Source organism: Leptodactylus fuscus, unplaced genomic scaffold (assembly GCF_031893055.1).
Source record: "Leptodactylus fuscus isolate aLepFus1 unplaced genomic scaffold, aLepFus1.hap2 HAP2_SCAFFOLD_86, whole genome shotgun sequence".
In the NCBI taxonomy this organism is placed as follows: Eukaryota; Metazoa; Chordata; class Amphibia; order Anura; family Leptodactylidae; genus Leptodactylus; species Leptodactylus fuscus.
Window position 1 is genome coordinate 119,369 of NW_027440904.1, and position 63,098 is coordinate 182,466.

At 47.8% G+C, this 63,098-nt stretch overlaps 1 protein-coding gene across 1 annotated transcript; it reads right to left on the bottom strand.

Moving 5' to 3' along the window:
- Nucleotides 1-26,064: 26,064 nt before the first annotated feature.
- Nucleotides 26,065-59,683, bottom strand: SLC15A5 (solute carrier family 15 member 5). The gene is made up of 9 exons (XM_075262067.1): nucleotides 59,323-59,683; nucleotides 56,244-56,466; nucleotides 35,482-35,651; nucleotides 33,854-34,074; nucleotides 33,508-33,694; nucleotides 31,725-31,913; nucleotides 31,047-31,178; nucleotides 29,532-29,640; nucleotides 26,065-26,197 (listed from the first exon to the last, which is right to left on the bottom strand). Exons 1-9 carry the CDS (start codon nucleotides 59,681-59,683, stop codon nucleotides 26,065-26,067), a joined length of 1,725 nt encoding a protein of 574 aa, XP_075118168.1.
- Nucleotides 59,684-63,098: the final 3,415 nt, after the last annotated feature.

Sequence of the window (63,098 nt, forward strand, 5' to 3'; positions counted from 1 at the left end):
TACCCCATAGTGGCCCCTGCACGCAGTATTATGTCCCATAGTGACCCTGCACACAGTATTATACCCCATAGTGGCCCCTGCACACAGTATTATGTCCCATAGTGACCCTGCACACAGTATTATCCCCCATAGGGGCCCCTGCACACAGTATTATGTCCCATAGTGGCCCCTGCACACAGTATTATCCCCCATAGTGGCCTCTGCACACAGTATTATGTCCCATAGTGACCCCTGCACACAGTATTATCCCCCATAGTGGCCCCTGCACACAGTATTATGTCCCATAGTGGCCCCTGCACACAGTATTATGTCCCATAGTGGCCCCTGTACACAGTATTATGTCCCATAGTGGCCCCTGCACACAGTATTATCCCCCATAGTGGCCCCTGCACACAGTATTATGTCCCATAGTGGCCCCTGCACACAGTATTATCCCCCATAGTGGCCCCTGCACACAGTATTATGTCCCATAGTGGCCCCTGCACACAGTATTATCCCCCATAGTGGCCCCTGCACACAGTATTATGTCCCATAGTGGCCCCTGCACACAGTATTATGTCCCATAGTGGCCCCTGCACACAGTATTATCCCCCATAGTGACCCCTGCACACAGTATTATCCCCCATAGTGAGCCTTGCACACAGTATTATGTCCCATAGTGGCCCCTGCACACAGTATTATCCCCCATAGTGACCCCTGCACACAGTATTATCCCCCATAGTGGCCCCTGCACACAGTATTATGTCCCATAGTGGCCCCTGCACACAGTATTATGTCCCATAGTGGCCCCTGTACACAGTATTATGTCCCATAGTGGCCCCTGCACACAGTATTATCCCCCATAGTGGCCCCTGCACACAGTATTATGTCCCATAGTGGCCCCTGCACACAGTATTATCCCCCATAGTGGCCCCTGCACACAGTATTATGTCCCATAGTGGCCCCTGCACACAGTATTATCCCCCATAGTGGCCCCTGCACACAGTATTATGTCCCATAGTGGCCCCTGCACACAGTATTATGTCCCATAGTGGCCCCTGCACACAGTATTATCCCCCATAGTGGCCTCTGCACACAGTATTATGTCCCATAGTGGCCCCTGCACACAGTATTATCCCCCATAGTGGCCCCTGCACACAGTATTATGTCCCATAGTGGCCCCTGCACACAGTATAATGTCCCATAGTGGCCCCTGCACACAGTATTATGCCCCATAGTGGCCCCTGCACACAGTATTATGCCCCCATAGTGGCCCCTGCACACAGTATTATGTCCCATAGTGGCTCCTGCACACAGTATTATCCCCCATAGTGGCCCCTGCACACAGTATTATGTCCCATAGTGGCCCCTGCACACAGTATTATGTCCCATAGTGGCCCCTGCACACAGTATTATTCTCCATAGTGGCCCCTGCACACAGTATTATGCCCCATAGTGGCCCCTGCACACAGTATTATGCCCCATAGTGGCCCCTGCACACAGTATTATGCCCCATAGTGGCCCCTGCACACAGTATTATGCCCCATAGTGGCCCCTGCACACAGTATTATACCCCATAGTGGCCCCTGCACACAGTATTATGTCCCATAGTGGCCCCTGCACACAGTATTATCCCCCATAGTGAGCCTTGCACACAGTATTATGTCCCATAGTGGCCCCTGCACACAGTATTATACCCCATAGTGGTCCCTGCACACAGTATTATCCTCCATAGTGGCCCCTGCACACAGTATTATGTCCCATAGTGGCCCCTGCATACAGTATTATGTCCCATAGTGGCCCCTGCACACAGTATTATGTCCCATAGTGACCCCTGCACACAGTATTATGTCCCATAGTGGCCCCTGCACACAGTATTATGTCCCATAGTGGCCCCTGCACACAGTATTATGTCCCATAGTGGCCCCTGTACACAGTATTATGTCCCATAGTGGCCCCTGCACACAGTATTATCCCCCATAGTTGCCCCTGCACACAGTATTATGTCCCATAGTGGCCCCTGCACACAGTATTATCCCCCATAGTGGCCCCTGCACACAGTATTATGTCCCATAGTGACCCCTGCACACAGTATTATCCCCCATAGTGGCCCCTGCACACAGTATTATGTCCCATAGTGGCCCCTGCACACAGTATTATGTCCCATAGTGGCCCCTGCACACAGTATTATCCCCCATAGTGGCCCCTACACACAGTATTATCCCCCATAGTGACCCCTGCACACAGTATTATGTCCCATAGTGGCCCCTGCACACAGTATTATGCCCCATAGTGACCCCTGCACACCGTATTATGTCCCATAGTGGCCCCTGCACACAGTATTATGTCCCATAGTGGCCCCTGCACACAGTATTATGTCCCATAGTGGCCCCTGCACACAGTATTATGCCCCATAATGGCCCCTTCATACAGTATTATCCCCCATAGTGGCCCCTACACACAGTATTATCCCCCATAGTGGCCCCTGCACACAGTATTATCCCCCATAGTGGCCCCTGCACACAGTATTATCCCCCATAGTGGCCCCTGCACACAGTATTATCCCCCATAGTGGCCCCTACACACAGTATTATGTCCCATAGTGACCCCTGCACACAGTATTATACCCCATAGTTGCCCCTGCACACAGTATTATCCCCCATAGTGGCCCCTGCACACAGTATTATCCCCCATAGTGGCCCCTGCACACAGTATTATCCCCCATAGTGGCCCCTACACATAGTATTATCCCCCATAGTGGCCCCTGCACACAGTATTATGTCCCATAGTGGCCCCTACACATAGTATTATCCCCCATAGTGGCCCCTGCACACAGTATTATGCCCCCTAGTGTATTCCTTGTGCTATGGACTGTGTTATTTTATTGACCTCACTGCAGACCTGTGTTCTCAGCCCTCTGTGTTGGGGGTCAGTGATGTTTTTTATCTTCTGTCTTGGGGGGTCAATATTGTCTGTCTTGAGGACGTTGGAGTTTTTACTTTCCCTCTTGGGTCAGTTATATATTCCATTTTCTATCTTTGGCTCAATGACCTTTCTCCTTCCCTCTTATGTGAGACCTATTCTCCATCTTTGGGTCATTGATGTTCTGCAGTGATGGTCATTCATTCGGCCACCAGTCCGGACACTGATGAATTATTGGACTCGTCATGTAGGCGGTTGTTGACTGGAGGTGAAATCTTTGTGGATTAAACTTCATAGAGATTGACTTTGTGGCCTCTGAACACGTCCCATCATGGCTTCCCTACACGTAGCCCATGATGGTCCTGCTCCAGCTCACGAGCTCCTGACTCCTTGCATTGTCCTACAGAAGATGATTCTTCCTCTGTGAGATGGAGCTTATTCTGCTGGCCAGGCCGGAGGTGATGGCTTTACTCGTGTCCGGCATCTGTCTGGCATTATATGTGGTGTCATTCTGCGTGTCCATGATCTATGGTCGGTGACCTTGTCTCCAGGTGGAGCTCCGGTTACTCACAGTATATGTACGAGGCAATGTCTGGACCTCTTGTCATTGGCCTTGTAAGAAAGCTATAACAGGGCGCTCCCTAGCCTGAGAAGCCTGATAACAGGGAGCAATAGATTCTGTGTGTCCCTTTAAGAATATGATGGCGGTGGCTTCTGAAGCTCCTCTCGTGCCGGTGCAGCTAGTACTTCTGCTGAGTGTCGCGTCTATTACAATCTCCATTATTTACAGGACACAATGCGCAGAATTAATGAGTGAGCTGGGGAAGCGACAACTCGTGACCATAAAATGACATAGCGGCGCCGACAGTAACCGGAGAGCGAGGCGCGGCGAGCGCAGAGTCCGGGCCACTAATTGTTCCTGTACGTGCTGCTAGGTACGTCTCCCTGCAGGGTCCTGTTTAATTGAATACAGATGGAGACAATTTACCCCAAATTACATCCATTTGGCATTTTGGATTGCGACACCTATTAGGAGGATTAAAGCGGAGCTCCGAAATTACCAAACGGAAACTTTAAGTCAAAAGAAATGAGAGACTGGAGAAGAAGACGCCAAACAGAAGAATCTTCAGGAACATCAAGCAGATGACCAGAATCTCGGGATTAGCCAAAGGGGGCGCTCTGCTATATAGTCTATCGGCGGTAAATACCCAAAGCAGAAACGTGGCCTCGTCCATGGCGGTCGTAAGGTCAGTCCGAGGAACTGGAAGAGAAGAAGTCCGAGGAACTGGAAGAGAAGAAGTCCGAGGAACTGGAAGAGAAGAAGTCCGAGGAACTGGAAGAGAAGAAGTCCGAGGAACTGGAAGAGAAGAAGTCCGAGGAACTGGAAGAGAAGATCTGCTGAAAGTGACCTCAGTATAGAAGGATGAATGGAGGACAAAAGAGTCCTAAACCGCACAACCCCTGAACGTGACCTCTACACCCCCTATATCTACCCCCCTGACCTCTACACCTCCTATATCTACCCCCTGACCTCTACACCTCCTATATCTACACCCCTGACCTCTACACCTCCTATATCTACCCCCCTGACCTCTACACCCCCTATATCTACCCCCTGACCTCTACACCTCCTATATCTACCCCCCTGACCTCTACACCTCCTATATCTACCCCCTGACCTCTACACCCCCTATATCTACCCCCCTGACCTCTACACCTCCTATATCTACCCCTCTGTCCTCTACACCTCCTATATCTACACCCCTGACCTCTACACCTCCTATATCTACCCCCCTGACCTCTACACCTCCTATATCTACACCCCTGACCTCTACACCTCCTATATCTACCCCCCTGTCCTCTACACCCTCTATATCTACCCCCCTGACCTCTACACCCCCTATATCTACCCCCCGGACCTCTACACCTCCTATATCTACACCCCTGACCTCTACACCTCCTATATCTACCCCCCTGACCTCTACACCTCCTATATCTACCCCCTGACCTCTACACCCCCTATATCTACCCCTCTGACCTCTACACCTCCTATATCTACCCCCCTGACCTCTACACCTCCTATATCTACCCCTCTGACCTCTACACCTCCTATATCTACCCCCCTGACCTCTACACCTCCTATATCTACCCCCTGACCTCTACACCCCCTATATCTACCCCCTGACCTCTACACCTCCTATAACTACCCCCCTGACCCCTACACCTCCTATAACTACCCCCCGGACCCCTACACCCCCTATATCTACCCCCCTGACCTCTACACCTCCTATATCTACCCTCCTGACCTCTACACCTCCTATAACTACCCCCCTGACCTCTACACCTCCTATATCTACCCCCTGACCTCTACACCTCCTATATCTACCCCCCTGACCTCTACACCCCTGACCTCTACACCTCCTATATCTACCCCCCTGACCTCTACACCTCCTATATCTACCCCCCTGACCTCTACACCTCCTATATCTACCCCCTGACCTCTACACCTCCTATATCTACCCCCTGACCTCTACACCTCCTATAACTACCCCCCTGACCCCTACACCTCCTATAACTACCCCCCTGACCCCTACACCTCCTATAACTACCCCCCTGACCTCTACACCTCCTATATCTACCCCCTGACCTCTACACCTCCTATATCTACCCCCTGACCTCTACACCTCCTATAACTACCCCCCTGACCCCTACACCTCCTATAACTACCCCCCTGACCCCTACACTTCCTATATCTACCCCCTTTTCCTGATCATGCAGCATTTCCCTCTTGCCTTCATCTATGTTGTACCTTTTTCCACATTTTTGGCCGGGGACAGGGTCACCGCCAGGTGCTACAAGGGCTTAATGTCGACAATTGTGAGTCCTTAGAATAGAACTGACAGAGCAGATGAGACGGAGCAGGAATACAATCCCCCATGGACGTTGGCTGGAGGTTTGGGGCTGTTGCCGTGCTGCCTTCTCCTACCAGTGTAAACAGTCTCTTGTCTTTCTGACTCCTGGATTTGGGCTCGGCGACTGCTTATATGAGAGAAGTGACCGGTGGTGAGTATACGGGGTGGGAGCGGCTGCTGGATTTGGGAGTCAGAATGCTAAGACTTTTCTTTAAGGCTGAGTTCACATGTGCAGTTTTTTAGACCAATCCCAGCTGTTGATACGACCCAGAGATGCATCAACTTTCCATTTGCCTCAATAAACTGCAGAGAATCTTCCAGAACAATGGCAGTGCCAAGACTAGGTCTGTGCTATTTCATTGGGGGCGCTATTGGGGTATCTCATCCATTATTTTGTCTCCACGAGGGCCTGTCCACCCTTACTTGTGAATATGATCTTGTACAATCAGATCTGGCAGATGTCCTAGTCACCAATCATTCTCCCCCATTGTACTGTGTGAGGATCCGGAGACCACCATTACTAGGAGACATCTTCTCACGGTTAGCGCCGCTGTCTATGGACATTGTATTACCTGCAGCTTGTGTGAACTCACCCCAAAGAGTTTATTAGTGTCACTATTCCAGTGGTGAACGCAGGCTCCCTGCTGCCTGGGGCGGACGATCAAAAGACGCCCAAGCGGCCCCTACAGCCTATACAGTGGCACAATAGACTGTGGGGCATAATAGAGTTTGCAGCGGCCACGGAGGTCTAAACCAGCGCAGGAGAGGGGCCGCTTGGGTTGTTACCAGAGTGGCCTCTCCTGCACTAGTTTAGAAATAAATAAATATTGCCACGGTTACTGCCCCTTCCGGAGTGCCGCCTGAGGCCGCCGCCTCACCTGGCCTCATTACAGGTGCAGCCATGGCTAATAGTAGTCTAGTGGTGTTTTGCTAATAGTGAGAGGTGCAGCAGTGGGGTGGGGGGCTCAGCCTCTCCTTACTCCCACCACTTGGGCTGGATTTCCTGACATGTGGCAGACATTCCTAATGGATAGAAAATCTTTCATCATTTATTTTCTGAACCAAGAAAGGTCTCAGTTAGCAACAGTAAAAATAGCGACTCCTCAGCGAGGGCGGCTCCGTCCCCATGAGACGGAGGAACCCTCAGAAGGTGATGACATCTCACTAACCTCAGAAAAGCAATCATCTGATGATGATGGAACGGCCCACACTGGATGATCTACATAAAGCCGGTAGCTGTGGTCTGTATTAGTGACAGAGTTGGAGGTGGCACTGGATGGTGTTGCAGTTATCTAGTCTACCTTAGTGATGCTGTAGCGATCTACCCTGGAGATGCAGCGAGCTGCACTGGATTGTTTGGTAGTGGTCTGCCCTGGAGATGGAGTTGGTTGCACTGGATTGTGTTACGGTGGTCTGCCCTGGTGGTGGTGGTTGCAATGGATTTAAAGCATATTACACTGTGTGGGGCTATGGTGGAGCATATTACACTGTGTAGGGCTATGGTGGAGCATATTACACTGTGTGGGGCTATGGTGGAGCATATTACACTGTGTGGGGATATGGTGGAGCATATTACACTGTGTGGGGGCTACAGGAGCATATTACACTGTGTGTGGGCTACAATGAAGTAAAGTATATTACACTGTGTGTGGGCTACAATGAAGTATATTACACTGTGTGGGGGCTACAATGAAGTATATTACACTGTGAAGGGGCTATGGTGGAGTATATTATACTGTGTGGGGGCTACAGGAGCATATTGCACTGTGTGGGGCTATTATGAAGTATAATACACCATAAAGGGGCTATGGTGGAGCATATTACACTGTGTGGGGGCTACAATGAAGTATATTACATTGTGAAGGGGCTATGGTGGAGCATATTAAACTGTGTGGAGCTATGATGAAGTATATTACACCATAAAGGGGCTATGGTGGAGCATATTACACTGTGTGGGGGCTACAGGAGCATATTGCACTGTGTGGGGCTTTGATGAAGTATATCACACCATAAAGGGGCTATGGTGGAGCATATTACACTGTGTGGGGACTACAATGATGGTATATTACACTGTGAAGGGGCTATGGTGGAGTATATTACACTGTATGGGGGCTACAGGAGCATATTACACTGTGTGGAGCTATGATGAAGTATATTACACCATAAAGGGGCTATGGTGGAGCATATTAAACTCACATTATTTACATCACACCCTGTGATGATGAGAGCCCCTGTTCTGTATTTCCAGGCATCTCTTTTTCTTTGGTGTATTATCACTGGTTCATATTATAGGGTTTATCCAGGATATTTTGAAATCCCTCCATTAACCTAAGCCCCTCCCCCTCTCCTACTTTCTAAATAGCATTATTAATAAAAAAAAATGTATATTTACCCACAGCCCTGGGATGGTCATGTGACCGCCCCAGGGACATTTTCAGATAATCCAGTGACAATCCATTACCCCATTGCTGGAAACAGATCAACACTACTACTACCCCCATCCTCTTCACTCATACTTACCTATCCCTGGCTTCTTCCGGTGAGACAGGGCTTTCTCCTGTACTGTGCGCTCTTCTCCTCCTGTCCTGGCAGTGTGCGCGCTCTTCTTCTCCTGTCCTGGCAGGGTGTGCGCTCTTCTTCTCCTGTTCTGGCAGGGTGCGCGCTCTTCTTCTCCTGTTTTGGCAGTGTGCGCGCTCTTCTTCTCCTGTACTGGAAGGGTGCCCACTCTTCTTCTCCTGTACTGGCAGTGTGCGCGCTCTTCTCTTGGCAGTGTGCGCGCTCTTCTCTTGGCAGTGTGCGCGCTCTTCTCTTGGCAGTGTGCGCCTTCTTCTCTTGGCAGTGTGCGCGCTCTTCTTCTCCTGTACTGGAAGGGTGCCCACTCTTCTTCTCCTGTACTGGCAGTGTGCGCGCTCTTCTCTTGGCAGTGTGCGCGCTCTTCTCTTGGCAGTGTGCGCGCTCTTCTCTTGGCAGTGTGCGCCTTCTTCTCTTGGCAGTGTGCGCGCTCTTCTTCTCTTGGCAGTGTGCGTGCTCTTCTCTTCTCCTGGCAGTGTGCGTGCTCTTCTCCTGGCAGGGTGCGCGCTCTTCTCTTCTCCTGGCAGTGTGCGTGCTCTTCTCCTGGCAGTGTGCGCGCTCTTCTCCTCTTCTCCTGGCAGGGTGCGTGCTCTTCTCCTCTTCTCCTGGCAGTGTGCGTGCTCTTCTCCTCTTCTCCTGGCAGTGTGCGTGCTCTTCTCCTCTTCTCTTGGCAGTGTGCGCGCTCTTCTCCTCTTCTCCTGGCAGGGTGCGCGCTCTTCTCCTGGCAGTGTGCGTGCTCTTCTTCTCTTCTCTTGGCAGTGTGCGTGCTCTTCTCCTCTTCTCTTGGCAGTGTGCGCGCTCTTCTCCTGGCAGTGTGCGCGCTCTTCTCCTGGCAGTGTGCACGCTCTTCTCCTCTTCTCCTGGCAGTGTGCGCGCTCTTCTCCTCCTGTACTGGCAGGATGCATGCTCTTCTCCTGGCAGTGTGCATGCTCTTCTCCTCTTCTCTTGGCAGTGTGCGCGCTCTTCTCCTCTTCTCTTGGCAGTGTGCGCGCTCTTCTCCTCTTCTCCTGGCAGGGTGTGCGCTCTTCTCCTCTTCTCCTGGCAGTGTGCGCGCTCTTCTCCTCCTGTACTGGCAGGATGCATGCTCTTCTCCTGGCATTGTGCATGCTCTTCTCCTCTTCTCTTGGCAGTGTGCGCGCTCTTCTCCTCTTCTCTTGGCAGTGTGCGCGCTCTTCTCCTCTTCTCCTGGCAGGGTGTGCGCTCTTCTCCTCTTCTCCTGGCAGTGTGCGCGCTCTTCTCCTCCTGTACTGGCAGGGTGCGTGTTCTTCTCCTCCTGTACTGACAGAGTGCGCGCTCTTCTTCTCTTCTCTTGGCAGTGTGCGTGCTCTTCTCCTGGCAGTGTGCGTGCTCTTCTCCTCTTCTCCTGGCAGTGTGCGTGCTCTTCTCCTGGCAGTGTGCGCGCTCTTCTCCTGGCAGGGTGTGCACTCTTTTCCTCTTCTCTTGGCATTGTGCGCACTCTTCTCCTGGCAGGGTGTGCGCTCTTCTCCTCCGGTACTGGCAGGATGCACACTCTTCTCCTGGCAGGGTGCGCGCTCTTTTCTTCTTCTCCTGGCAGGGTGCACGCTCTTCTCCTCTTCTCCTGGCAGGGTGCGCGCTCCTCTCCGCTTCTCCTGGCAATGTGCGTGCTCTTCTTCTCTTCTCCTGGCAGGGTGCGCGCTCTTCTCCGTTTCTCCTGGCAGGGTGCGCGCTCTTCTCCGTTTCTCCTGGCAGGGTGCGTGCTCTCCTCCGCTTCTCCTGGCAGGGTGCGTGCTCTTCTCCGCTTCTCCTGGCAGGGTGCGCGCTCTTCTCCGCTTCTCCTGGCAGGGTGCGCGCTCTTCTCCGCTTCTCCTGGCAGGGTGCGCGCTCTTCTCCGCTTCTCCTGGCAGGGTGCGCGCTCTTCTCCGCTTCTCCTGGCAGGGTGCGCGCTCTTCTCCGCTTCTCCTGGCAGGGTGCGCGCTCTTCTCCGTTTCTCCTGGCAGGGTGCATGCTCTCCTCCGCTTCTCCTGGCAGGGTGCGCGCTCTTCTCCGCTTCTCTTGGCAGGGTGCGTGCTCTTCTCCGCTTCTCCTGGCAGGGTGCGCGCTCTTCTCCGCTTCTCCTGGCAGGGTGCGCGCTCTTCTCCGTTTCTCCTGGCAGGGTGCATGCTCTCCTCCGCTTCTCCTGGCAGGGTGCGCGCTCTTCTCCGCTTCTCCTGGCAGGGTGCGCGCTCTTCTCCGCTTCTCCTGGCAGGGTGCGCGCTCTTCTCCGCTTCTCCTGGCAGGGTGCGCGCTCTTCTCCGCTTCTCCTGGCAGGGTGCGCGCTCTTCTCCGTTTCTCCTGGCAGGGTGCATGCTCTCCTCCGCTTCTCCTGGCAGGGTGCGCGCTCTTCTCCGCTTCTCCTGGCAGGGTGCGCGCTCTTCTCCGTTTCTCCTGGCAGGGTGCATGCTCTCCTCCGCTTCTCCTGGCAGGGTGCGCGCTCTTCTCCGCTTCTCTTGGCAGGGTGCGTGCTCTTCTCCGCTTCTCCTGGCAGGGTGCGCGCTCTTCTCCGTTTCTCCTGGCAGGTGCATGCTCTCCTCCGCTTCTCCTGGCAGGGTGCGCGCTCTTCTCCGCTTCTCCTGGCAGGGTGCGTGCTCTTCTCCGCTTCTCCTAGCAGGGTGCATGCTCTCCTCCGCTTCTCCTGGCAGGGTGCGCGCTCTTCTCCGCTTCTCCTGGCAGGGTGCGTGCTCTTCTCCGCTTCTCCTAGCAGGGTGCGTGCTCTCCTCCGCTTCTCCTGGCAGGGTGCGCGCTCTTCTCCGCTTCTCCTGGCAGGGTGCGTGCTCTTCTCCGCTTCTCCTGGCAGGGTGCGCGCTCTTCTCCGTTTCTCCTGGCAGGGTGCGCGCTCTCCTCCGCTTCTCCTGGCAGGGTGCGTGCTCTTCTCCACAGGAGACCCCAGAAATCACTCAAAACACACTAAAAAGTATACAGGTACATTTATTAACCCATTAATAGCACCAATAGACATTTTTTTAAAAAATAAGGAAAATGATTGTTCTCGCACCGTGTCAGCCGGTGGGTAGGAAATATTAAAAAATCCCAAAACACTTGCTAATCTTCAGTAGATGACCCCTATTAATGGCTGACTAATAATGAGGACAGATTACAACCTCTCGGCTCCTTTCTCAAGTAAATTTAAAAACCATTTCTGAAGGAGCAGATTTATGTACAGAGGGGCACATAGGGGTAGAATTCCGGGGGGGGGGGGGGGGGGGTAGAGGGTTATTAGTAATTGGTAGATCCGTTTCTCCTGGCAGGGTGCATGCTCTCCTCCGCTTCTCCTGGCAGGGTGCGCGCTCTTCTCCGCTTCTCCTGGCAGGGTGCGCGCTCTTCTCCGCTTCTCCTGGCAGGGTGCGCGCTCTTCTCCGTTTCTCCTGGCAGGGTGCATGCTCTCCTCCGCTTCTCCTGGCAGGGTGCGCGCTCTTCTCCGCTTCTCCTGGCAGGGTGCGCGCTCTTCTCCGTTTCTCCTGGCAGGGTGCATGCTCTCCTCCGCTTCTCCTGGCAGGGTGCGCGCTCTTCTCCGCTTCTCCTGGCAGGGTGCGCGCTCTTCTCCGTTTCTCCTGGCAGGGTGCATGCTCTCCTCCGCTTCTCCTGGCAGGGTGCGCGCTCTTCTCCGCTTCTCTTGGCAGGGTGCGTGCTCTTCTCCGCTTCTCCTGGCAGGGTGCGCGCTCTTCTCCGTTTCTCCTGGCAGGTGCATGCTCTCCTCCGCTTCTCCTGGCAGGGTGCGCGCTCTTCTCCGCTTCTCCTGGCAGGGTGCGTGCTCTTCTCCGCTTCTCCTAGCAGGGTGCATGCTCTCCTCCGCTTCTCCTGGCAGGGTGCGCGCTCTTCTCCGCTTCTCCTGGCAGGGTGCGTGCTCTTCTCCGCTTCTCCTAGCAGGGTGCGTGCTCTCCTCCGCTTCTCCTGGCAGGGTGCGCGCTCTTCTCCGCTTCTCCTGGCAGGGTGCGTGCTCTTCTCCGCTTCTCCTGGCAGGGTGCGCGCTCTTCTCCGTTTCTCCTGGCAGGGTGCGTGCTCTCCTCCGCTTCTCCTGGCAGGGTGCGTGCTCTTCTCCACAGGAGACCCCAGAAATCACTCAAAACACACTAAAAAGTATACAGGTACATTTATTAACCCATTAATAGCACCAATAGACATTTTTTTAAAAAATAAGGAAAATGATTGTTCTCGCACCGTGTCAGCCGGTGGGTAGGAAATATTAAAAAATCCCAAAACACTTGCTAATCTTCAGTAGATGACCCCTATTAATGGCTGACTAATAATGAGGACAGATTACAACCTCTCGGCTCCTTTCTCAAGTAAATTTAAAAACCATTTCTGAAGGAGCAGATTTATGTACAGAGGGGCACATAGGGGTAGAATTCCGGGGGGGGGGGGGGGGTAGAGGGTTATTAGTAATTGGTAGAGACAATGTAACAATTCCAGGTTCTTATCAGGTCTCAGGTCAGTGATTTCTGTAAGATGCCATAAACCCATGTGACAGATTTAATCCACTCTCCAGTGTTTGGAGCAAGGTCATAAGTTTATACTCATGAATGTGTCGTTCTTTCTTTGATATAAAATTCCCTCTTAAAACCAAAATTTTCATGTGATTGGTGATATTATGATCCTCATTGCAGAAATGTTCTGATACGGGAAGGTCCAGTCTTCGTTCTCTAATTGTATGGCGATGTGAGTTCATCCGCACTCTAAGCTTCTGTCCGGTCTCTCCATCATACAGATTATCAGTGGGACACTTGGTGCACAATATCACATACACTACATGCGGGGTGTTACAGGTGAACGTACCTGGGGTCTTATATTCCCTGTTAGTTTGGTATCTCTATCCTGTCAGTAGTCAGTATGTGGGGGCAGGTTTTGCTCCTCTTCTCCCCACATGGGAATGTTCCTGTGTTAGTTGGAGGTGACAGTGAGCTGCTGGCAATCACCATATTCCTGAGGTTTGGTGTCTGTAGCACAGGAGAGGGGGGTCTGGAGATATGGATATTAGACGGTTGTCTTATTACAGTAGTGGATGTAATCTGCGTGTGATTCCTCTCAGCGTCTCCAGGTGGGGGTTATATGTGACACCAGGGGGGGGCCCCCGATTGTTCTCCTGTTTGGTGTTGTATCTTAATAACTCCGATCTTGGTATTCTGGTGATTTGGTTATCAGTTGTTCTTGGATGGTAACCCTGCCCTAAGAATGTGTCTCTGAGGCCTCCAAGGTGTTTGTCTGTATCTGCAGGGTCTGAACATATGCGATGGTATCTGATGGCCTGGCTGTAGACAATGGAGTTCTTTATGTGTTTGGGATGAAAGCTATCCCATCTTAGGTAGGTTGGGCGGTCAATCAGCTTCCGATATAGCGATGTCTCCATTTTGTTGTCGTGTATTTTGATGACTGCGTCCAGGAAGTTTTTTTTTTTTTTTTTTTTTAAACTCGTTTTATTGAAGGTGATATAACAAAACAGATAATGCAATCAGGAGAGCACATATACAAAGAGCATGAAATAGATTACAAAAAGTTCTTAAACAAAACAGAGAACTACCACAGCGCCATCTCGTCTCAGTCCATACTCACTCCAAACACTGAAAGGTGCAACCAGTAGCAGGGCATCCCGGTGTTAGCAGTCATAAGGTATACCAACACCTGGGCCACGGGTCCATCCAGCGGAAGACCCATCTTTAGACATAAAGGTGCCCAAGGCCGAGCGCAGTGAAGGGGCAGAGTATTGGGTAACAGGGGAATCACACCACGCTCCTCAAACCTTAGTAAATCTGTGAGGGCAGCCCCTACCTTTATATATAATCTGATTAAATGGGAGGATCAAATTAACCAGTTTCCACCATTGAGATACCGACGGAGACCGTGGGGCCATCCACTGAAAGGCAATAGCCTTCCTGGCATAGAGTAGACACTCCTGGAGAAAGATCCGGACATGATGCTGCCACAGCTCTATCTCCAACACACCAAATAAGCAAACCTCGGGAGAGAACGGTGCAGGGCGACCCAGAATACCAGCCAGGAGATCTGCCACCCCTCTCCAGAAGGCCTGCATAGTCGGTCAGCTCCACATCATGTGCCAGAAATCCGCCCGGGGACACCTGAGGCAATTTGGGCCAGGCAAACGTCCCATCTTGTGCAGACGGACCAGGGTCAGGTAACATTGGTGTAAAATAAATATCTGAATCAGCTTGTTATTAGCCGAGGGTGAAACGTATTGAGGAGACTCCAAAATATCCTGAAATGTCTCATCTGTCAACTCTGGGATATTGGTGCGCCAGCGCGTCAGGGCCTCGGACAAGGACACTTTTGCATGAATGAGATATTCATAGAGAGCAGAAATCAGGCCCCCTGGACCCTGAGAGCGCAGCACACCAATTGGTGGGTGTTCAGAGATAGCACTCAGCTGGACAGGGAATAATGAGGAGAGAGCGTGTCGAATTTGAAGGAAGCGGAAGAATTGATGGCGAGGAATCTCACGTGAGGCAGTTAGAGAGTCAAATGTAACAAAGATTCCTTGCACGTACAGATCTGATAAGGAGTACACACCATAACGTGACCATGACCGGGCATCAGGTAACTCATTAAGGTCAGGTAAACCAGGATTGTCCCACAGGGGGGTCTCCGCAGGGGTATCAGAATATGAAGACACTTTCCTGGCCTGCTTTCAAACCAGTGCCGCCAGAGTGTGTAGGGGCGTCTAAACAATTGAGGTTGTTCCAACACCGGCCACAGGATACGCAAATCCAGGTGGTGAGCCAAATGCACCTCGGGGCCCCGGAGCGGCTCCAGGGAGAGCCAAGGCTTGACAAAGTGAAACTGACAGGCTAAATAATAGAGAAACAGGTTGGGAAGAGACGCACCACCGAGCTGTTTCGGTCTTTGGAGAGCAGACAATCTCAACTTGGATGTGGAGTGGCCCCACACAAAGGAAGTCATCAAAAGTCCATCTGTTTCAAAAAATCAGAGCGGTACGGGCACGGCTGAATGGCTCAAAACATCTAAACATTTGGGCAGGACTATCATCTTAAGCAAATTAATCCGACCTGCAACAGATAGGGGCAGTGCAGCCCAGGTCTGGAGTGGGAATATATTCAGGTCCAGGAACCTCTCATAAAGCGCCACTCTCTCCTCCTGGGAGCCAATAAATATACCCTGGTAAACAGGGTCCCGTCTGAAAAGTATGGCCAGGGGTTCCACAGCTAATGCAAACAGCAGCAGTGAGAGTGGACAGCCCTGCCGCGTACCTCTACCCAATGAAAAATACGGGGACAGTGAGCCATTGATGGACAAAGCCGCCCTAGGGGAACAATACAGAAGGGACACCCAAGTGATGAAGCCCTCCCCAAATCCATATCCACGCAGAGATTGCAAAAGAAAAGGCCATTCAACAGAGTCAAAGGCTTTGGTTGCATCCAAGGAGGCTATCGCCCAATCCTCAGAAGATACCGACCCAATCTGGGTCACCACCTGGACGCGTCTGAGATTGTCAGATGTAGATTTACCTGGCATGAAACCTGTTTGGTTGGGATGGACCAGATCTAGGACCACCGAGTTAAGTCTGTTAGCCAACATTTTGGCCAAGAGTTTATAATCAATATTCAACAAATTTATGGGCCTGTAAGAGCCGCAGTCCAGTGGGTCCTTATCTGGCTTGAGTAGCAGGACAATGGTGGCATCATAAAAGGACGCCGGGAGACTGCGGCCCTGAACACTCCAGCAGCCCAGGGAGAAGCACATCTTTATACTGGGCATACACCTCCACAGGAATACCATCCGGGCCCAGAGACTTCCCCGTTGCCATACCGGACAACTCCTCCATGGTGAAAGGGGAGTCCAAAAAAGCACACTGCTTGGTGGACAAGGTGGGAAAAGGAATGGAATCGAGGTAATCCGACATCTCCCGGTCACTAGCCCTGAGTCTGGAGCAATACAACTCACTAGAATACTGGTGGAATCTATCGCAAATTTCTTCGCTATTAGAGATAGTGTCGCCAGAGACCGAGTGCACACAAAGACTAGCAGGGGAAGCCGTATTCTGATGCACCAAATGGGCTAATAAGCTGCTCGATTGGTTACCCAGTTTGTAAAACCTCTGCTTATTAAAAAATAGGGACCTGCGAGCTTTATCGTGTAGTAAATATTGTCTACCAGCCTGCAACCACCGGGACCTAGCGTCATCAGTCGGGTCGGCAACATAGGCCGCCTCTAGGGAGGTACATTGAGCCGCTAGGTTTGAAGAGTTAATACAGCCTCTGAGGTATGCCTTAGTGGTCTCCCATAGAAGAGACTGGGGGAGGGGAGGTAATCTCCAGGAAAACCTGCAGCTGCTCGGGAATCCAGTCATGCGGCTGAAATAATTTGAGCCAGGAGGGGTGTATTCGGCAACTCTGGCTTGATCTAACAGTGTCACCATGATTCAGCGTGACTAACAGGGGGGAGTGGTCCGAAACCGCCCTGGGTAAATAGGAGGCCGAGCGTAAAATAGAGCACGTTTTTACGTTCCCAAAGGCGTTATCAATGCGGGACAAGGCATGTCTATGGGCAGAATGACAGGAGAAAACTCTGGAGTCGGGAGACAAAATCCTCCACAAATCCTGCCATCCCAGCTCCTGGGCCAACCTGGAGGAGGGCGGAGGATCCCAACCAGTATGAAGCGTCCAGGAAGGTTATTTCAGAGAAGGAGTGATTGAGCGTCAGGTTGATGGTGGGATGGAACTGGTGGAATTGTTCATGGAAGGTTTTCAGCTGTTCCTCAGACCCAGTCCAAATGATCAGGATATCGTCAATGAATCGGCAGTAGGCCCGAGGCCTGGTGGTGCAGGTGGAGAGGAAGTCACTGCCAAGCTTGGCCATGAAGAGATTCGCGTACTGTGGCGCCATTTTACTCCCCATTGCGGTGCCGGTCTGCTGTAGATAGATGCAGTCACCAAAAGAGAAGTAATTGTGGGTGAGGATGAATTTTGTGAGTTTCACCACTGATTCAGCGTTCATACCTCGCTTCTCCATGAAAAACATATGTTCAGACCCTGCAGATAGAGACAAACACCTTGGAGTGGATATATAGATGGGAAACGATGAGCCCGTTGGGGCTTAATGAACATCTGGAGTTTTCGTGTTTTATAGAATAATCCGGTGGCGGGAGTTTTTCCTGCAATGGGTGGCGGTATACTTATGTGCTTATTCATTCTAGTATATCCTGCATCTATGAGCCACTGTGGCTATCTGGTACAAGCTTTGTTGGTATGAGTTGTATAAGGGGTAGATTCAGCCATTATGTGAGACTTAGGATGGATGGCGGCGGTGGTTTATTCTATGATTGGACATATTGTGTACTTGACATGGTGGTATCACTGCTCGGAAGCAATTCCTGTCCGGGTCATAAGCAGGGTGACTGATCATCCTGATGGAATACGCTCATCATAACACATAGTCACTTTCAACCAGTGATAGAGATGGAACCTTCCCCCAGATAGATAGAAACATCCCTCCCCTTCTAGAACTATAGCGACGCCGTTCTACTATAGGAGTAAATCTACATGGTGCGGTACTGCAGCTGACATGCGTTGATTGAAAGTGCAGGTGCGCAGACAAGTTTACGGGACCAGATGGTGACTAGTACTGTGTCTTGGTGCTTGTTCTGCGGTAGGCAGATATCGGCAATGATTGGTGGCACGGACTGCAGCAATGCCAATCTATAGGCAGCAAACAGCAATTGTTGCGAGCGGTGTCCTATGTAGGGTTAACAGCGCATAGGGTTAACAGCACATAGGTGAGCTGCGGGAGGAGTGAGATTGGGCAGTCAGCTGGTAGGGGCGGTCTTTACCCGTGGGAGGTGCGTCTCAGAGAGAGGAGGGGATTGGTCTATTGAGTTGGAGGTGGAGAAGTTGCGATGCGTAAAAAGGTGACTTTTGGCCGGGCGCGTCGCCGCTGATATCATATGCGGACCTGCCGGCGGTCAGAACACATTACCGTTCATCTCCCATCATAAAGCGGCTAAGTGCCGCGACGTTATTTTCTTAGCCCCTGAAGATTCTGAAAAGGATGAAATGCGTTGGGCTTGTTTAGTAAGGGAGGTGGTTGCTGTGGCTCGTACAGAGGCTGATATCGTAGGGCTGGTGGCAGACTCCATTTCTGGTGTGACGGTAGGTCAGTATCCTCAGGGACCCGGGAGTAGGAGCGGCCTTGTCTTTCCTAGCCACTATAGGCATTTTATCAGCCGAGCAACAGCAACCCCCCGATCATTGTGGCTGAGGGAGATGGGACTTGTAAGGGACAGAGTCCTGTGTGCATCCCTACAGACACATTTGCCATATAGGTGACTGTCTCTTAGCACACTGACCGCTACTCAGCAGTGTTTAGTCACTAGACAGGCCTCGGGCAATTTATTGTATTTAACTTTTTTAAATGAATCAATAAAGGTTATATTTTATATCCAATTGGATTCTCTTTTGGGAAGATTAATACATGGTCTTTTCAATCAGTGACGAACACCTTGGAGGCCTCAGAAACACATTCTTAGGGCAGGGTTACCATCCAAGAACAACTGATAACCAAATCACCAGAATACCAAGATCGGAGTTATTAAGATACAATACCAAACAGGAGAACAATCGGGGGCCCCCCCCTGGTGTCACATATAACCCCCACCTGGAGACGCTGAGAGGAATCACACGCAGATTACATCCACTACTGTAATAAGACCACCGTGTAATATCCAGATCTCCAGACCCCCCTCTCCTGTGCTACAGACACCAAACCTCAGGAATATGATTATTAGCAGCTCACTGTCACCTCCAACTAACACAGGAACATTCCCATGTGGAGAGAAAAGGAGCAAAACCTGCCCGCACATACTGACCCCTGACAGGATAGAGATCCCAAACTAACAGGGAATATAAGACCCCAGGTACGGTCACCTGTAACACCCCGCATGTAGTGTATGTAATAATGTGCCCCAAGTGTCCCACTGATAATCTGTATGTTGGAGAGACCGGACAGCAACTCAGAATGAGAATTAATTCACATCGCCATACAATTAGAGAGCGAAGACTGGACCTGCCCCCACATACTGACCCCTGACAGGATAGAGATCCCAAACTAACAGGGAATATAAGACCCCAGGTACGGTCACCTGTAACACCCCGCATGTAGTGTATGTAATAATGTGTACCAAGTGTCCCCCTGATAATCTGTATGATGGAGAGACCGGACCGCAGCTTAGAGTGCGGAGGAACTCACATCGCCATACAATTAGAGAGCGAAGACTGGACCTGCCCCCACATACTGACCCCTGACAGGATAGAGATCCCAAACTAACAGGGAATATAAGACCCCGGGTACGGTCACCTGTAACACCCCGCATGTAGTGTATGTAATAATGTGCCCCAAGTGTCCCACTGATAATCTGTATGATGGAGAGACCGGACAGCAGCTTAGAATGAGAATTAATTCACATCGCCATACAATTAGAGAACGAAGACTGGACCTGCCCCCACATACTGACCCCTGACAGGATAGAGATCCCAAACTAACAGGGAATATAAGACCCCAGGTACGTTCACCTGTAACACCCCGCATGTAGTGTATGTAATAATGTGCACCAAGTGTCCCACTGATAATCTGTATGATGGAGAGACCGGACAGAAACTCAGAATGAGAATTAATTCACATCGCCATACAATTAGAGAACGAAGACTGGACCTTCCCGTATCAAAACATTTCTGCAATGAGGATCAGAATATCACCAATGACATGAAAATTTTGGTTTTAAGAGGGAATTTTATATCAAAGAAAGAGTGACGGATTTATGAGTGTAAATTTATGACCCTGCTTCATACACTGGAGAAGGGGTTAAATCTGTCACATGGTTTTATGGCATCTTACAGACATCACTGACCTGAGACCCTGAGACCTGATAAGAACCTGGAAGTGTTACATTGTCTCTACCAATAACTAATATCTGCGTAGATGGCGTCAGGTTGATATCTGGTCATCTCCACATGGGATGGATCGGTCCATTGTGTAATTGTCCATGGTCAGCAGAGGGCGGGGCTCGTACACACAAGGTCTCTTCATCTTCTGTTTTCCTTGTAGGGATGGATTCCCAGAGAGTCGGAAAAGGTCATCTCCGAATAGCACAACAGACTGAACGCCCCAATGTACGACGCCATCGCCCAATGCAGCAGCACCTTTCCGGGGACACCCCATCAACGTCTCAAGACGCAAGAGACCTTTATGTCACTGGAATTTCTGTCTCCAAACTTAAAGATCAAAATCTGAAAAAAGCGCCTGTAATGCAAAATAGCGCCAGCAGCAGGAACGTGACCTTGGCGCAGATTAGTGGCTGGAGACTGAAGACCGTCCCAGTAAATAACCTTCCCATCATCTGCTCCTACTCCACACCATTACAATTAACCCTTCATGGCCACCCATTCATCACCTCCAGCCCCCGGGCACAGCACTTTGTCCGCCATTTTGGGAGGCCATTGGCACCATCAGATTCGGCGTCATGGTGGAATTATCAATTTGCTGCATACACTGTTTTATCCAGAAATCCTGGGAAATCCTGCAGAGCATCTCAACGTCTTGCCGCACATGGTCACAACCCTCCGCAGAAACAAGAAGGGACAACTTGCAGTAAACAGTTTGACAACTACTTGTCTATGAAGCCTCTCCTGACCGACGCAACCACTGCGACCTGCAGCAAACACAACACCCACATTTTGCAGACACAATATAAGATCCCTAAAAACAAAGATGCAGACAGTCCTGGTCCTGGAGACGGCTCCGGCAACAATCTAGGGAGACGGTCGAGAAATCAGAAGAGCGTTCCCTCCAGTGGGCGGACACTCATTGTTCCTGCGTCACACGCGGACTCCAGGGGCAGGATCGGCAATACACAGTCTGCTCTCCGAGTCCTGTCCCCTGAGCCATGGCCATCACCTCACACCCCAGAAGAGGAGGAGATCTCCATCATTGTCCCTCTCCTTCCCAAACTGGACAACTCAGGGCAGTAATCACAGACCCCTCATGTACACAGGACAGGTTTGGTTTTGTTGGTGGCTTTGGGGTCCTGTAGTCAGATACTTCTATGGAGGAGGTTTCAATCTCCTTCTGTATACATGGCCGTGTTCTTAGCCATCTTTGTAGAGCTCGCTCCCCTGGGTGAGAAGTTCTTAGACACAGAGAAGAGACCTGAACCCCAGTCCTCTGCCGCCCAGACCTGAACCCCAGTCCTCTGCCGCCCAGACCTGAACCCCAGTCCTCTGCCGCCCAGACCTGAACCCCAGTCCTCTGCCGCCGAGACCTGAACCCCAGTCCTCTGCCGCCCAGACCCTGTACCCCGGTCCTCTGCCGCCCACACCCTGTACCACAGTCCTCTGCCGCCCACACCCTGTACCCCAGTCCTCTGCCGCCCACACCCTGTACCCCAGTCCTCTGCCGCCCAGACCTGAACCCCAGTCCTCTGCCGCCCAGACCCTGTACCACAGTCCTCTGCCGCCCAGACCTGAACCCCAGTCCTCTGCCGCCCACACCCTGTACCCCAGTCCTCTGCCGCCCAGACCTGAACCCCAGTCCTCTGCCGCCCAGACCCTGTACCACAGTCCTCTGCCGCCCACACCCTGTACCACAGTCCTCTGCCGCCCACACCCTGTACCCCAGTCCTCTGCCGCCCACACCCTGTACCCCAGTCCTCTGCCGCCCAGACCTGAACCCCAGTCCTCTGCCGCCCAGACCCTGTACCGCAGTCCTCTGCCGCCCACACCCTGTACCCCAGTCCTCTGCCGCCCAGACCCTGTACCACAGTCCTCTGCCGCCCAGACCCTGTACCCCAGTCCTCTGCCGCCCAGACCCTGTACCGCAGTCCTCTGCCGCCCAGACCTGAACCCCGGTCCTCTGCCGCCCAGACCTGAACCCCGGTCCTCTGCCGCCCAGACCTGAACCCCGGTCCTCTGCCGCCCAGACCCTGAACCCCGGTCCTCTGCCGCCCAGACCCTGTACCCCGGTCCTCTGCCGCCCAGACCCTGTACCCCGGTCCTCTGCCGCCCAGACCCTGTACCCCGGTCCTCTGCCGCCCAGACCCTGTACCCCGGTCCTCTGCCGCCCACACCCTGTACCCCGGTCCTCTGCCGCCCACACCCTGTACCCCGGTCCTCTGCCGCCCAGACCCTGTACCACGGTCCTCTGCCGCCCAGACCCTGTACCCCGGTCCTCTGCCGCCCAGACCCTGAACCCCGGTCCTCTGCCGCCCAGACCCTGTACCCCGGTCCTCTGCCGCCCAGACCCTGTACCCCGGTCCTCTGCCGCCCAGACCCTGAACCCCGGTCCTCTGCCGCCCAGACCCTGTACCCCGGTCCTCTGCCGCCCAGACCCTGTACCCCGGTCCTCTGCCGCCCAGACCCTGTACCCCGGTCCTCTGCCGCCCAGACCCTGTACCACGGTCCTCTGCCGCCCACACCCTGTACCCCGGTCCTCTGCCGCCCAGACCTGAACCCCGGTCCTCTGCCGCCCAGACCTGAACCCCGGTCCTCTGCCGCCCAGACCCTGTACCACGGTCCTCTGCCGCCCAGACCCTGTACCCCGGTCCTCTGCCGCCCAGACCCTGAACCCCGGTCCTCTGCCGCCCAGACCCTGTACCCCGGTCCTCTGCCGCCCAGACCCTGTACCCCGGTCCTCTGCCGCCCAGACCCTGAACCCCGGTCCTCTGCCGCCCAGACCCTGTACCCCGGTCCTCTGCCTCCCAGACCCTGAACCCCGGTCCTCTGCCGCCCAGACCCTGTACCCCGGTCCTCTGCCGCCCAGACCCTGTACCCCGGTCCTCTGCCGCCCAGACCCTGTACCACGGTCCTCTGCCGCCCAGACCCTGTACCACGGTCCTCTGCCGCCCAGACCCTGTACCCCGGTCCTCTGCCGCCCAGACCCTGTACCCCGGTCCTCTGCCGCCCAGACCCTGAACCCCGGTCCTCTGCCTCCCAGACCCTGTACCCCGGTCCTCTGCCGCCCAGACCCTGTACCCCGGTCCTCTGCCGCCCAGACCCTGTACCCCGGTCCTCTGCCTCCCAGACCCTGAACCCCGGTCCTCTGCCTCCCAGACCCTGAACCCCGGTCCTCTGCCGTCCAGACCCTGAACCCCGGTCCTCTGCCTCCCAGACCCTGAACCCCGGTCCTCTGCCTCCCAGACCCTGAACCCCGGTCCTCTGCCTCCCAGACCCTGAACCCCGGTCCTCTGCCTCCCAGACCCTGAACCCCGGTCCTCTGCCTCCCAGACCCTGAACCCCGGTCCTCTGCCTCCCAGACCCTGAACCCCGGTCCTCTGCCTCCCAGACCCTGAACCCCGGTCCTCTGCCTCCCAGACCCTGAACCCCGGTCCTCTGCCTCCCAGACCCTGAACCCCGGTCCTCTGCCTCCCAGACCCTGAACCCCGGTCCTCTGCCTCCCAGACCCTGAACCCCAGTCTTCTGTTGCCCAGACCCTGTAGGTCCTGCAGAATGACCGTCTGTTCTTCAGGAAAAATAATTGTCAGCAGGAGGAGGAGAGGTGAGGACTTCTAGTTGCACTTAAGTAACCAAAGAAACATCTGACAAAGATCCAGAAACACGGCAAAAACCAAAATCTGTGGCAGCCATTAAAGATTTGTGGCCACGATTATAGAAATGTATAAACGATTGTCCAAGTTAAAGAGAGCAGATCTAGAAGGGCAAAGATGTGGTCCAGAAGTATCACAGGATGGAGCAAACGGTGGCCACGAAGGAGAAGGGGGTGGCCACAGAGAGGCAGAGGGCGACCATGGAGAAGAGGGCGGCCATGAAGGGGCTGAGGGTGGCCACAGAGAGGCAGAGGGAGGCCACGGAGGAGAAGAGGATGGCCAAGAAGAGGCAGAGGGCGGCCACAGAGAGGCAGAGGGAGGCCACGGAGGAGAAGAGGATGGCCAAGAAGAGGCAGAGGGCGGCCACAGAGAGGCAGAGGGAGGCCACGGAGGAGAAGAGGATGGCCAAGAAGAGGCAGGGGGCCGGCCACAGAGAGGCATAGGGCGGCCACAGAGGAGAAGAGGACGGCCAAGAAGAGGCAGAGAGCGGCCACAGAGAGGCAGAGGGAGGCCACGGAGGAGAAGAGGGCGGCCAAGAAGAGGCAGAGAGCGGCCACAGAGAGGCAGGGGGAGGCCACGGAGGAGAAGAGGAAAGCCAAGAAGAGGCAGAGGGAGGCCACGGAGGAGAAGAGGAAAGCCAAGAAGAGGCAGAGAGCAGCCACAGAGAGGCAGGGGGAGGCCACGGAGGAGAAGAGGAAAGCCAAGAAGAGGCAGAGGGAGGCCACAGAGAGGAAGAGGGTGGCCACGAAGGGTCTGGTGATGAGCATAGAGTATGAATAGCAGCTTATTCCCAAACCCCCAAAATGTAAAATGTTCCAATATTAATAAATCAGTGACGCGTGAGGTCCAGGCAGCAGAGGTCTCCTTTAATGTCTGAACTGACGTCAGATAATTCTCATTCCTGGAGGTTGAGGGCGATCTGGTCTTATAAATACCCCGGGGATCCCATGCTAAGGATCTGTAGGCGCTGCCATGAGGGGCCCATATAGGGGTGCACAAGGTCCTCTATGGGTCTATGCTATGGATCTGTAGGCGCTGCCATGAGGGGCCCATATAGGGGTGCACGAGGTCCTCTATGGGTCTATGCTATGGATCTGTAGGCGCTGCCATGAGGGGCCCATATAGGGGTGCACGAGGTCCTCTATGGGTCTATGCTATGGATCTGTAGGCGCTGCCATGAGGGGTCCATATAGGGGTGCACAAGGTCCTCTATGGGTCTATGCTATGGATCTGTAGGCGCTGCCATGAGGGGCCCATATAGGGGTGCACGAGGTCCTCTATGGGTCTATGCTATGGATCTGTAGGCGCTGCCATGAGGGGCCCATATAGGGGTGCACAAGGTCCTCTATGGGTCTATGCTATGGATCTGTAGGCGCTGCCATGAGGGGTCCATATAGGGGTGCACGAGGTCCTCTATGGGTCTATGCTATGGATCTGTAGGCGTCGTCCTGAGGGGCCCATATAGGGGTGCACAAGGTCCTCTATGGGTCTATGCTATGGATCTGTAGGCGCTGCCATGAGGGGTCCATATAGGGGTGCACGAGGTCCTCTATGGGTCTATGCTATGGATCTGTAGGCGTCGTCCTGAGGGGCCCATATAGGGGTGCACAAGGTCCTCTATGGGTCTATGCTATGGATCTGTAGGCGCTGCCATGAGGGGCCCATATAGGGGTGCACAAGGTCCCTTATGTTTTGGGGCGCACAATAACGCCTCCCACACCCCTATATTAGTCTGGTTGTATGTCACTGGTATACAGCAATGTACATGAGGTATACAGGGTGAGGTCCGGTGCCCAATATGGCGGCACATACAGCCAAGCAATTCCACTAGTCCAAACAGGGGATCCCCAACTGCTGTGCTCCGGGGTGATTCTGCCGCGTCATGTGACTGGTGATGGCGTCATGATCAGGTTTCTATAGAGGAGTCTCCTGGGGTCCCGTACACAAGGGCCCCTTCCTCACTGCTGTACCCGGCGTGGTGGTGATGGGGGCCCCGTCCTTATAATGGTGCAGGCTCTATGGCTTGTGTCCTCCAGATCCCACATCACCACATGGACCACTAGATGACGTCTGATAGCGCCCCCACATGGTGTACTCCACACAGCGACCACTACAAGGTCATCTCTAGGGGCCCAGTGTCGAGGGCCAGGCCAGAAAAGTCTCATAGAACCTGAGGGACTTCTCATGGAGCAGCAACTTCTCCTCCAGAAGACTCGGCCGGAACCCATCGCCCGTCTCATCGTCCACCACACAATACCTGTCATAGAAAGAGGGATTAGATACAGCCCTAGGGGCCCTCAGGGGATCGGACATGGCAGGGATTAGATACAGCCCTAGGGGCCCTCAGGGGATCGGACATGGCAGGGATTAGATACAGCCCTAGGGGCCCTCAGGGGATCGGACATGGCAGGGATTAGATACAGTCCTTAGAGGATCAGACATGGCAGGGATTAGATACAGCCCTAGGGGCCCTCAGGGGATCGGACATGGCAGGGATTAGATACAGCCCTAGGGGCCCTCAGGGGATCGGACATGGCAGGGATTAGATACAGTCCTAGGGGCCCTCAGGGGATCGGACATGGCAGGGATTAGATACAGCCCTAGGGGCCCTCAGGGGATCGGACATGGCAGGGATTAGATACAGCCCTAGGGGCCCTCAGGGGATCATACATGGCAGGGATTAGATACAGTCCATAGAGGATCAGACATGGCAGGGATTAGATACAGTCCTCAGAGGGTCAGACATGGCAGGGATTAGATACAGTCCTTAGAGGATCAGACATGGCAGGGATTAGATACAGTCCTCAGAGGATCAGACATGGCAGGGATTAGATACAGTCCTTAGAGGGTCAGACATGGCAGGGATTAGATACAGTCCATAGAGGATCAGACATGGCAGGGATTAGATACAGTCCTTAGAGGATCAGACATGGCAGGGATTAGATACAGTCCTCAGAGGATCAGACATGGCAGAGATTAGATACAGTCCTTAGAGGATCAGACATGGCCGGGATTAGATACAGTCCTTAGAGGATCAGACATGGCAGGGATTAGATACAGTCCTCGGAGGGTCAGACATGGCAGGGATTAGATACAGTCCTCGTAGGTCAGACATGGCAGGGATTACATACAGTCCTCAGAGGATCAGACATGGCAGGGATTAGATACAGTCCTTAGAGGATCAGACATGGCAGGGATTAGATACAGTCCTCAGAGGGTCAGACATGGCAGGGATTAGATACAGTCCTCAGAGGATCAGACATGGCAGGGATTAGATACAGTCCTCAGAGGGTCAGACATGGCAGGGATTAGATACAGTCCTCAGAGGATCAGACATGGCAGGGATTAGATACAGTCCTCAGAGGGTCAGACATGGCAGGGATTAGATACAGTCATAGGAGGGTCAGACATGGCAGGGATTAGATACAGTCCTCGGAGGGTCAGACATGGCAGGGATTAGATACAGTCCTCAGAGGGTCAGACATGGCAGGGATTAGATACAGTCCTCAGAGGATCAGACATGGCAGGGATTAGATACAGTCCTCGGAGGGTCACACATGGCAGGGATTAGATACAGTCCTCGTAGGTCAGACATGGCAGGGATTAGATACAGTCCTCAGAGGGTCAGACATGGCAGGGATTAGATACAGTCCTCAGAGGGTCAGACATGGCAGGGATTAGATACAGTCCTCAGAGGGTCAGACATGGCAGGGATTAGATACAGTCCTTAGAGGGTCAGACATGGCAGGGATTAGATACAGTCCTAGGGGCCCTCAGGAGATCGGACATGGCAGGGATTAGATACAGCCCTAGGGGCCCTCAGGGGATCAGACATGGCAGGGATTAGATACAGTCCTAGGGGCCCTCAGGGGATCGGACATGGCAGGGATTAGATACAGTCCATAGAGGATCAGACATGGCAGGGATTAGATACAGTCCTCAGAGGGTCAGACATGGCAGGGATTAGATACAGTCCTTAGAGGATCAGACATGGCAGGGATTAGATACAGTCCTCAGAGGATCAGACATGGCAGGGATTAGATACAGTCCTTAGAGGATCAGACATGGCAGGGATTAGATACAGTCCTCAGAGGGTCAGACATGGCAGGGATTAGATACAGTCCTTAGAGGATCAGACATGGCAGGGATTAGATACAGTCCTTAGAGGATCAGACATGGCAGGGATTAGATACAGTCCTTAGAGGATCAGACATGGCAGGGATTAGATACAGTCCTTAGAGGATCAGACATGGCAGGGATTAGATACAGTCCTCAGAGGGTCAGACATGGCAGGGATTAGATACAGTCCTCAGAGGGTCAGACATGGCAGGGATTAGATACAGTCCTTAGAGGATCAGACATGGCAGGGATTAGATACAGTCCTTAGAGGATCAGACATGGCAGGGATTACATACAGTCCTTAGAGGATCAGACATGGCAGGGATTAGATACAGTCCTCAGAGGGTCAGACATGGCAGGGATTAGATACAGTCCTCAGAGGATCAGACATGGCAGAGATTAGATACAGTCCTTAGAGGATCAGACATGGCCGGGATTAGATACAGTCCTTAGAGGGTCAGACATGGCAGGGATTAGATACAGTCCTCGGAGGGTCAGACATGGCAGGGATTAGATACAGTCCTCGTAGGTCAGACATGGCAGGGATTACATACAGTCCTCAGAGGGTCAGACATGGCAGGGATTAGATACAGTCCTTAGAGGATCAGACATGGCAGGGATTAGATACAGTCCTCAGAGGGTCAGACATGGCAGGGATTAGATACAGTCCTTAGAGGATCAGACATGGCCGGGATTAGATACAGTCCTTAGAGGATCAGACATGGCAGGGATTAGATACAGTCCTCGGAGGGTCAGACATGGCAGGGATTAGATACAGTCCATAGAGGATCAGACATGGCAGGGATTAGATACAGTCCTCAGAGGATCAGACATGGCAGGGATTAGATACAGTCCTTAAGAGGATCAGACATGGCCGGGATTAGATACAGTCCTTAGAGGATCAGACATGGTAGGGATTAGATACAGTCCTCGGAGGACGTGTATAGATGTGGCCCCCAGGACGTGTATAGATGTGGCTCCCAGGACGTATATAGATGTGGCCCCCAGGACGTGTATAGATGTGGCCCCCAGGACGTGTATAGATGTGGCCCCCAGGACGTATATAGATGTGGACCCCAGGACGTATATAGATGTGACCTCCAGAACGTATATAGATGTGGACCCCAGGACGTGTATAGATGTGGCCCCCAGGACGTGTATAGATGTGGCCCCCAGGACGTATATAGATGTGGACCCCAGGACGTGTATAGATGTGGCCCCCAGGACGTATATAGATGTGGCTCCCAGGACGTGTATAGATGTGGCCCCTTACACAGTTTGTGACCTTTGACCCAGGTGAGATGTCACTGCCCCTTCCTGACGTGACTGATAGGAAGGACTTTGGTTCTTGGTTACAGGTGCAAAGGTCGCAGATCAGTCAGTAAATCCGACAATCAGCGCAGGACACTCCGCTATAAACCGCACCGAGGAGATAAGAAGGAGCAGAGTCCGAAAACTGAGGAGACACTGACCTGGGAGAAATGCGCCAGAGAGCCAAGGAATTCAGAAGCATCACCGAGGCCAAGAAGAAGAAGAAGCGCTCCAAGTGTCCCGAGGCCAAGACGTCAGGGAACCAATCCCCTGAGAAGAGAAACCAGTGCGGTGACATCATCAGATAGGAGTGGTATTATACAGGAAGTGACATCATCAGATAGCAGTGATATTATACAGGAAGTGACATCATCAGATAGCAGTGATATTATACAGGAAGTGACATCATCAGATAGCAGTGATATTATACAGGAAGTGACATCATCAGATAGGAGTGGTATTATACAGGAAGTGACATCATCAGATATCAGTGATATTATACAGGAAGTGACATCATCAGATAGCAGTGATATTATACAGGAAGTGACATCATCAGATAGCAGTGGTATTATACAGGAAGTGACATCATCAGATAGCAGTGATATTATACAGGAAGTGACATCATCAGATAGGAGTGGTATTATACAGGAGGTGACATCATCAGATAGTAGTGATATTATACAGGAGGTGACATCATCAGATAGCAGTGGTATTATACAGGAGGTGACATCATCAGATAGGAGTGGTATTATACAGGAAGTGACATCATCAGATATCAGTGATATTATACAGGAAGTGACATCATCAGATATCAGTGATATTATACAGGAAGTGACATCATCAGATAGCAGTGGTATTATACAGGAGGTGACATCATCAGATAGCAGTGGTATTATACAGGAGGTGACATCATCAGATAGTAGTGATATTATACAGGAGGTGACATCATCAGATAGAAGTGATATTATACAGGAGGTGACATCATCAGATAGCAGTGGTATTATACAGGAAGTGACATCATCAGATAGCAGTGATATTATACAGGAAGTGACATCATCAGATAGCAGTGGTATTATACAGGAAGTGACATCATCAGATAGGAGTGGTATTATACAGGAAGTGACATCATCAGATAGCAGTGGTATTATACAGGAGGTGACATCATCAGATAGCAGTGATATTATACAGGAAGTGACATCATCAGATAGTAGTGATATTATACAGGAGGTGACATCATCAGATAGTAGTGATATTATACAGGAAGTGACATCATCAGATAGCAGTGATATTATACAGGAGGTGACATCATCAGATAGAAGTGATATTATACAGGAGGTGACATCATCAGATAGCAGTGGTATTATACAGGAAGTGACATCATCAGATAGTAGTGATATTATACAGGAGGTGACATCATCAGATAGCAGTGGTATTATACAGGAAGTGACATCATCAGATAGTAGTGATATTATACAGGAGGTGACATCATCAGATAGCAGTGGTATTATACAGGAAGTGACATCATCAGATAGTAGTGATATTATACAGGAGGTGACATCATCAGATAGTAGTGATATTATACAGTAGTGACATCATCACTCTCCAGATATCAGTGATATTATACAGTAGTGACATCACTCTGCAGTGTGAACAGAGACTTAGATCACAGAACAAACCGTTTGATGATGAAAATGCCATCTTAATTAGTAAAGCTCCGAAAAAGCAGCCAAACGCCTGAAACGCGGCCATGACTCCCAGGCAAATGCCCCGGATCCTGCTCGGGGCCAGGTGGAATGTGATGAAAGAACCTGTGGAAAGAAGAGCAGCAGCAGTCAGGGATCTCTGCACCAATCACATCATCAGCCTGGCTGCCCCGCCCACGAAGAGACCTGGGATCAGTGAGGAGCGGCCATAAGGTCAGGCTGCTGGATTCTATCCCAACGCTCAGGGATTTGTCTTCTTCTGGGACCACATTACTAGTCTATGACCTTGATGTTCCTGCAGCAGAATTACACCAAAAAGACACACCCCTGAGGAGCCCCTTAAAAGTTCAACTTCCTGTCATTGCTGCTTATCGAGAATCATCACATTAACTCTTGCAGATTTCTTTGACAGTCTTATCACACAACCCTCTCTGGCTCCTCCTATCCCCCCTCCTCTTACACCTTGTCTCTTAGGTGCGGCCCCCCCACTTCTGCTTCTCTCTCTGTGGCTCAGATTTGGTTGAGCCTTCCTGACGTCCCTGGATGGTCTTGGTCCTTATTGGCAGGGGGTTTGGGCCAATTACTGTGTGTATATATATATATATATATATATATATATATATATATATATATATATATATAGTCACTTACAAGCAGGGGCCACCATGACCTCCGCCATTCCCAGGAAAATATACTGTGGAGTCAGGTGGAGGCAGGACATGGAGGACACCAACAAAACCTTTCCTGACAGGGTTTGCTCCATCAGCGGGAACCCCTTGCGCCGAATTTCATAGATTCCAGCAATGAACAGGGACATGGCAGCAGCAACGTGGCCACAAACTACAGAGAAATCACAAATGGTTAATTATTGAGACAGTCATGAGGATGGAGAGGCAATCAGGAGATCAGAAGATCAGGAGGCGATCAGACGATCAGGAGGAGATCGGACGATCAGGAGGAGATCAGGAGATCAGCAAGAGATCAGGAGGAGATCAGACGATCAGGAGGAGATCGGACGATCAGGAGGAGATCAGACGATCAGGAGGAGATCAGATGATCAGGAGGAGATGAGACGATCAGGAGGAAATCAGACGATCAGGAGGAGATCAGACGATCAGGAGGAGGTCAGACGATCAGGAGGAGATCAGACGATCAAGAGGAGATCAGACGATCAAGAGGAGGTCAGACGATCAGGAGGAGATCAGAAGATCAGGAGGAGATCAGACGATCAGGAGGAGATCAGACGATCAAGAGGAGATCAGGAAGAGATCAGACGATCAGGAGGAGATCAGGCGATCAGGAGGAGATCAGGAGATCAGGAGGAGATCAGAAGATCAGGAGGAGATCAGGCGATCAGGAGGAGATCAGGAGATCAGGAGGAGATCAGGCGATCAGGAGGAGATCAGACGATCAGGAGGAGATCAGGCGATCAGGGGGAGATCAGACGATCAGGAGGAGATCAGACGATCAAGAGGAGGTCAGACGATCAGGAGGAGATCAGACGATCAGGAGGAGATCAGACGATCAAGAGGAGGTCAGACGATCAGGAGGAGATCAGACGATCAAGAGGAGGTCAGACGATCAGGAGGAGATCAGAAGATCAGGAGGAGATCAGACGATCAGGAGGAGATCAGACGATCAAGAGGAGATCAGGAAGAGATCAGGAGATCAGGAGGAGATCAGGCGATCAGGAGGAGATCAGGAGATCAGGAGGAGATCAGAAGATCAGGAGGAGATCAGGCGATCAGGAGGAGATCAGGAGATCAGGAGGAGATCAGGCGATCAGGAGGAGATCAGACGATCAGGAGGAGATCAGGCGATCAGGGGGAGATCAGGCGATCAGGGGGAGATCAGAAGATCAGGAGGAGATCAGACGATCAGGAGGAGATCAGATGATTAAGAGGAGATCAGACGATCAGGGGGAGATCAGAAGATCAGGAGGAGATCAGACGATCAGGAGGAGATCAGATGATCAAGAGGAGATCAGACGATCAGGAGGAGATCAGACGATCAGGAGGAGATCAGGAGGAGATCAGAAGATCAGGAGGAGATCAGGAGGAGATCAGACAATCAGGAGGAGATCAGGCGATCAGGGGGAGATCCTGAGATCAGCCATATCTTCCACCTACTCACTGTCCAGAATCTGGAAGTAAAACAGATGATGCCGCAAGAGCCTCCCCCCACCCCCCATCTGGTCTGGAGCAGGGGTTCCAGTCCAGAGGGCACAGTTTGGGGGTCTAGTCTGGGGGGTCTAGTTTTGGAGTCTAGTCTGGGAGTCCAGTCTAGGGGATCCAGTTTGGGGGTCTGGTCTGGGGGTCCAGTCAGGGGTCTACTCTGGGATGTCCAGTTTGGGGGGGGTCTGGTCTGAGGTCCAGTCTGGGGGGTTAGTCTGTGTTACATTCCAGGCCAGAGGACCACTCATGACAAGACTCACCCATGGCCATGCAGGGCAGCTGCCTGTAACCTCGCTTAGAGAACAGGAAGCTGTGAACGCTCTCCAGACATGGAGCCAGAAGAAGGATGGGGATGATACTGACCACCTTCATGGCCGCAATGGGCAGCAGGAACCCACTGAGGCTTAGGTTAGAGTTCATAGACTGAATGAAGTATCCAGATGGAACCTGCAGAGAGAGATGGAACATGGGGTGACTCTGGGGGCCCATTTGTGATATCCTATAGCTAATGGGTGGGGGCACTGGGGCAGCTGCTTTGGAGTGCAGTAGGGCCTATTGGTGCCTACATGGGCAGCTCCTCCATTCTTCACCACCACTGTCACCCACCTGAGCCGTGCAAATTCTGTAAAGGACCTGCAGCACAAACAGTGGGAGGAGCCTCAGCAGCGCCTTGGCGTTCTCTACATGGAACTCGCTGTAACATCCACCATGATATTCCTTAGCACGATCCAACCAGCAGGACACGTGGCCCCCGAGGTGGCGGGAATGGACGCCGCTCATCCTGCCCGCGTTAATGAACACACCCAACGTCACAGACAGAGAATCGGCTGGAAAATACAAACATGTACAGCAGAAGGGTCAGAAGAGTGACCGAATATCCCAAAATACAGGTAAAGATGGCGGCACAGGCAGCGAGAAACACCAACAAGAGAAGGATCGGCAAAAACTGAGCAACTGCAGGCAACAAGTGAACGGAGGATGATGAGGCGTCATCTTGTTATAGATCAGACGGAGGAGGCGTCATCTTGTTATAGATCATACGGAGGAGGCGTCATCTTGTTATAGATCATACGGAGGAGGCGTCATCTAATTATAGATCAGACAGAGGAGGCGTCATCTTGTTATAGATCAGACAGAGGAGGCGTCATCTTGTTATAGATTAGATGGAGGAGGCGTCATCTTGTTATAGATCAGACGGAGGAGGCGTCATCTTGTTATAGATCAGACAGAGGAGGCGTCATCTTGTTATAGATTAGACGGAGGAGGCGTCATCTTGTTATAGATTAGACGGAGGAGGCATCATCTTGTTGTAGATCAGACGGAGGAGGCGTCATCTTGTTATAGATCAGACAGAGGAGGCGTCATCTTGTTATAGATTAGACGGAGGAGGCGTCATCTTGTTGTAGATCAGACGGAGGAGGCGTCATCTTGTTATAGATCAGACAGAGGAGGCGTCATCTAATTATAGATCAGACAGAGGAGGCGTCATCTTGTTATAGATTAGACGGAGGAGGCGTCATCTTGTTATAGATCAGACGGAGGAGGCGTCATCTTGTTATAGATCAGACGGAGGAGGCATCATCTAATTATAGATCAGACGGAGGAGGCGTCATCTTGTTATAGATTAGACGGAGGAGGCGTAATCTTGTTATAGATCAGACGGAGGAGGCATCATCTAATTATAGATCAGACGGAGGAGGCGTCATCTTGTTATAGATTAGACGGAGGAGGCGTCATCTTGTTATAGATTAGACGGAGGAGGCGTCATCTTGTTATAGATTAGACGGAGGAGGCGTCATCTTGTTATAGATCAGACAGAGGAGGCGTCATCTTGTTATAGATCATACGGAGGAGGCGTCATCTTGTTATAGATCAGACGGAGGAGGCATCATCTAATTATAGATCAGACGGAGGAGGCGTCATCTTGTTATAGATCAGACGGAGGAGGCGTCATCTTGTTATAGATCAGACGGAGGAGGCGTCATCTTGTTATAGATCAGACGGAGGAGGCGTCATCTTGTTATAGATTAGACGGATGAGGCGATGTCTTGTTATTGGTTAGTCGGATGAGGCGTCTTGTTATGGGTCAGACGGAGGGGTCATCACTGGGGCTTCATAGTCTCAATCCTCGGGGTGACACGTTGTACCCTATAGCATTAGTATTACATGGACACACAAATGATCCCTCTGGAAGGGTCCTGACCTGCGGTATTTAGGGCCCCGGGTCTGCCTACCTTTTGCCGGTTGGTAGATGAGCTTGTTACGTGCCATGTGAATGGTAACCAAGGACATGACGACTGACATGAATGGTATCAGGAATCCCAGGTTCTTGGCCACGGATTGTTGGATATAAGAGATTCCCACAAACACAACCAAGCAATTAAGATTGACGAACCAATAAAACCTACAAAACAAGACCATAGAGTAACCCGTCACACTCTATACTCCAGTCACCTCCAAAGCTGCACTCATAATTCTGCTTCCACATTGCACTCTATACTCCAGTCACCTCCTAAGCTGCACTTAGGGTTATACAACACACAACTGACACCGCCATACAGTACAGATAAATAATACTGTCATACAGCACACAACTGACACCGCCATACAGTACAGATAAATAATACTGTCATACAGCACACAACTGACACCACCATACAGAACAGATAAATAATACTGTCATACAGCACACACAACTGACACCACCATACAGAACAGATAAATAATACTGTCATACAGCACACAACTGACACCGCCATACAGAACAGATAAATACTGTCATACAGCACACAACTGACACCACCATACAGTACAGATAAATAATACTGTCATACAGCACACAACTGACACCGCCATACAGAACAGATAAATACTGTCATACAACACACAACTGACACCGCCATACAGTACAGATAAATAATACTGTCATACAGCACACACAACTGACACCACCATACAGAACAGATAAATAATACTGTCATACAGCACACACAACTGACACCGCCATACAGTACAGATAAATAATACTGTCATACAGTACACAACTGACACCACCATACAGTACAGATAAATAATACTGTCATACAGCACACAACTGACACCACCATACAGTACAGATAAATAATACTGTCATACAGCACACACAACTGACACCACCATACAGAACAGATAAATAATACTGTCATACAGCACACAGCTGACACCGCCTACAGAACAGATAAATAATACTGTCATACAGCACACAACTGACACCACCATACAGAACAGATAAATAATACTGTCATACAGCACACACAACTGACACCACCATACAGTACAGATAAATAATACTGTCATACAGCACACAACTGACATCGCCATACAGTACAGATAAATAATACTGTCATACAGCACACAACTAACACCGCCATACAGTACAGATAAATAATACTGTCATACAGCACACACAACTAACACCGCCATACAGTACAGATAAATAATACTGTCATACAGCACACAACTGACACCACCATACAGTACAGATAAATAATACTGTCATACAGCACACAACTGACACCACCATACAGAACAGATAAATAATACTGTCATACAGCACACAACTGACACCACCATACAGAACAGATAAATAATACTGTCATACAGCACACAACTGACACCGCCATACAGAACAGATAAATACTGTCATACAACACACAACTGACACCACCATACAGTACAGATAAATAATACTGTCATACAGCACACACAACTGACACCACCATACAGAACAGATAAATAATACTGTCATACAGCACACACAACTGACACCGCCATACAGTACAGATAAATAATACTGTCATACAGTACACAACTGACACCACCATACAGTACAGATAAATAATACTGTCATACAGCACACAACTGACACCACCATACAGTACAGATAAATAATACTGTCATACAGCACACAACTGACACCACCATACAGTACAGATAAATAATACTGTCATACAGCACACAACTAACACCGCCATACAGTACAGATAAATAATACTGTCATACAGCACACACAACTAACACCGCCATACAGTACAGATAAATAATACTGTCATACAGCACACAACTGACACCACCATACAGTACAGATAAATAATACTGTCATACAGCACACAACTGACACCACCATACAGAACAGATAAATAATACTGTCATACAGCACACAACTGACACCACCATACAGAACAGATAAATAATACTGTCATACAGCACACAACTGACACCGCCATACAGAACAGATAAATACTGTCATACAACACACAACTGACACCACCATACAGTACAGATAAATAATACTGTCATACAGCACACACAACTGACACCACCATACAGAACAGATAAATAATACTGTCATACAGCACACACAACTGACACCGCCATACAGTACAGATAAATAATACTGTCATACAGTACACAACTGACACCACCATACAGTACAGATAAATAATACTGTCATACAGCACACAACTGACACCACCATACAGTACAGATAAATAATACTGTCATACAGCACACACAACTGACACCACCATACAGAACAGATAAATAATACTGTCATACAGCACACAACTGACACCGCCATACAGAACAGATAAATACTGTCATACAGCACACAACTGACACCACCATACAGTACAGATAAATAATACTGTCATACAGCACACAACTGACACCACCATACAGAACAGATAAATAATACTGTCATACAGCACACACAACTGACACCACCATACAGAACAGATAAATAATACTGTCATACAGCACACACAACTGACACCACCATACAGAACAGATAAATAATACTGTCATACAGCACACACAGCTGACACCACCATACAGTACAGATAAATAATACTGTCATACAGCACACAACTGACATCGCCATACAGTACAGATAAATAATACTGTCATACAGCACACAGCTGACACCACCATACAGAACAGATAAATAATACTGTCATACAGCACACTGCTGACGCCACCATACAGTACAGATAAATAATACTGTCATACAGCACACAACTGACATCGCCATACAGTACAGATAAATAATACTGTCATACAGCACACAACTGACACCGCCATACAGTACAGATAAATAATACTGTCATACAGTACACAACTGACACCACCATACAGTACAGATAAATAATACTGTCATACAGCACACAACTGACACCACCATACAGTACAGATAAATAATACTGTCATACAGCACACACAACTGACACCACCATACAGAACAGATAAATAATACTGTCATACAGCACACAGCTGACACCGCCATACAGAACAGATAAATAATACTGTCATACAGCACACAACTGACACCACCATACAGAACAGATAAATAATACTGTCATACAGCACACACAACTGACACCACCATACAGTACAGATAAATAATACTGTCATACAGCACACAACTGACATCGCCATACAGTACAGATAAATAATACTGTCATACAGCACACAACTAACACCGCCATACAGTACAGATAAATAATACTGTCATACAGCACACACAACTAACACCGCCATACAGTACAGATAAATAATACTGTCATACAGCACACAACTGACACCACCATACAGTACAGATAAATAATACTGTCATACAGCACACAACTGACACCACCATACAGAACAGATAAATAATACTGTCGTACAGCACACAACTGACGCCACCATACAGTACAGATAAATAATACTGTCATACAGCACACAACTGACACCACCATATAGTACAGATAAATAATACTGTCATACAGCACACACAACTGACACCACCATACAGAACAGATAAATAATACTGTCATACAGCACACAACTGACACCGCCATACAGAACAGATAAATACTGTCATACAACACACAACTGACACCACCATACAGTACAGATAAATAATACTGTCATACAGCACACACAACTGACACCACCATACAGAACAGATAAATAATACTGTCATACAGCACACACAACTGACACCGCCATACAGTACAGATAAATAATACTGTCATACAGTACACAACTGACACCACCATACAGTACAGATAAATAATACTGTCATACAGCACACAACTGACACCACCATACAGTACAGATAAATAATACTGTCATACAGCACACACAACTGACACCACCATACAGAACAGATAAATAATACTGTCATACAGCACACAACTGACACCGCCATACAGAACAGATAAATACTGTCATACAGCACACAACTGACACCACCATACAGTACAGATAAATAATACTGTCATACAGCACACAACTGACACCACCATACAGAACAGATAAATAATACTGTCATACAGCACACACAACTGACACCACCATACAGAACAGATAAATAATACTGTCATACAGCACACACAACTGACACCACCATACAGAACAGATAAATAATACTGTCATACAGCACACAACTGACACCGCCATACAGTACAGATAAATAATACTGTCATACAGCACACAACTGACACCGCCATACAGTACAGATAAATAATACTGTCATACAGCACACAGCTGACACCACCATACAGTACAGATAAATAATACTGTCATACAGCACACAACTGACACCACCATACAGTACAGATAAATAATACTGTCATACAGCACACAACTGACACCACCATACAGAACAGATAAATAATACTGTCATACAGCACACACTGCTGACACCACCATACAGAACAGATAAATAATACTGTCATACAGCACACACAACTGACACCACCATACAGTACAGATAAATAATACTGTCATACAGCACACAGCTGACACCACCATACAGAACAGATAAATAATACTGTCATACAGCACACAACTGACACCACCATACAGAACAGAAAAATAATACTGTCATACAGCACACAACTGACATCGCCATACAGTACAGGTAAATAATACTGTCATACAGCACACAGCTGACACCACCATACAGAACAGATAAATAATACTGTCATACAGCACACTGCTGACGCCACCATACAGTACAGATAAATAATACTGTCATACAGCACACAACTGACATCGCCATACAGTACAGATAAATAATACTGTCATACAGCACACAACTGACACCGCCATACAGAACAGATAAATAATACTGTCATACAGCACACAACTGACACCACCATACAGAACAGATAAATAATACTGTCATACAGCACACACAACTGACACCACCATACAGAACAGATAAATAATACTGTCATACAGCACACACAACTAACACCGCCATACAGTACAGATAAATAATACTGTCATACAGCACACAACTAACACCGCCATACAGAACAGATAAATAATACTGTCATACAGCACACAACTGACACCACCATACAGAACAGATAAATAATACTGTCATACAGCACACACAACTGACACCACCATACAGAACAGATAAATAATACTGTCATACAGCACACAACTGACACCACCATACAGTACAGATAAATAATACTGTCATACAGCACACAACTAACACCGCCATACAGAACAGATAAATAATACTGTCATACAGCACACAACTGACACCACCATACAGAACAGATAAATAATACTGTCATACAGCACACACAACTCACACCACCATACAGAACAGATAAATAATACTGTCATACAGCACACACAACTAACACCGCCATACAGTACAGATAAATAATACTGTCATACAGCACACAACTGACGCCACCATACAGTACAGATAAAAAATACTGTCATACAACACAGAACTAACACCGCCATACAGAACAGATAAATAATACTGTCATACAGCACACACAACTGACACCGCCATACAGTACAGATAAATAATACTGTCATACAACACACAACTGACACCGCCATACAGTACAGATAAATAATACTGTCATACAGCACACAACTGACACCACCATACAGTACAGATAAATAATACTGTCATACAGCACACAACTGACACCGCCATACAGAACAGATAAATAATACTGTCATACAGCACACAACTGACACCGCCATACAGAACAGATAAATAATACTGTCATACAGCACACAACTGACACCACCATACAGAACAGATAAATAATACTGTCATACAGCACACACAACTGACACCACCATACAGAACAGATAAATAATACTGTCATACAGCACACACAACTAACACCGCCATACAGTACAGATAAATAATACTGTCATACAGCACACAACTAACACCGCCATACAGAACAGATAAATAATACTGTCATACAGCACACACAACTGACACCACCATACAGAACAGATAAATAATACTGTCATACAGCACACAACTGACACCACCATACAGTACAGATAAATAATACTGTCATACAGCACACAACTAACACCGCCATACAGAACAGATAAATAATACTGTCATACAGCACACAACTGACACCACCATACAGAACAGATAAATAATACTGTCATACAGCACACACAACTCACACCACCATACAGAACAGATAAATAATACTGTCATACAGCACACACAACTAACACCGCCATACAGTACAGATAAATAATACTGTCATACAGCACACAACTGACGCCACCATACAGTACAGATAAAAAATACTGTCATACAACACAGAACTAACACCGCCATACAGAACAGATAAATAATACTGTCATACAGCACACACAACTGACACCGCCATACAGTACAGATAAATAATACTGTCATACAACACACAACTGACACCGCCATACAGTACAGATAAATAATACTGTCATACAGCACACAACTGACACCACCATACAGTACAGATAAATAATACTGTCATACAGCACACAACTGACACCGCCATACAGAACAGATAAATAATACTGTCATACAGCACACAACTGACACCACCATAGAGAACAGATAAATAATACTGTCATATAACACACAACTGACACCGCCATACAGTACAGATAAATAATACTGTCATACAGCACACTACTGACACCGCCATACAGTACAGATAAATAATACTGTCATACAGCACACTACTGACACCGCCATACAGAACAGATAAATAATACTGTCATACAGCACACAACTGACACCACCATATAGTACAGATAAATAATACTGTCATACAGCACACAACTGACGCCACCATACAGTACAGATAAATAATACTGTCATACAACACACTACTGACACCGCCATACAGTACAGATAAATAATACTGTCATACAGCACACAACTGACACCACCATACAGTACAGATAAATAATACTGTCATACAGCACACAACTGACACCACCATACGGTACAGATAAATAATACTGTCATACAGCACACAACTGACACCACCATACAGTACAGATAAATAATACTGTCATACAGCACACACAACTAACACCGCCATACAGAACAGATAAATAATACTGTCATACAGCACACACAGCTGACACCGCCATACAGAACAGATAAATAATACTGTCATACAGCACACACAGCTGACGCCACCATACAGTACAGATAAATAATACTGTCATACAGCACACAACTGACACCACCATACAGTACAGATAAATAATACTGTCATACAGCACACAACTGACACCGCCATACAGAACAGATAAATAATACTGTCATACAGCACACAACTGACACCACCATACAGTACAGATAAATAATACTGTCGTACAGCACACAACTGACGCCACCATACAGTACAGATAAATAATACTGTCATACAGCACACAACTAACACCGCCATACAGTACAGATAAATAATACTGTCATACAGCACACACTGCTGACGCCACCATACAGTACAGATAAATAATACTGTCATACAGCACACAACTAACACCGCCATACAGAACAGATAAATAATACTGTCATACAGCAAACAACTGACGCCACCATACAGAACAGATAAATAATACTGTCATACAGCACACACAGCTGACACCACCATACAGTACAGATAAATAATACTGTCATACAGCACACAACTGACACCACCATACAGTACAGATAAATAATACTGTCATACAGCACACACTGCTGACGCCACCATACAGTACAGATAAATAATACTGTCATACAGCACACAGCTGACACCACCATACAGTACAGATAAATAATACTGTCATACAGCACACACAGCTGACACCACCATACAGTACAGATAAATAATACTGTCATACAGCACACAACTGACACCACCATACAGTACAGATAAATAATACTGTCATACAGTACACAACTGACACCACCATACAGTACAGATAAATAATACTGTCATACAGCACACAACTGACACCACCATACAGTACAGATAAATAATACTGTCATACAGTACACAACTGACACCACCATACAGTACAGATAAATAATACTGTCATACAGCACACAACTGACGCCACCATACAGTACAGATAAATAATACTGTCATACAGCACACACAGCTGACACCACCATACAGTACAGATAAATAATACTGTCATACAGCACACACAACTGACACCACCATACAGTACAGATAAATAATACTGTCATACAGCACACACAGCTGACACCACCATACAGTACAGATAAATAATACTGTCATACAGCACACAACTGAAACCACCATACAGTACAGATAAATAATACTGTCATACAGTACACAACTGACACCACCATACAGTACAGATAAATAATACTGTCATACAGCACACAACTGACACCACCATACAGTACAGATAAAGAATACTGTCATACAAAACACAGCTGACACCACCATACAGTACAGATAAATAATACTGTCATACAACACACTACTGACACCGCCATACAGTACAGATAAATAATACTGTCATACAGCACACAACTGACACCACCATACAGTACAGATAAATAATACTGTCATACAGCACACAACTGACACCACCATACGGTACAGATAAATAATACTGTCATACAGCACACAACTGACGCCACCATACAGTACAGATAAATAATACTGTCATACAGCACACACAGCTGACACCGCCATACAGAACAGATAAATAATACTGTCATACAGCACACACAGCTGACGCCACCATACAGTACAGATAAATAATACTGTCATACAGCACACAACTGACATCGCCATACAGTACAGATAAATAATACTGTCATACAGCACACAACTGACACCACCATACAGTACAGATAAATAATACTGTCATACAGCACACAACTGACACTACCATACAGTACAGATAAATAATACTGTCATACAGCATACAACTGACACCGCCATACAGTACAGATAAATAATACTGTCATACAGCACACAACTGACACCGCCATACAGAACAGATAAATAATACTGTCATACAGCACACAACTGACACCACCATACAGTACAGATAAATAATACTGTCGTACAGCACACAACTGACGCCACCATACAGTACAGATAAATAATACTGTCATACAGCACACAACTAACACCGCCATACAGTACAGATAAATAATACTGTCATACAGCACACACTGCTGACGCCACCATACAGTACAGATAAATAATACTGTCATACAGCACACAACTAACACCGCCATACAGAACAGATAAATAATACTGTCATACAGCACACACTGCTGACGCCACCATACAGAACAGATAAATAATACTGTCATACAGCACACACAGCTGACACCACCATACAGTACAGATAAATAATACTGTCATACAGCACACAACTGACACCACCATACAGTACAGATAAATAATACTGTCATACAGCACATACTGCTGACGCCACCATACAGTACAGATAAATAATACTGTCATACAGCACACAGCTGACACCACCATACAGTACAGATAAATAATACTGTCATACAGCACACACAGCTGACACCACCATACAGTACAGATAAATAATACTGTCATACAGCACACAACTGACACCACCATACAGTACAGATAAATAATACTGTCATACAGCACACAACTGACACCACCATACAGTACAGATAAATAATACTGTCATACAACACACAGCTGACACCACCATACAGAACAGATAAATAATACTGTCATACAGCACACACAGCTGACACCACCATACAGTACAGATAAATAATACTGTCATACAACACACAGCTGACACCACCATACAGTACAGATAAATAATACTGTCATACAGCACACAGCTGACACCACCATACAGAACAGATAAATAATACTGTCATACAACACACACTGCTGATGCCACCATACAGTACAGATAAATAATACTGTCATACAGCACACAACTGACATCGCCATACAGTACAGATAAATAATACTGTCATACAGCACACAACTGACATCGCCATACAGAACAGATAAATAATACTGTCATACAACACACAACTGACACCACCATACAGTACAGATAAATAATACTGTCATACAGCACACAACTGACGCCACCATACAGTACAGATAAATAATACTGTCATACAGCACACAACTGACATCGCCATACAGTACAGATAAATAATACTGTCATACAGCATACAACTGACACCACCATACAGTACAGATAAATAATACTGTCATACAGCACACACAACTAACACCGCCATACAGTACAGATAAATAATACAGTCATACAGCACACAACTGACACCACCATACAGTACAGATAAATAATACTGTCATACAGCACACAACTGACATCGCCATACAGTACAGATAAATAATACTGTCATACAGCATACAACTGACACCACCATACAGTACAGATAAATAATACTGTCATACAGCACACACAGCTGACGCCACCATACAGTACAGATAAATAATACTGTCATACAGCACACACAGCTGACACCACCATACAGAACAGATAAATAATACTGTCATACAGCACACAACTGACACCACCATACAGTACAGATAAATAATACTGTCATACAGCACACAACTGACATCGCCATACAGTACAGATAAATAATACTGTCATACAGCACACAACTGACACCACCATACAGTACAGATAAATAATACTGTCATACAGCACACAACTGACACCACCATACAGTACAGATAAATAATACTGTCATACAGCACACAACTGACATCGCCATACAGTACAGATAAATAATACTGTCATACAGCACACAACTGACACCACCATATAGTACAGATAAATAATACTGTCATACAGCACACAACTGACGCCACCATACAGTACAGATAAATAATACTGTCATACAACACACTACTGACACCGCCATACAGTACAGATAAATAATACTGTCATACAGCACACAACTGACACCACCATACAGTACAGATAAATAATACTGTCATACAGCACACAACTGACACCACCATACGGTACAGATAAATAATACTGTCATACAGCACACAACTGACACCACCATACAGTACAGATAAATAATACTGTCATACAGCACACACAACTAACACCGCCATACAGAACAGATAAATAATACTGTCATACAGCACACACAGCTGACACCGCCATACAGAACAGATAAATAATACTGTCATACAGCACACACAGCTGACGCCACCATACAGTACAGATAAATAATACTGTCATACAGCACACAACTGACACCACCATACAGTACAGATAAATAATACTGTCATACAGCACACAACTGACACCGCCATACAGAACAGATAAATAATACTGTCATACAGCACACAACTGACACCACCATACAGTACAGATAAATAATACTGTCGTACAGCACACAACTGACGCCACCATACAGTACAGATAAATAATACTGTCATACAGCACACAACTAACACCGCCATACAGTACAGATAAATAATACTGTCATACAGCACACACTGCTGACGCCACCATACAGTACAGATAAATAATACTGTCATACAGCACACAACTAACACCGCCATACAGAACAGATAAATAATACTGTCATACAGCAAACAACTGACGCCACCATACAGAACAGATAAATAATACTGTCATACAGCACACACAGCTGACACCACCATACAGTACAGATAAATAATACTGTCATACAGCACACAACTGACACCACCATACAGTACAGATAAATAATACTGTCATACAGCACACACTGCTGACGCCACCATACAGTACAGATAAATAATACTGTCATACAGCACACAGCTGACACCACCATACAGTACAGATAAATAATACTGTCATACAGCACACACAGCTGACACCACCATACAGTACAGATAAATAATACTGTCATACAGCACACAACTGACACCACCATACAGTACAGATAAATAATACTGTCATACAGTACACAACTGACACCACCATACAGTACAGATAAATAATACTGTCATACAGCACACAACTGACACCACCATACAGTACAGATAAATAATACTGTCATACAGTACACAACTGACACCACCATACAGTACAGATAAATAATACTGTCATACAGCACACACAGCTGACACCACCATACAGTACAGATAAATAATACTGTCATACAGCACACAACTGAAACCACCATACAGTACAGATAAATAATACTGTCATACAGTACACAACTGACACCACCATACAGTACAGATAAATAATACTGTCATACAGCACACAACTGACACCACCATACAGTACAGATAAAGAATACTGTCATACAAAACACAGCTGACACCACCATACAGTACAGATAAATAATACTGTCATACAACACACTACTGACACCGCCATACAGTACAGATAAATAATACTGTCATACAGCACACAACTGACACCACCATACAGTACAGATAAATAATACTGTCATACAGCACACAACTGACACCACCATACGGTACAGATAAATAATACTGTCATACAGCACACAACTGACGCCACCATACAGTACAGATAAATAATACTGTCATACAGCACACACAGCTGACACCGCCATACAGAACAGATAAATAATACTGTCATACAGCACACACAGCTGACGCCACCATACAGTACAGATAAATAATACTGTCATACAGCACACAACTGACATCGCCATACAGTACAGATAAATAATACTGTCATACAGCACACAACTGACACCACCATACAGTACAGATAAATAATACTGTCATACAGCACACAACTGACACTACCATACAGTACAGATAAATAATACTGTCATACAGCATACAACTGACACCGCCATACAGTACAGATAAATAATACTGTCATACAGCACACAACTGACACCGCCATACAGAACAGATAAATAATACTGTCATACAGCACACAACTGACACCACCATACAGTACAGATAAATAATACTGTCGTACAGCACACAACTGACGCCACCATACAGTACAGATAAATAATACTGTCATACAGCACACAACTAACACCGCCATACAGTACAGATAAATAATACTGTCATACAGCACACACTGCTGACGCCACCATACAGTACAGATAAATAATACTGTCATACAGCACACAACTAACACCGCCATACAGAACAGATAAATAATACGGTCATACAGCACACACTGCTGACGCCACCATACAGAACAGATAAATAATACTGTCATACAGCACACACAGCTGACACCACCATACAGTACAGATAAATAATACTGTCATACAGCACACAACTGACACCACCATACAGTACAGATAAATAATACTGTCATACAGCACATACTGCTGACGCCACCATACAGTACAGATAAATAATACTGTCATACAGCACACAGCTGACACCACCATACAGTACAGATAAATAATACTGTCATACAGCACACAACTGACACCACCATACAGTACAGATAAATAATACTGTCATACAGCACACAACTGACACCACCATACAGTACAGATAAATAATACTGTCATACAACACACAGCTGACACCACCATACAGAACAGATAAATAATACTGTCATACAGCACACACAGCTGACACCACCATACAGTACAGATAAATAATACTGTCATACAACACACAGCTGACACCACCATACAGTACAGATAAATAATACTGTCATACAGCACACAGCTGACACCACCATACAGAACAGATAAATAATACTGTCATACAACACACACTGCTGATGCCACCATACAGTACAGATAAATAATACTGTCATACAGCACACAACTGACATCGCCATACAGTACAGATAAATAATACTGTCATACAGCACACAACTGACATCGCCATACAGAACAGATAAATAATACTGTCATACAACACACAACTGACACCACCATACAGTACAGATAAATAATACTGTCATACAGCACACAACTGACACCACCATACAGTACAGATAAATAATACTGTCGTACAGCACACAACTGACGCCACCATACAGTACAGATAAATAATACTGTCATACAGCACACAACTAACACCGCCATACAGTACAGATAAATAATACTGTCATACAGCACACACTGCTGACGCCACCATACAGTACAGATAAATAATACTGTCATACAGCACACAACTAACACCGCCATACAGAACAGATAAATAATACTGTCATACAGCACACACTGCTGACGCCACCATACAGAACAGATAAATAATACTGTCATACAGCACACACAGCTGACACCACCATACAGTACAGATAAATAATACTGTCATACAGCACACAACTGACACCACCATACAGTACAGATAAATAATACTGTCATACAGCACACACAGCTGACACCACCATACAGTACAGATAAATAATACTGTCATACAGCACACAACTGACACCACCATACAGTACAGATAAATAATACTGTCATACAGCACACAACTGACACCACCATACAGTACAGATAAATAATACTGTCATACAACACACAGCTGACACCACCATACAGAACAGATAAATAATACTGTCATACAGCACACACAGCTGACACCACCATACAGTACAGATAAATAATACTGTCATACAACACACAGCTGACACCACCATACAGTACAGATAAATAATACTGTCATACAGCACACAGCTGACACCACCATACAGAACAGATAAATAATACTGTCATACAACACACACTGCTGATGCCACCATACAGTACAGATAAATAATACTGTCATACAGCACACAACTGACATCGCCATACAGTACAGATAAATAATACTGTCATACAGCACACAACTGACATCGCCATACAGAACAGATAAATAATACTGTCATACAACACACAACTGACACCACCATACAGTACAGATAAATAATACTGTCATACAGCACACAACTGACGCCACCATACAGTACAGATAAATAATACTGTCATACAGCACACAACTGACATCGCCATACAGTACAGATAAATAATACTGTCATACAGCATACAACTGACACCACCATACAGTACAGATAAATAATACTGTCATACAGCACACACAACTAACACCGCCATACAGTACAGATAAATAATACAGTCATACAGCACACAACTGACACCACCATACAGTACAGATAAATAATACTGTCATACAGCACACAACTGACATCGCCATACAGTACAGATAAATAATACTGTCATACAGCATACAACTGACACCACCATACAGTACAGATAAATAATACTGTCATACAGCACACACAGCTGACGCCACCATACAGTACAGATAAATAATACTGTCATACAGCACACACAGCTGACACCACCATACAGAACAGATAAATAATACTGTCATACAGCACACAACTGACACCACCATACAGTACAGATAAATAATACTGTCATACAGCACACAACTGACATCGCCATACAGTACAGATAAATAATACTGTCATACAGCACACAACTGACACCACCATATAGTACAGATAAATAATACTGTCATACAGCACACAACTGACGCCACCATACAGTACAGATAAATAATACTGTCATACAACACACTACTGACACCGCCATACAGTACAGATAAATAATACTGTCATACAGCACACAACTGACACCACCATACAGTACAGATAAATAATACTGTCATACAGCACACAACTGACACCACCATACGGTACAGATAAATAATACTGTCATACAGCACACAACTGACACCACCATACAGTACAGATAAATAATACTGTCATACAGCACACACAACTAACACCGCCATACAGAACAGATAAATAATACTGTCATACAGCACACACAGCTGACACCGCCATACAGAACAGATAAATAATACTGTCATACAGCACACACAGCTGACGCCACCATACAGTACAGATAAATAATACTGTCATACAGCACACAACTGACACCACCATACAGTACAGATAAATAATACTGTCATACAGCACACAACTGACACCGCCATACAGAACAGATAAATAATACTGTCATACAGCACACAACTGACACCACCATACAGTACAGATAAATAATACTGTCGTACAGCACACAACTGACGCCACCATACAGTACAGATAAATAATACTGTCATACAGCACACAACTAACACCGCCATACAGTACAGATAAATAATACTGTCATACAGCACACACTGCTGACGCCACCATACAGTACAGATAAATAATACTGTCATACAGCACACAACTAACACCGCCATACAGAACAGATAAATAATACTGTCATACAGCAAACAACTGACGCCACCATACAGAACAGATAAATAATACTGTCATACAGCACACACAGCTGACACCACCATACAGTACAGATAAATAATACTGTCATACAGCACACAACTGACACCACCATACAGTACAGATAAATAATACTGTCATACAGCACACACTGCTGACGCCACCATACAGTACAGATAAATAATACTGTCATACAGCACACAGCTGACACCACCATACAGTACAGATAAATAATACTGTCATACAGCACACACAGCTGACACCACCATACAGTACAGATAAATAATACTGTCATACAGCACACAACTGACACCACCATACAGTACAGATAAATAATACTGTCATACAGTACACAACTGACACCACCATACAGTACAGATAAATAATACTGTCATACAGCACACAACTGACACCACCATACAGTACAGATAAATAATACTGTCATACAGTACACAACTGACACCACCATACAGTACAGATAAATAATACTGTCATACAGCACACACAGCTGACACCACCATACAGTACAGATAAATAATACTGTCATACAGCACACAACTGAAACCACCATACAGTACAGATAAATAATACTGTCATACAGTACACAACTGACACCACCATACAGTACAGATAAATAATACTGTCATACAGCACACAACTGACACCACCATACAGTACAGATAAAGAATACTGTCATACAAAACACAGCTGACACCACCATACAGTACAGATAAATAATACTGTCATACAACACACTACTGACACCGCCATACAGTACAGATAAATAATACTGTCATACAGCACACAACTGACACCACCATACAGTACAGATAAATAATACTGTCATACAGCACACAACTGACACCACCATACGGTACAGATAAATAATACTGTCATACAGCACACAACTGACGCCACCATACAGTACAGATAAATAATACTGTCATACAGCACACACAGCTGACACCGCCATACAGAACAGATAAATAATACTGTCATACAGCACACACAGCTGACGCCACCATACAGTACAGATAAATAATACTGTCATACAGCACACAACTGACATCGCCATACAGTACAGATAAATAATACTGTCATACAGCACACAACTGACACCACCATACAGTACAGATAAATAATACTGTCATACAGCACACAACTGACACTACCATACAGTACAGATAAATAATACTGTCATACAGCATACAACTGACACCGCCATACAGTACAGATAAATAATACTGTCATACAGCACACAACTGACACCGCCATACAGAACAGATAAATAATACTGTCATACAGCACACAACTGACACCACCATACAGTACAGATAAATAATACTGTCGTACAGCACACAACTGACGCCACCATACAGTACAGATAAATAATACTGTCATACAGCACACAACTAACACCGCCATACAGTACAGATAAATAATACTGTCATACAGCACACACTGCTGACGCCACCATACAGTACAGATAAATAATACTGTCATACAGCACACAACTAACACCGCCATACAGAACAGATAAATAATACTGTCATACAGCACACACTGCTGACGCCACCATACAGAACAGATAAATAATACTGTCATACAGCACACACAGCTGACACCACCATACAGTACAGATAAATAATACTGTCATACAGCACACAACTGACACCACCATACAGTACAGATAAATAATACTGTCATACAGCACATACTGCTGACGCCACCATACAGTACAGATAAATAATACTGTCATACAGCACACAGCTGACACCACCATACAGTACAGATAAATAATACTGTCATACAGCACACAACTGACACCACCATACAGTACAGATAAATAATACTGTCATACAGCACACAACTGACACCACCATACAGTACAGATAAATAATACTGTCATACAACACACAGCTGACACCACCATACAGAACAGATAAATAATACTGTCATACAGCACACACAGCTGACACCACCATACAGTACAGATAAATAATACTGTCATACAACACACAGCTGACACCACCATACAGTACAGATAAATAATACTGTCATACAGCACACAGCTGACACCACCATACAGAACAGATAAATAATACTGTCATACAACACACACTGCTGATGCCACCATACAGTACAGATAAATAATACTGTCATACAGCACACAACTGACATCGCCATACAGTACAGATAAATAATACTGTCATACAGCACACAACTGACATCGCCATACAGAACAGATAAATAATACTGTCATACAACACACAACTGACACCACCATACAGTACAGATAAATAATACTGTCATACAGCACACAACTGACGCCACCATACAGTACAGATAAATAATACTGTCATACAGCACACAACTGACATCGCCATACAGTACAGATAAATAATACTGTCATACAGCATACAACTGACACCACCATACAGTACAGATAAATAATACTGTCATACAGCACACACAACTAACACCGCCATACAGTACAGATAAATAATACAGTCATACAGCACACAACTGACACCACCATACAGTACAGATAAATAATACTGTCATACAGCACACAACTGACATCGCCATACAGTACAGATAAATAATACTGTCATACAGCATACAACTGACACCACCATACAGTACAGATAAATAATACTGTCATACAGCACACACAGCTGACGCCACCATACAGTACAGATAAATAATACTGTCATACAGCACACACAGCTGACACCACCATACAGAACAGATAAATAATACTGTCATACAGCACACAACTGACACCACCATACAGTACAGATAAATAATACTGTCATACAGCACACAACTGACATCGCCATACAGTACAGATAAATAATACTGTCATACAGCATACAACTGACACCACCATACAGTACAGATAAATAATACTGTCATACAGCACACAACTGACATCGCCATACAGTACAGATAAATAATACTGTCATACAGCACACAACTGACACCACCATACAGTACAGATAAATAATACTGTCATACAGCATACAACTGACACCACCATACAGTACAGATAAATAATACTGTCATACAACACACAGCTGACACCACCATACAGTACAGATAAATAATACTGTCATACAGCACACAACTGACATCGCCATACAGTACAGATAAATAATACTGTCATACAGCATACAACTGACACCACCATACAGTACAGATAAATAATACTGTCATACAGCACACAACTGACACCGCCATACAGAACAGATAAATACTGTCATACAGCACACAACTGACACCGCCATACAGTACAGATAAATAATACTGTCATACAGCACACAACTGACACCGCCATACAGTACAGATAAATAATACTGTCATACAGCATACAACTGACACCACCATACAGTACAGATAAATAATACTGTCATACAGCACACAACTGACATCGCCATACAGTACAGATAAATAATACTGTCATACAGCACACAACTGACATCGCCATACAGTACAGATAAATAATACTGTCATACAGCATACAACTGACACCACCATACAGTACAGATAAATAATACTGTCATACAGCATACAACTGACACCACCATACAGTACAGATAAATAATACTGTCATACAGCACACAACTGACATCGCCATACAGTACAGATAAATAATACTGTCATACAGCACACACAACTAACACCGCCATACAGTACAGATAAATAATACTGTCATACAGCACACAACTGACACCACCATACAGTACAGATAAATAATACTGTCATACAGCACACACAACTAACACCGCCATACAGTACAGATAAATAATACAGTCATACAGCACACAACTGACACCACCATACAGTACAGATAAATAATACTGTCATACAGCACACAACTGACATCGCCATACAGTACAGATAAATAATACTGTCATACAGCATACAACTGACACCACCATACAGTACAGATAAATAATACTGTCATACAGCACACACAGCTGACACCACCATACAGTACAGATAAATAATACTGTCATACAGCATACAACTGACACCACCATACAGTACAGATAAATAATACTGTCATACAGCACACAACTGACATCGCCATACAGTACAGATAAATAATACTGTCATACAGCACACACAGCTGACGCCACCATACAGTACAGATAAATAATACTGTCATACAGCACACTGCTGACGCCACCATACAGTACAGATAAATAATACTGTCATACAGCACACAACTGACATCGCCATACAGTACACATAAATAATACAGTCTTAATTTGCAGCACACAAGTAACATATTCCTGTGAAATCTCCCAGAGGACTCCTAACAACAGTGCGGTATAGGGTGTTGCACAACATGGCAGGCGTTGACCATATGATGATTATAGATACTGACCAGTTAAAGAATGACATCATCTCCTTCTGTCTGTAGCCCTGGAGACCGTAGGCCCCCAGAGGACAGACCAGGGCCCGAATCCCTCCAGTTCCAATACATGCCATTAAAAGTCCTGTGTACAACAGCAGTGTCTGCTCCGTCCGGGCCAGTGTGTGGGCGATGTGGTGCCGGTCTACATAGAAATCCTCAAAAGGGAACGCAACGACGGGCAGCAGGGCAGTCCCTGGGGTAAAAGGTCAGAGGTCAAAATTACTGCTGTATCTGTCCAGAGTCACAGATATTAAAAACACTACGAACACTACCAACCTACAACCAAACTGATGGAGCCACCAATCTGCATCTAAACTAGAGGACCTACCAACCTACACCCAAACTACAGGACCTACCAACCTACACCCAAACTGATGGACCTACCAACCTGCATCTAAACTAGAGGACCTACCAACCTACACCCAAACTGATGGACCTACCAACCTACACCCAAACTGATGGACCTACCAACCTGCATCTAAACTAGAGGACCTACCAACCTACACCCAAACTGATGGACCTACCAACCTACACCCAAACTACAGGACCTACCAACCTACACCCAAACTGATGGACCTACCAACCTGCATCTAAACTAGAGGACCTACCAACCTACACCCAAACTACAGGACCTACCAACCTACACCCAAACTGATGGACCTACCAACCTGCATCTAAACTAGAGGACCTACCAACCTACACCCAAACTGATGGACCTACCAACCTACACCCAAACTACAGGACCTACCAACCTACACCCAAACTGATGGACCTACCAACCTGCATCTAAACTAGAGGACCTACCAACCTACACCCAAACTGATGGACCTACCAACCTACACCCAAACTACAGGACCTACCAACCTACACCCAAACTGATGGACCTACCAACCTGCATCTAAACTAGAGGACCTACCAACCTACACCCAAACTGATGGACCTACCAACCTACACCCAAACTACAGGACCTACCAACCTACACCCAAACTGATGGACCTACCAACCTACACCCAAACTACAGGACCTACCAACCTACACCCAAACTGATGGACCTACCAACCTGCATCTAAACTAGAGGACCTACCAACCTACACCCAAACTGATGGACCTACCAACCTGCATCTAAACTAGAGGACCTACCAACCTACACTCAAACTACAGGACCTACCAACCTACACCCAAACTGATGGACCTACCAACCTGCATCTAAACTAGAGGACCTACCAACCTACACCCAAACTGATGGAGCTACCAACCTACACCCAAACTAGAGGACCTACCAACCTGCATCTAAACTAGAGGACCTACCAACCTACAACCAAACTACAGGACCTACCAACCTGCGCCCAAACTGATGGAGCTACCAACCTGCATCTAAACTAGAGGACCTACCAACCTACACCCAAACTACAGGACCTACCAACCTACAACCAAACTGATGGAGCTACCAACCTGCATCTAAACTAGAGGACTTACCAACCTACAACCAAACTACAGGACCTACCAACCTGCGCCCAAACTGATGGAGCTACCAACCTGCATCTAAACTAGAGGACCTACCAACCTACACCCAAACTGATGGAGCCACCAATCTGCATCTAAACTAGAGGACCTACCAACCTACACCCAAACTACAGGACCTACCAACCTACACCCAAACTGATGGACCTACCAACCTGCATCTAAACTAGAGGACCTACCAACCTACACCCAAACTGATGGACCTACCAACCTGCATCTAAACTAGAGGACCTACCAACCTACACCCAAACTGATGGAGCTACCAACCTACACCCAAACTAGAGGACCTACCAACCTACACCCATACTACAGGATCTACCAACCTACATCTAAACTAGAGGATCTACCAACCTACACCCAAACTAGAGGACCTACCAACCTACACCCAAACTAGTGAACCTACCAACCTACACCCAAACTACAGGACCTACCAACCTACACCCAAACTACAGGACCTACCAACCTACATCTAAACTAGAGGATCTACCAACCTACACCCAAACTAGAGGACCTACCAACCTACACCCAAAATACAGGACCTACCAACCTACACCCAAACTACAGGACCTACCAACCTACACCCAAACTGCAGGACCTACCAACCTACATCTAAACTAGAGGATCTACCAACCTACACCCAAACTACAGGACCTACCAACCTACACCCAAACTGCAGGACCTACCAACCTACATCTAAACTAGAGGACCTATCAACCTACACCCAAACTAGTGAACCTACCAACTTACACCCAAACTACAGGACCTACCAACCTACACCCATACTACAGGATCTACCAACCTACATCTAAACTAGAGGATCTACCAACCTACACCCAAACTAGAGGACCTACCAACCTACACCCAAACTAGTGAACCTACCAACCTACACCCAAACTACAGGACCTACCAACCTACACCCAAACTACAGGACCTACCAACCTACATCTAAACTAGAGGATCTACCAACCTACACCCAAACTAGAGGACCTACCAACCTACACCCAAAATACAGGACCTACCAACCTACACCCAAACTACAGGACCTACCAACCTACACCCAAACTGCAGGACCTACCAACCTACATGTAAACTAGAGGATCTACCAACCTACACCCAAACTAGAGGACCTACCAACCTACACTCAAACTACAGGACCTACCAACCTACAACCAAACTGGTGGACCTACCAACCTTCACCCAAACTAGAGGAACTACAAACCTACACCCAAACTAGTGAACCTACCAACCCACACCCAAACTAGAGGACCTACAACCTACACCCAAACTACAGGACATACCAACCTACAACCAAACTGGTGGACCTACCAACCTTCACCCAAACTAGAGGAACTACAAACCTACACCCAAACTAGTGAACCTACCAACCTACACCCAAACTAGAGGACCTACTAACACATACACATCTATAGTGTATACGCTTGCACATTTATACAATCATACACACACAACTGTACACAAAAACATCCACTATACATACATGATGAATGTAGGTTACAAAGATACTTACCTGCAAAGTGCAGGAAGGTGCAGATATAAACCAGTCTTGTCCTTCTAGTGCAGAGCTCCGCACCCCAGCCCACCAGGACCGGCATCAAGGTGGAGACCCCCACAAAGCACAGGTTCACCATGGCCGCCTGGTGGTACTGATAGCCCAGTTTTAAGGTGCAGAATAAGATCATGTTACAGACAGTGGCAAAGAAGGTAAAGCGCTCACACAGCTCCACCAGGAGCATGCAGATGATGGGCTGGAGGCTCCTCCTGGCCTGAGTCCTTGAAGATTCCAGATGGACATCTTTTCTCCAAAATCTGTTGCTGTCCTTGTGTGAGGACTGGAAGCTGGAGAAGTGCACAAAGTGTGGCAGAGGCATCCCCGTGTTGTCTGAGAATGAGCGTGCAGAACATGTCTCCTCTGCGCTGTCCAGGAATTTCACACTCTCATAATACAGATCACACTCTGCTGTGGCACCAAACCCCGCTCCTGTGCCTCCCCCAAACCTGGGGTAAACAACTTTTCTCCATGTATGATAGAAGATAATGGAGCTTAATGTATAGAACAGTGTGCACGAAACCCGGGGTCCTGCTATAGATGCAAGGTCCTATACAGTGTACAGACCAAAAGCAAGCACTGACCTCAGAGAAGGTAGAAATGTCCATAGAGACCGGGCCTGGAGAACACACAGGAGACTCCATACAGACCAGGCCTGGAGAACAGAGGAGACTCCATAGAGACCAGGCCTGGAGAACAGACAGGAGACTCCATACAGACCAGGCCTGGAGAACACACAGGAGACTCCATAGAGACCAGGCCTGGAGAACACACAGGAGACTCCATACAGACCAGGCCTGGAGAACAGAGGAGACTCCATAGAGACCAGGCCTGGAGAACAGACAGGAGACTCCATACAGACCAGGCCTGGAGAACAGAGGAGACTCCATAGAGACCAGGCCTGGAGAACACACAGGAGACTCCATAGAGACCAGGCCTGGAGAACAGAGGAGACTCCATAGAGACTGGGCCTGGAGAACACACAGGAGACTCCATAGAGACCGGGCCTGGAGAACACACAGGAGACTCCATACAGACCAGGCCTGGAGAATAGAGGAGACTCCATAGAGACCGGGCCTGGAGAACACACAGGAGACTCCATACAGACCGGGCCTGGAGAACAGAGGAGACTCCATAGAGACCGGGCCTGGAGAACACACAGGAGACTCCATACAGACCAGGCCTGGAGAACAGAGGAGACTCCATACAGACCGGGCCTGGAGAACACACAGGAGACTCCATAGAGACCGGGCCTGGAGAACACACAGGAGACTCCATACAGACCAGGCCTGGAGAATAGAGGAGACTCCATAGAGACCGGGCCTGGAGAACACACAGGAGACTCCATACAGACCGGGCCTGGAGAACAGAGGAGACTCCATAGAGACCGGGCCTGGAGAACACACAGGAGACTCCATACAGACCAGGCCTGGAGAACACACAGGAGACTCCATAGAGACCAGGCCTGGAGAATACACAGGAGATGCCATAGAGACCGGGCCTGGAGAACACACAGGAGACTCCATACAGACCGGGCCTGGAGAACACACAGGAGACTCCATAGAGACCGGGCCTGGAGAACACACAGGAGACTCCATAGAGACCGGGCCTGGAGAACACACAGGAGACTCCATACAGACCAGGCCTGGAGAACAGAGGAGACTCCATAGAGACCAGGCCTGGAGAACAGACAGGAGACTCCATAGAGACCAGGCCTGGAGAACACACAGGAGACTCCATAGAGACCAGGCCTGGAGAACAGAGGAGACTCCATACAGACCAGGCCTGGAGAACAGACAGGAGACTCCATAGAGACCAGGCCTGGAGAACACACAGGAGACTCCATAGAGACCAGGCCTGGAGAACAGAGGAGACTCCATAGAGACAGGGCCTGGAGAACACACAGGAGATGCCATAGAGACCGGGCCTGGAGAATAGAGGAGACTCCATAGAGACCGGGCCTGGAGAACAGAGGAGACTCCATACAGACCGGGCCTGGAGAACAGAGGAGACTCCATACAGACCAGGCCTGGAGAACAGACAGGAGACTCCATAGAGACCAGGCCTGGAGAACACACAGGAGACTCCATAGAGACCAGGCCTGGAGAACAGAGGAGACTCCATAGAGACCGGGCCTGGAGAACAGAGGAGACTCCATAGAGACCGGGCCTGGAGAACACACAGGAGATGCCATAGAGACCGGGCCTGGAGAATAGAGGAGACTCCATAGAGACCGGGCCTGGAGAACAGAGGAGACTCCATAGAGACCGGGCCTGGAGGACACACAGGAGACTCCATAGAGACCGGGCCTGGAGAACAGAGGAGACTCCATACAGACCGGGCCTGGAGAACAGAGGAGACTCCATAGAGACCAGGCCTGGAGAACACACAGGAGACTCCATAGAGACCAGGCCTGGAGAACAGAGGAGACTCCATAGAGACCGGGCCTGGAGAACAGAGGAGACTCCATAGAGACCGGGCCTGGAGAACACACAGGAGATGCCATAGAGACCGGGCCTGGAGAATAGAGGAGACTCCATAGAGACCGGGCCTGGAGAACAGAGGAGACTCCATACAGACCGGGCCTGGAGAACAGAGGAGACTCCATACAGACCAGGCCTGGAGAACAGACAGGAGACTCCATAGAGACCAGGCCTGGAGAACACACAGGAGACTCCATAGAGACCAGGCCTGGAGAACAGAGGAGACTCCATAGAGACCGGGCCTGGAGAACAGAGGAGACTCCATAGAGACCGGGCCTGGAGAACACACAGGAGATGCCATAGAGACCGGGCCTGGAGAATAGAGGAGACTCCATAGAGACCGGGCCTGGAGAACAGAGGAGACTCCATAGAGACCGGGCCTGGAGGACACACAGGAGACTCCATAGAGACCGGGCCTGGAGAACAGAGGAGACTCCATACAGACCGGGCCTGGAGAACACACAGGAGACTCCATACAGACTGGGCCTGGAGAACACACAGGAGACTCCATAGAGACCGGGCCTGGAGAACACACAGGAGACTCCATACAGACTGGGCCTGGAGAACACACAGGAGATGCCATAGAGACCGGGCCTGGAGAACAGACAGGAGACTCCATAGAGACCGGGCCTGGAGAACAGACAGGAGACTCCATAGAGACTGGGCCTGGAGAATAGAGGAGACTCCATAGAGATCCTGCCTGGAGAACAGTCAGGAGACTCCACAGAGATCGGGCCTGGAGAACACACAGGAGACTCCATAGAGACCGGGCCTGGAGAATAGAGGAGACTCCATAGAGACCGGGCCTGGAGAACAGAGGAGACTCCATAGAGACCGGGCCTGGAGGACACACAGGAGACTCCATAGAGACCGGGCCTGGAGAACAGAGGAGACTCCATACAGACCGGGCCTGGAGAACACACAGGAGACTCCATACAGACTGGGCCTGGAGAACACACAGGAGACTCCATAGAGACCGGGCCTGGAGAACACACAGGAGACTCCATACAGACTGGGCCTGGAGAACACACAGGAGATGCCATAGAGACCGGGCCTGGAGAACAGACAGGAGACTCCATAGAGACCGGGCCTGGAGAACAGACAGGAGACTCCATAGAGACTGGGCCTGGAGAATAGAGGAGACTCCATAGAGATCCTGCCTGGAGAACAGTCAGGAGACTCCACAGAGATCGGGCCTGGAGAACACACAGGAGACTCCATAGAGACTGGGCCTGGAGAACACACAGGAGATGC

Excerpts from the sequence above, each read along its gene's own strand:
- SLC15A5 (XM_075262067.1), bottom strand. The coding sequence starts at position 59,683 with ATGCCTCTGCCACACTTTGTGCACTTCTCCAGCTTCCAGTCCTCACAC. Across the intron at positions 35,652-56,243 it reads ATGATGTCATTCTTTAACTG|GTTTTATTGGTTCGTCAATC; the intron begins GTCAGTATCTAT and ends CTTGTTTTGTAG. Across the intron at positions 31,914-33,507 it reads GCTGCCCTGCATGGCCATGG|TTTGTGGCCACGTTGCTGCT; the intron begins GTGAGTCTTGTC and ends ATTTCTCTGTAG.